The following is a 72,089-nucleotide window of genomic DNA, read 5'->3' as shown; positions in this document are numbered from 1 at the left end:
GAAACGTGATTCCTGATGTTTTCTACTGTTGCATACAACGTGCCACCTTTTCCCAGCTCCCACTGTCTCTTTCTGGCCATCTAAATCGAAATATGCAATGTTCCACGATTTTCTTGTCTCAACTACGTAAACTACAACTCTGTGGGCGGGCCTCAGCTGACACTTTACTGGCGTCCTCGCTACTATAAACGCGCTGAAACATTAATTCACAGTCCTGACATGTTTCTGTCATACTAACTAACATACGGAACAACACGTAACGTCTAGACGGCTGGCGGACTTTAATGTAAACAAATGAATGTAAACAAATCACAGATATTCACCGAACGCACATTTTCAGTCACAGAAGGCACAAACCGAATGAAAAGTAGAACAAGCACGATTTTCGTATTTACGCTAGTAAAGAGATACTATCCAGCAATTATGAAATGCACTCACACCTATCCCAAATAACACGTACCTTTCGCAACTGCACGTGTTTTTGCCAGAGCGCTTCAGTCGCTACCTTGGAAAGACGACCTGGAGCTGGCGAAGTTTCCTCAGAATTGCTCAGATCCTTGTGGCCGCCAAACGCTATAGAATTATTCCACGTCGTGTGCAAGACACACTAAACAGGCGAAATACACTCACAGCCGCAGAAGGAATGTAACAATTAAAATTCCAAAGAAGGCAGGGGTTGCCTGCTTTGAAAACTATCCGGTTCTCACTTTAGTAAGTCATGTTTACGAAATATCGACACGAATTATTTACAGTAGATTGGGAAAGAAGAGAACTGGTGGAAACCGACCTAAGGGAAGATCAGTTTGTGTTGCGGAGACATTAAGGCAGTTCTGCTCCTACGACTAAGCCTTGAAGATAATTTGCAGAAAGACAAACCTACGTTTACGCCATTTGTGGATTTAGAGACATCTTTTGACAATGTTTACTACATTACTCTCTTTGAAATTTTGAAGGTAGCTGATACATGGACAAAATATTATTTGCTACTTGTAGAGAAACCAGACTGCAAATACAAAACGCGAAGGACAGAGAAAGGTATAAAAGCTTTACGGTTTGCCGACGACATTGTAATTCTGTCAGTGGCGCCAAAGGACTTATAAGAGCAGTTGAAAGGACTGGATTGCGCCTTGAAAATAAATTAAAACATGCACATCGACAAACGTAAAACACGAGTGGAGGAGTATAGTCGAATTAAATGGAGTAATGCTGAAAGGATTGCAAATCAGACACTAAATGACTTAAAAGAAACTGTGCATGGTTGGAGTAGCAACCGCAGGATGAAATCATTGTGAGACAAATGGCTCAAATGGCTCTAAGCACTATGGGACTTAACATCTGAGGTCATCAGTCCCCTAGACTTAGAACTACTTAAACCTAACTAACCTAAAGACATCACACACATCCATGCCCGAGGCAAAATTCGAACCTGTGACACCAGCAGCAGCGCAGTTCCGGACTGAAGCGCCTAGAACCGCTCGGCCACAGCGGCCGGCTTTAGTGAGACAGTTTAGTGGAGGTAATGAGGCTTGAACAGGATAGATTGCGATACAGAGCTGCATCAAACCACTCTTGGATGTAAGAGCACAACAATAACAATGAAACACTATCACGAAATTAAGGTTTGGTGCTGATCTGAGGCAGTGTGATGTTTGGAGGCGAAACGATGATCCTGAAACCCACGGTAAGAGGGATCTGGAGCCGTTTGAAATTCTTCTAGGAGGATGTTAAAGTTAAGTGGTCAGATAAAGTACGAAATGGGACATCTGCCGTTTTATCTATGTATGATTAAAGATATCTTGAACGAATAGAACTAGAGAAAAGTAGGGGCCGATAGCGTGAAGAATCTATAAAATATGCTATCAAGAAATCATCGAGTAATTTGGATGAAATCAATGTTCTAAGAAGGAGGGGTAAGCAAAAGGCATGAAGATGTGTAGGGCGTTAAGAAGCCGGGCGGAAGTATGTGACTTAACAGAGAGAGCTCAAGACAGACATGCTGTACGTGGACTAAACTAGTGTCAATGTGCTTGAATCTGTGGATCTGAAAACTTTACAAAGTGATCTCAACAAATCGGCTGACATTGTTAACCATCGGGAAAGATTTTGGTTGATTTTTCTCTTCAGCAAACTGGTGTCACGAATTCAGGTTTGGTTTTAAACTGACAGTTGGTGACTGAATACCATTTATTGCTGGTAGCTACATTCCTGCCTTTTAAGGTATTCGAAGGCAACATTTTCGATCAGGAGAGCTGCAGTGGTGGCTTCTTCTATAACTAGTCTCGCGAAGTAGATGAGGTTGCTGTTGCTACAGGTGTACATAGGGTTCTTCAGTTCTTTATCAAAATCGCCATCTATTCTTGTCATTCCTATGTATGTCACTGGGTGGCAAAAATTTTATGTTTCCCATGGAGTGTATGTATTAACTGTGTAAAGAATTTTCACAAACCACAGGTGAGGGTTGCTGACCGAATTAATTTAAAAACGTCTTGTGTGAGAAGCATCTAATTGTCAGAAAATCGTATTTAGTACTCTAGTTTTTCATTCGGCAGTCTTTGTGCTCGGACTGGCGAAGGAACAGCTTATAAGCTATGCCCACTCTGGCGGTGTTCTAACCACTAGAAGTATTAATAGTTTTGGACTTACTTTGATACAGTAAATTGGCATAAACGTTTTATCTATAGGGCTCATTGAATTTCCAATAGATGTAGTATGCTCCGCTTCGGAAGAAATCTATTTGACAGACAGAAACTACGAGAAACAACGAAATAATCAATCATGTTTCGTTGTTTCAGGGAAAACAATCCTGATTTCATTTTATGTAAGTGAAAGAATAGTGTTACTGAATATATTCTCTAATCTGTATTAAAGTTTCCATACAAGTAAGATGATGTACGATAACGATTTCTGCAGGATACGAATTTGCACATCACTGCGAAAGGGAATCTCGGTGATTTACAAAGTAATAGTCCGCTATCAGAGGACTTGATGCTTTGACGTAAGTAAACTTTTCCACACGTAACACATGAGCACCTGCAATATCAGTAGATCAATCCACTGTAAGGTGAAGAATAAAGTGTAGTAATCAACAGCAGCCTATCAGACTTCCTTCTGATTTAATATCGTCCTTCGTCTTAATCTTATCTTATTCTAATCTTTTCATCTCTCAGTACTGAATGCAACCAAATTCTGCGGTAGCTTGTTACACAGATTCTTCACTATGTGACGCCATTCCCTAGAATGTATAGAGTACGTAAGCTTTTACTGAGTTATCTCTAACTCAGTAGAAAGTTTAGTGATGGTGAAGGGATTAGATTTGGAAATGAGACACTAAAAATAATAGATGAGTTACAAGAAATTGTGCATGGTTGGAGTAGCAACCACAGGATGAAATTTTTGTGAGACAGTTTTGTGGAGATAATGAGGCTTGCACAGTATAGACTGCCATAGAGAGCTGCATCAAACCACTCTTGGATTGAAGAGGAATACAAGAATAACAATCAAACACTACCACGAAATTAAGCAAGATGTTGCTGATAGTTTACATCTGAAGCAGTGGGATGTTTGGAGGCAAAACGATAATCCTGAAACCCGCGGTGAGAGGAAGCTGGAGACTCTTGAAATTATTCTAGGAGGATGTTAAAATTAAAGTACAGATAAGGTACGAAATGAAATTGTAAGCAGTGGAATGGATAGATCAAGAATTGACAGATTAGTGGGACATCTGCCGTTTTATCTGTGTATGATTAAAGACGTATTGAACGAACAGAACTAGAGAAAAGTAGGGACTGACAGCGTGAAGAATCTAGAAAATATGCAATCGAGTAATTTGGATGAAATCAGTGTTTTCACTGGGGACGTATAATACAAGTCAAAACGCAAGCCAAATGAAGGTATTGCTGCTAACATGAAATGTTTTAAAATTCTTTATACAGTTGCACATATATCAAGAAGGTAGAGGGAAATGTTTGTGGGGGCTGGATGCGTGTGGTATCAGCAAGGCGTTAGTCAAGTCGAGATGTAATGACACGTTGAAGCCTCCACCCTCTTATTTTGCATACCACAAAGATATGGGCTTCATATGCATCAAAGTGTGTGCAGCTGTGTTCCAGTGGACTGCCAACAAGAGTTAGAGAAGGAAACTATCCGTTGTAAAGAAGGAATGAAATGTGTGATGTATTTAACAGTTACCTGTATTGTAAATTCTCCAAGCCGAGCTGTGATATTGCAGCAACTCGCTGTAGTGTTATGGATCTGGATTTATCGCAAGATTTTGCTGGGATTTGTTGCAAAATGGAAATGTATGATTAATTGACATCAAACCGCTACTTCTGTGTTCAAGATGAAAACCAAGGACACAGCAATATAGTTTTCAACAACCGAAAGACAGTTGAAACAGACAATTTCATGTGGATTAGCTCCAACTTTAAAGACATACAGCAAATTTCATGCATCATATAACAAGTCCAGGAGTGAGCAATGATACCAGTACCCATTTGTCACTGATATGCATCTACAAAAAACTTTTAGCTTCGCTAAACAACATGCTGTTACCGAACTGGAAGCTAGGAGTCCTAACTACAGAATGGATGGTTTGTTTCACCTTGTGGTAGACTGTCTTACTATATTAGATACCGACTTCCATTGTGTCACACCATATGTGAGAGTTATCAGGGGAATATGACAAACGTTTTGTAATTTTGTTATAATATCTTAGCTTGAGGCTCACTATAGTGTTTGGGCAACTTTTAGAAAGTATCCGTTACTTCTTACCTTAACAAAAGTGTATTAAAGTAAGATGTTCAGTATCTTATTTAATGAAGTGTCGTGTGGTTTCCACTGTGTAACCTCATTAGTCAGTTGTCACTAAGTGTACTTTAACCTGTAAGTTAAACCAGTAATGTAGTAAGTGAGCCACGTGTGTCTTATGATGTTATACAGGGTGATCTGTGGATAGTGACCGGACCAAATATCTAACGAAATAAGCATCAAACGAAAAAACTACAAAGGACGAAACTCGTCTAGCTTGAAGGGGGAAAACTGATGGCGCTATGCTTGGCCCGCTAGATGGCACTGCCATAGGTCAAACGGATATCAATTGCGTTTTTTTAAAAATAGGAACTCCCATTTTTTATTACATACTCGTGTAGTACGTAAATAAATATGAATGTTTTAGTTGGACCACTTTTTTCGCTTTGTGATGGTTGGCGCTGTAATAGTTACAAATGTATAAATACGTGGTATCACGTAACATTCCGCCAGTGCGGACGGTATTTGGTTCGTGATACATTACCCGTGTTAAAATAGACCGTTTACCAATTGCGGAATGGTCGATATCGTGTTGATGTATGGCTGTTGCGATCAAAATGCCCAACGGGCGTGTGCTATGTATGCTGCTCGGTATCCTGCACGACATCATCCAAGTGTCCGGACCATTCGCCGGATAGTTACGTTATTTAAGGGAACAGGAAGTGTTCAGCCACATGTCAAACGTCAACCACGATCTGCAACAAATGATGATGGCCAAGTAGGTGTTTTAGCTGCTGTCGCAGCTAATCCGCACATCAGTAGCAGACAAATTGCGCGAGAATCAGGAATCTCAAAAACGTCAGTGTTGAGAATGCTGCATCAACATCGATTGCACCCGTACCATATTTCTATACACCAGGAATTGCATGGCGATGATTTTGAACGTCATGTACAGTTCTGCCACTGTGCACTAGAGAAATTACGGGACGATAACAGATTTTTTGCACCAATTCTATTTAGCGACGAAGTGTCATTCACCAACAGCGGTAACGTAAACTGGCATAATATGCACTATTGGGCAACGTAAAATTCACGATGGCTGCGACAAGTGGAACATCAGGGACCTTGGCGGGTTAATGTATGCTGCGGCATTATGGGAGGAAGGATAATTTGCCCCCATTTTTCGATGGCAAACTAAATGGTGCAATGTATGCTGATTTCGTACGTAATGTTCTATCGATGTTACTATAACATGTTTCACTGCGTGACAGAATGGCGATGTACTTCCAACATGATGGATGTCCGGCACATATCTCGCGTTCGGTTGAAGAGGAATTGAATAGCATATTTCGTGACAGGTGGATTGGTCGTCGAAGTACCATACCGTGGCCAGCACGTTCACCTGATCTGACGTTCCCGGATTTCTTTCTGTGGGGAAAGTTGAAGGATATTTTTTTTTTTTTTTTTTTTTTTTTTGGTCATCAGTCTACTGACTGGTTTGATGCGGCCCGCCACGAATTCCTTTCCTGTGCTAACCTCTTCATCTCAGAGTAGCACTTGCAACCTACGTGCGAACATTACGGAAGGCGAACTACTCGCTGTTGAGAGGAATGTCGTTACACATATTGCCAAATGCATTGAGGTTGACGGACATCATTTTGAGCATTTATTGCATTAATGTGGTATTTACAGGAAATCGCGCTGTAACAGCATGTGTTCTCAGAAATGATAAGTTCACAAAGGTACATGTATCACATTGGAACAACCGAAATAAAATGTTCAAACGTACCTAGGTTCTGTATTTTAATTTAAAAAACCTACCTGTTACCAACTGTTCGTCTAAAATTGTAAGCCATATGTTTGTGACTATTACAGCTCCATATGTCACAAAGCGAAAAAAGTGGTCCAAATAAAACATTCCTATTTGTTAACGTACTACACGAATATGTAATAAAAAATTGGGGTCTTATTTTAAAAAACGCAGTTGATATCCGTTTGACCTATGGCAGCGCTATCTAGCGGACCAACCGTAGTGCCATCTGGTTTCCCTGGACACGTTTGCTGTCTTCAGGAATCGTTGTCATAATCTTGAGCTCACACTTTGTGGCACAGGGAGGGCCCGTGCTACGACCTGCTGTGTTTGACCAGCCTCCAGTCGTCCTAGTATTCTACCCCTCATAGCGTTATCAATATGTGTTCTTTGAGCAATTTTCAACACACAGTCACCATTAGCACGTCTGAAAACGTCTGCACACTTACTCCCTGCACTGTACTCTGACATGCACCAACACACCTCTGCGTATGTGGACTGCTACCAGCGCCACCGTACGACGACCGCAGGTCAAATGCACCGCATGCTCATACCCTGAGGTGATTTAAACCCGCAAACCGCTCACCAGAGCGTTGTTTCACCATGTGTCAGTATTATCCTTAATTTCTGAGCATGAGTGTACTATCAACCATAACGAATTAAATCAGAGTCATAATGCTACATTGCTGTCAACCATAACAGGACAAAACCAGTTCCTCTTAGACGACCATGGAGTCAGTAAACCTGTCGTGGACAGAAATACAGAGATGTCAACCGGTATGACCCAACAAGAATATTTGGTGAACTGCACCACCAGACACTGCTTTAAAACACGCATGTGCCTTAACGCAGCAAGAAAGGAAACGATATTTTAACCGTTTTGTATTTCAATAACAGGAAAGGTTAGCCGGCTCCTGGAGCGACATAAAATCGACGCACTCTTCAGGCTCCCAGCCAAGAACCGGTAACTAATGAAGCCTAGTGAAAGACTATGGAGGCCTCACAACAGCCGGAATATGCAAAATTCATTGTGTGAATGGGCAGTTTTATGTGAGCGAGACTGTCCGCACTATCGAACAGCTGTGCATAGAACACTGGTGTTTCCGTCTACGCTGAAAAAGCAGTTGTAGCGGAACATGCATTGGAAAACAGACACCGAATTACATTCGTCGAGACTTCTATTATTTAACGTATCAACGGCTTCTGCGATAACGTAATGAACGAACAAATAGAGGTCAAAATATTGCACAGCACCCTAAATAATGAAAGGGAATGTAACTTAATACGGGCTGGGATCCTGTGATTGCGGAGTTGAAGGGGGAGCGGCGGTCGTGATACTAAAAGTTTACCATTCAAGGTGCGAGACTGAGCACCGGTGAAGTCACTGGCCACGGAGCGGCTCTATTAAGCAGGGGACCGGCCTTCACGCGACAGACAGCCCCTTGACAGTGGGAGAAGGCATTTCTGCCGAAAGCTCGTGGCTTGAAACGCGAGAATATTTTATCAGTAGTTATGATGATTCCCTTTGAAATTATGTAAACTTTACTTACATTTGTTCCATGTGCCTCTTTGTCATTTGTCTGCTCCTTACACTCACATAGTGAAGTCACTGTTGTTGTAAAAAAATGCAGTGAAGTTTAGAAGTCAATTTATAATATTATGATAACTGATAATTCAACACATAACAAATGTGAAGTCAAATTTTATGTTATATAACAAGGCCACATTTCACACATCACAGCTGAATATCATTGCTCGTTTACCGCACAATTTTAAAAGGGTATACTTGATACTGCAGTTTATATGGGGGCTATCCACAAAGTACATTACGTTTTGGAATTAAAAATAAATAAAGTATTGGAATTTTTTTTTATTATATACAGATGAAAGCCACACTTAACTACTACTTTTCTACATGGTTGCCATTTAAATTAAGGCACTTACCGTAGCGATGGGCGAGCTTGGAAATTCCTTCGTCGTAAAATTCGGCCGCCTGCGCCTTCAACCACGTGGTTACCTCTTCTTTTGGGACAGAAAAGGTGTGATTTTTGTGGATTTCCTGGAAAGAGGCACTACAATAAACTCTCAAAGGTATTGCCAAACTCTGCGCAACCTCAGAAGAGCAATACAAAACAAGCGCAGGGGAAAGTTGGGCTCAAATGTCTTGCTGATTCACGACAACGCTCGGGCCCAAAGGCAAATGCCACTCGTGAATTTCTCGAATCCTTTAAGTGGGAGTTGTTTCCTCATCCGCCGTACAGTCCCGACCTGGCACCGAGCGATTTCCACTTATTCCCAGCAATGGAGAAGTGGTTGGTTATGCAGCGTTTTGATGACGTCGCACAGCTTCAAGAAGAGGTAACCACGTGGTTGAAGGCGCAGCGGCCGAATTTTACGACGAAGGAATTTCCAAGCTCGTCCATCGCTACGATAAGTGCCTTAATTTAAATGGCAACTATATAGAAAAGTAGTATCTAAGTGTGGCTTTCATCTGTACATAATAAAAAAAATTTCCAATACTTTATTTATTTTTTTATTCGAAAACGTAATGTACTTTGTGGATAGCCTTCGTATAACGCCGCCTTGAAACTGTAGCAATTCTTGTTTATGTTCATCTGAAGATATGAGCATGCGTTAAAACGGAACATCCAGATAAAGGAAGTCAGTATTTTGTGAGACAACATTTTGAAGTTTAACATTACCGTTTAAATGTACTGTAAAAGCTTAAGTGATTCTCGATACATATACACAAGCAGTACTGACCATTTTTTTGCTGTTCATCAGTGTGAAATTTAATTTCAATAGTATGCGCCAACAAGTACGGCGAATTGCAAAGCGTGTAGCGCAGAAAAACGCCGCCTTGGTGATTCAGCTTACAATCGATACTGCAGTTGTAGTAGCAATGACAGGCACCTATGTGATAGGTGATCGTATCCGGGAGTGCATAGACACTGGCAGTGGTTGATGAGGCCAGTTATTACATTTTGTTTGCCCTATAATATTAAAGTTTGCCTTTTCCTTCTTATCCATTTAGTACTAACTACTTTATAGAATTTGATGTCATAACACCGTGTCGTTCAGTTAGAAGCGTATTTGTTTCAGTTATAACTGGGAGTGATAACAATTGTGTTGACTACTTCACTGGGAAACGTGACTCTCTGTTTAACGAATACTGTAATTTTATGTGTAGTCCCAGCCCCTACTATGGCAGCGCCTCTACTTCCAATACGTCAAAATCATCGCCATTCATGCTGTCCAATCATTGTGGAATGCATAAGGATTTTACTTCCCATTGCACCATATATTAAGCACTCTTCCCGTTCCATTCGCGTATCAGGCTGTAGAATAATAACTATTTACTTCCATCTATACGTACTATAATAGGTTTAATGTTGTCTGACGGTCCCTATCGGAGCGTCACTGAGGGCTGTAATGCATTCCTCGATTTTTCATGAAATACCGGCCTTTAAGCCACTATAAGTAGACTGATGTGACAAAAGTCGTGGGGTTCCACCCGAGATCGTGTCGGGTCTCCTTTTGACCAGCGTGTGCAGGTTCTCGACGTAGCCTGGACCCAACAAGACGTCGGAAGTTCCCTGTAGAAATACCGAGCCATGCTGCCTCTCTAGCCGTCCATAGCTGCGAAAGTGTCGCCGGTAAAGCGTTTTGTTCTCGAACTGGCCTCTTGATTATGTCCCAAAAGAGTTCGATGAGATTCATGTCGGGTGATCTTGGTGGCCAAATCATTCGCTCGTCCTGAATGTTCTTCAAACCAGTCATGAACAACTATGGCCCGATAACATGTCGCATAGTCATAGATTCATGTCGGGTGATCTTGGTGGCCAAATCATTCGCTCGTCCTGAATGTTCTTCAAACCAGTCATGAACAACTGTGGCCCGATGACATGTCGCATAGTCATCTAAAAAATTTCCATCGTTATTTGATAACATGAATAGCGAAAATGAAGTAGCCGAACATAAACATTTCCTATCAATGGTCGGTTCAGTCCATTCCGTCTAAATAGGGGCTACGCCATTATTGAGGCACCACCAGCTGGCATGCTGCCTTGTTGACAGCTTGGGTCCATGGCATCATGTGGTCTGTGCCGCCCTCGAACCCTGCCATCTGCTGTTACCACCTTAAATCTGGCCATCTGATCGTGCCATTGTTTTCCAGTCGTCTAGGGTCCAACCGATATAGTCGCGAGCCAGGGAAAGTGGGTCAGCACTGATAACTCTATGCAAGTGCCGCTGCTTTCGGCCACTGCGTGCCTGTAGTGAGAGGTAATGTCTGAAATTTGGTACTCTCGGCACACTCTTGACACTGTGGATACTGGAATACTGAATTCCCTAATGATTTCCGAAACGGAATGTCCACTCGTCAAGATTCAACTACCATTTCGCGCTCAGCGTCGGTTAATTTCCGTGGTGTGGCCATACACCCGTCGGAAACCTTTTCACAGAATCACACGAGTATAAATGACAGCTCCGCCAATGCACTGCCCTTTTATAACTTGTGTACGCGATACTACTGCCATCTGTATATGTGTATGTCGCTATCTCATGAATGCTGTCACCTCAGTGTAGGCTTCCGCTGAATAGCTTTTGATGTCCGCCTTAAAGCGCTATCAGCTTAGACTTTGAGAATTTTCGTGACGTTCTCCCGTAACTGAAACAACGATGTGACCATCTGTTCTCCCTTTCTCTATATACGTTCAACATCCCCTATGTGGTGTAGGTCTTAAATCTTTGAGCAGTATTCTAAGATGAGACGCAAGACTCTTCTGTAAGCAGTCCCCTACGTAGACTATATTCCACCTTTGTCCTATCAACGTAATGAAGTGTGACGAATGCATTATCTACGCTAAGCCTATGTAATCATTCCATTTCAAATTTCCCAGGTAATTACACGAGCTTATTTAACTACAACTATTGCTCACTGATACTGTAGTAATAGGAAGTTGCATGTTTATCCGAAAGATTGTAAGACATTGTGTGAGAACAGTAGACTTTTTTATCCAGCAAGATTACTCGTAAACTTGTAAGGTGGTCATGTCATTTGGTTCTTGTATGTCATCAATGTGCAAGTCGGACAGAGAGCAAGTTGCGTCACTGTTAAGCAATCTTTGCTCTTTTCGTGGCACAGCCTTTGCCTGTGCGCAGTCCGATACATTCTTGTTTGAAGTGTGGTACGTGATTGACATATTTAGTAGTGCGGTGTTGACTTGTATCTGTTGGACGAAGAAAGGAAAGCAAGGACGAATATGATGTAACCTATGACAGGTGAAAGGAATATAAATTTTGAATGACGTGATTGTTTTTGAAGAGCAGAAATTTTGGATTAGGCTGCATCACTGCGCACCTAATTGACGGCGTGGTTATTGTCAGCTCAAAAAAATGGTTCAAATTGCTCTGAGCACTATGGGACCTAACATTTGAGGCCATCAGTCCCCTAGAACTTAGAACTACTTAAACCTAATTAAGAACATAACATACATCCATGCCCGAGGCAGGATTCGAACCTCCGACCATAACGGTCGCGCGGTTCCCGACTGTAGCGCCTAGAACCGCTCGGCCACCCCGGCCAGCCTACTCAGAGCTGAAAGTAAGACCAGACCACTTCCCTAAATCATAGATTAACATGTCAATTAAGTTGTTTGATTTTTGTAGAGATTCTCTGTTAACAGTGTACCCTTTTTTATCATTATTCACTTTGTTAAGCATAGTAATATTCAGACCCATATTATGTGTGAAGATCATGCGAAGTACTACTGTGTCTTTTTGAATATATATTTCACTCTAAAATCTTTGTCTTGGAATATCATTTCATAAGAGTAGTTAATCTCCCACCCCACTGTTTATCATTACGCATTACCATATGCACCAGTTTGAATGTGTATTTAGAAACAGGAAACTAGTTTAGCGCCTGCTTGCTTGCTGTTTGCTGTTGTGCTTTCGAGAAATCTGCAACAATGTTGTCAAGACGGCAGGTAAATGGAAATTTTGATTAGGGCTAGATAATTGTTTACTTCCGTTGCGCATTTAATACAAAGACAAGTTGCATTCATATTAGTTACAGTTCTGTTCAGAATAGGGTCTATTTAATCAAAGGTTATCATATGACTGTAAGTTGGATAACAGTTAGTGACTACATAATTTTGGTAGTATGTAGCTGGGCTGTATTTCAGAAAGAAACAAATATAGTCGGGAGATCACAAAGTCTCATTTATATTATCTACGATCGAAGGAGAACCCAGACTGTATGGCATTTTCATGCGCACTATCAGTGTAGGGAACTTCACATTTGATCGTGTGAGCATATGCAAAATGTTTTTGAAATGTGCTGTTACAAGAAAAAAGGATGTTGCCTGACAAAGAAAGTAAGTATCCAGAAAGGGAGGAGGAAACGAAATGAAACGTTACAGATTGAGAGTGCATGTGATGTAATTTCAGTGATCTAATCGAGTTTACAAAGAACTTAGCAGTATGACCCCACTTATCAGTATAAATTTGCACCCCTTTGGCCTGTAAGCATGCACCGACGCTGCTGGTAAGGGTGATATTAGGCCGTTGTATTCCCTCCAGAGGCAACATGATCCACAACTATTGTAACTGGTCTGTATGTACTGAATACTGGCACTGAAACGGAATTGACATCCAAGCTGGTACCACACGAGTTCTGTCGGGATCTGTGGCTCTTGCTGACCACAGAAATATCTCAACGTGGTTTAGTTCATAGAGACGCTTTCCATGTGCAGAAAGGCACGCCCTGTAGAAGAATGGCAACCGGTCACAAGAGAGGTAACACATGAGTAAACGGGTGTCTGCTTGGTGCTACTGTAGTGCCGTCAGAGTTGTTTCCACTATTACCAGCCGTGACGTTAAGTCATACGCGATGGCCTCTCGCACCACTGTGATTTATCGAAACATTGCATGAGTGCCAACTTTCCGAAGGCCGCCGCCACACTCGCCGATGATGTCGTTCCTGGTAGTACACGATTCATCGTTGAACACAGTGCGACGTGATTCATCAGCAGGCCATGCTTCGGTCACGGTACCACTCTACGCGCAGCCACGTGTTGTGTTTACAAGAGTCTAGGCGGGGAACGGAAAATCCGATGTACAGCTGTTGCTAGTCTCCGACTAATGGTACGGGAAAACACAGGATCCTGCCGCGAGTCTAGCGCTCTTCTCGGCTGACAGGTGCAGATGTGAAGCGACTACGTTGTGCTGTGGGCACATGACGGTGATCCTCCCTTGTGATGGCCAGACGTGGTACACTAAAGCCCTGACAACGTTTATGCGAGCCATCACATTCCCATGGTCGTCCTCAGGGCCACTGTCGCATTCCAATGTCGTTCAGATCTCTATATTCCGCGATTTGATCAGCGAACCAAATGGAGATCCATAATGCAGCCACACTCGCACTCCGTCGCAAGCTGATAATGTTATCTCGCATAAGTACACGCCATTTCCATGCCCTTCACAATGATCCCGCAACACCTGCCGCTGTATGAGCCCATTACACACGGTATAAGGTCTGGTAACAACACTAAACACAAATAGTACTAATGAACTCTGGTAGTTGTTCTACCAGTTCGAAAATGGTTCAAATGGCTCTGAGCACTATGGGACTTAACATCTTAGGTCATAAGTCCCCTAGAACTTAGAACTACTTAAACCTAACTAACCTAAGGACATCACACACATCCATGCCTGAGACAGGACTCGAACCTGCGACCGTAGCGGTCGCGCGGTTCCAGACTGAAGCGCCTACAACCGCTCGGCCACTCCGGCCGGTTGTTCTACCTGTCACAGAGATTTGTCGCTGTTATCATTTACTTCCTTCCGATGATGTTTTTTAAGTGCATGAAGCTACATTTACATCCAACCACGTCATCTAGGTGCTTCACTTTTTTGTCAGGCATTGTATTTCTACTTTCTTCTGAAACTAAGTCACCTACTAGAGATCACATTGGTCACATGGCATCATGAACGTCGCTCTTAGGGGAGCTACATCAACCAGCAGAGCGTCAGTCGTATTTTTCGTCATCAGTGGAATGGCCATGATACAATCATTATTTTGGTACAGCTATTTTCAGACCAAAACAGTAAGTTTTCTCTGTTTATGGGCTTCAAAAGTGCAAGAGAATGGATACTCGATATCAGCAGACAGGCCACGTCAAAGGGTTTGTTGCATCCTAAAGTATTGTACGAGGGGTATTCAATAAAAAATTTAATACTTTTTTTTCTAATTACCGGTTGGCTTTATGCAGGATTCCAATAAACCCACTCTTTTGGCCGCAAAATCCCGTTTTTCAACATAATCTCCGTTCAACACGACGGCTTTACCCCAGTAAGGTGCTTACTGGGTTGTCCCGTACGCCCGCATGGTACTACTCCACTCGTCGACGTCGGATCCAACGCCTTGCTGCATCGATAACCTCGCGATCATCCACGTACTGCTTCCCGTGGAATGCATGCTTCATTGGGCCAAGCAAATGGAAGGCGAAAGATGCGAGATACGGACTGTAGGACGGATGAGGAAGGACAGCCCAGTAAAATTTTGTGAGCTCCTCCCGAGTGCGCAGACTTCTGTGAGGCCTTGTCGTGGCGATGTTTGATTGTGTCTGTCTTTCACCTAGAATGAGAGTGTCCAGACGTTCCAACATTGCAGAAGTTACAGCTGTGTGTGGCCTGCCGGCACGCGGGAGATCGAACAGGTTGGCGCGACCTTGTTGCGTTGATGACAGCGGCTTCATCCGACAACTTTCCGTGCTTTCCATCTCTGCCAGGTCTCTCTAGACGTTCTTCAAGTATCTATGAATATCTCTGACTCTCTGGTATGCCGCCAAAATAAACTCAATGACACGTCAGTGCTTGTAATGGACTTGCCTTGCAGATGTCATTATTAACCCTGCGTAGAGCACCGCTACCTATTGGAACTTCATGAAACTGCACTCATGCTCATAAATTAAAGATGACGCTGATACAGTGTGAAGCAACGCTCTGGTGGGCGGTTTCCGGGCTTAAATCACTTCTGGGTATGATCATGCAGTGCATTTGACCTGCGGTCGTCGCAAGGTGGCGCTGGCAGCAGTCCTCATTGGCAGAGGTGTGTTGGTGCATTCAGAGTACGGTTGACCGAGTAAGTTTGGAGACTTTTTCAGACGTGCTAATGGTGACTGTGTGTTGAAAATGGGTCACAGAACACATATTGATGTTATGAGGGGTAGAACTCTGCGGCGACTGGAAGCATGTCGAACACAGCAGGTCGTAGCATGAGCCCTCCGTGTGCCACAAAGGTGATCTCAAGATTATGACAACGATTCCAGCAGACAGGAAAACGTGTTAAGGCGCTACAGTACGGGACGTCCACAGTGTACAACACCACCAGAAGACCGATCTCTCACCATCAGTGCCCGCAGACGGCCACGGAGTACTCTAGGTAGCCTTGCTCGGGACCTTACCGCAGCCACTGGAACAGATGTCTCCAGACTCACAGTCCTCAGACCTGCGAGGTACATTCCATTGACCCCTGGTGACAGGAGAGCCCGTAAAGCCTCGTGTCAAGAACACAGTCCATGGTCATTGGAACAATGGTCCCAGGTTATGTTCACAGACGAGTCTTGGCATAGTCTGAACAGTGATTCTCACCGGGTTTTCATCTGGAGTGAACTAGGAACCAGATACCAACCTCTTAATGTCCTTGAAAGGGACCTTGGAAGTCGTGGTTTGATGGTGTGGGGTGGGATTATGATGGGTGCACGTACACCCATGCATGTCTTTGACAGAATAACTGTAACAGGTCAGGTGTATCGGGACGTCATTTTGCACCAGTATGTCCGCCTTTTCAGGAGTGCAGTGGGTCCCCCCTTCCACCTGATGGATGATAACGCACTGCTCCACCGATCTGCCATCTTGGAGGAGTACCTTGAAACCGTAGATATCAGGCAAATGAAGTGGCCTGCCTGTTTTACAGACATAAACCCCATCGAACACGTCTGGGATGATCTCGGTCGACGTAACGCTGCACAACCCCTAGGACACCTCAGGAGCTCCTGCGGACACTGGTGCAAGAATGGGTGGCCATACCCCAGCAGCTGCTCGACCACCTGATCCAGAGTGTACCAACCCGTTGTTCGGCCTTTGTACGTATGCATGGTTATCATATCCCATACTGATGTAGGGGTACATGAAACAGTGTCGTTTTGTAGCACATGTGTTTCGGGACAGTTTTCTCATATTATCACCAATGCCGTGGACTTACAGATCTGTGTCGTGTGTGTTCCCAATGTGCCTATGCTATTAGCACCAGTTTTGTGTAGCGCCACGGTGTGTGGCACCACATTCTGCAATTATCCTTAATTTATGGGCATGAGTTCATAAGGAAGAAGCACAAAAATTCCACGATGTCCCATAACAAATTCTGTATTTGTCCATCGAAAATGGTCGAGAAAAGAAAACGTGTTGCGTTAATTACTGACCGCCGCGCTCACAAGTTCGCTGAGACAAGTAATTCCGCATGTCTTCCTGGTAATAAGAAACTATGGTAAACACTTTATAAATTGATTGCGGACTGGCCAACAGGTTTTATATTTTTTAAAACTTGGTCCGTGACGTAGAATAACATCAATTAATACATATTTGTTGAATATATCAGCAACCAAGTGCACATAAGGAAATTTTATTTCTTTACTGGTTTCAGGAACCTAGCGTATAGTACTTGAAACTGAGAAAGAAATAAAATTTCTCTTGTGCAACTGGTTGCTGATTTTTTTCAGTATATGTACCTAGAGTTGCTGCAGATGGATAAAATACTAAAATCTACGTATAGTATTAATTAAGAACTTGAAATTACACTCCTGGAAATTGAAATAATAACACCGTGAATTCATTGTCCCAGGAAGAAGAAACTTTATTGACACATTCCTGGGGTCGGATACATCACATGATCACACTGACAGAACCACAGGCACATAGACACAGGCAACAGAGCATGCACAATGTCGCCACTAGTACAGTGTATATCCACCTTTCGCAGCAATGCAGGCTGCTATTCTCCCATGGAGACGATCATAGAGATGCTGGATGTAGTCCTGTGGAACGGCTTGCCATGCCATTTCCACCTGGCGCCTCAGTTGGACCAGCGTTCGCGCTGGACGTGCAGACCGCGTGAGACGACGCTTCATCCAGTCCCAAACATGCTCAATGGGGGACAGATCCGGAGATCTTGCTGGCCAGGGTAGTTAACTTACAACTTCTAGAGCACGTTGGGTGGCACGGGATACATGCGGACGTGCATTGTCCTGTTGGAACAGAAAGTTCCCTTGCCGGTCTAGGAATGGTAGAACGATGGGTTCGATGACGGTTTGGATGTACCATGCTCTATTCAGTGTCCCCTCGACGATCACCAGTGGTGTACGGCCAGTGTAGGAGATCGCTCCCCACACCATGATGCCGGGTGTTGGCCCTGTGTGCCTCGGTCGTATGCAGTCCTGATTGTGGCGCTCACCTGCACGGCGCCAAACACGTATACGACCGTCATTGGCACCAAGGCACAAGCGACTCTCATCGCTGAAGACGACACGTCTCCATTCGTCCCTCCATTCACGCCTGTCGCGACACCACTGGAGGTGGGCTGCACGATGTTGGGGCGTGAGCGGAAGACGGCCTAACGGTGTGCGGGACCGTAGCCCAGCTTCATGGAGACGGTTGCGAATGGTCCTCGCCGATACCCCAGGAGCAACAGTGTCCCTAATTTGCTGGGAAGTGGCGGTGCGGTCCCCTACGGCACTGCGTAGGATCCTACGGTCTTGGCGTGCATCCGTGCGTCGCTGCGGTCCGGTCCCAGGTCGACGGGCACGTGCACCTTCCGCCGACCACTGGCGACAACATCGATGTACTGTGGAGACCTCACGCCCCACGTGTTGAGCAATTCGGCGGTACGTCCACCCGGCCTCCCGCATGCCCACTATACGCCCTCGCTCAGAGTCCGTCAACTGCACATACGGTTCACGTCCACGCTGTCGCGGCATGCTACCAGTGTTAAAGACTGCGATGGAGCTCCGTATGCCACGGCAAACTGGCTGACACTGACGGCGGCGGTGCACAAATGCTGCGCAGCTAGCGCCATTCGACGGCCAACACCGCGGTTCCTGGTGTGTCCGCTGTGCCGTGCGTGTGATCATTGCTTGTACAGCCCTCTCGCAGTGTCCGGAGCAAGTATGGTGGGTCTGACACACCGGTGTCAATGTGTTCTTTGTTCCATTTCCAGGAGTGTATTTCATAATGTAAAGCATAATATTTTAAAGCATCTGTCTAGGGAACCATTACAATAAGAACATGTCTAGCTCAGCTTTCTTTCTTCAGTTGACCAATTCCTATATCTTGCATAACATAGATCTTTGTGCCTAGGAGATGCTGTAAAGGCTTGTGTGGTAGCAATGGCATATACCTGTTATTATGCGACCCGCTGAACGTCCCAGGGGGTCTAAGATAGAAATGGTACGAAACACATGAACAAATGTTTTGTTAAAAGTGAAACAGACATTATGTGACATTCTTAAGACCTATGTCAGTTTTTGAATGGGGCTGCGGTTATAAACGTTACTAACATTTCCGAAACACTTCACATTATGTTTCGTAAAGTGAAACCTTTGTAAGTGAAGCGTGGCATATGACCTATATAATTACTCTGTTGCACACTCTAACCCAACTCATTCTTGTACTTTCAAAGTATTCCAATGAGTGTACACAGTTACGTCACCCAAAATTAAAAATTGTTCATCACTGCTAATCTGTCGAGCGTCACTTGCAAAAGTGAGTTCTGCAAATAGGACACTTTTTTGCCATAGATGACGCTGGAAATCGATGTACACAGTGTGTATCTAAGACAGATACGCGAAGTCCCAACCGTCACTCACTTCTGTAAGCAGTCACTACCAAAATCTGAGAGAGAGAGAGAGAGAGAGAGAGAGAGAGAGAGAGAGAGAGAGAGAGAGAGAGACTTAAAATGTCGTGTGAGGCTCGTAGGGGTCGCTGCAGGCTGTATTCCTGAAACTAATAGTGTACTAAATTTAATTACTGACGAAAAGAGACTATGATTATGTAATAAAGCAGAGCAACAGAAAAAGGACGTGAACTAGAAAATGGTAAATCAAAAAGAACATTAGAATTTTACCTTACAGATATTGCTACGGAGACTTTTCTTCTGTTAACAGCTGTAGTATAATTAAAATTTTATTAGATCCAGCTCAGTGAAGTGTGTCCCGTTATTACCTAGTGATTGTTTCCATTAATTTAAATTTCATTGACTGCTACACATTTGCGTTTATGTCCTGTATCAGTATAATTTTGTATGATATTAAACATATTGTTGGTAATTCGCATCTCACTTCTACGGAAATCATTTACATTAATTTTTAGAGAGCAATGCAAAAAACCAATGCGTATATTCATTATTTATAATTGTGTAACGTGTTGTAATTAGCTATCAGATCACGTTCACTGAACCATCGTACAGCAGAATGCATGAAACATCCAGCGCCGAAATACGTTTTCATTGATAAATATTTAATAGCAAAAATTGTCATGATTTATACTACAGCGGCCACATTTCATTGGCGTTTTTAAAATATGTTAAGCAGATCTTTTTTTCTTTCACTTTTTTCACGGAGAACGATGGCTCGGAGGAGGGGGGGAGGGGGATCTCGATTCGTGTCTCGATATCTCTGTGAGTTATAAGCGTTGCTGGTCAAAGGAGAGATCGAATAACAGTCTGGAGCACTCTTCTAATATGTCAGCAATTTTCAGTATTCTAGGAATAAATTAAATTTTTATTATGAAGCAATTAATTACATTATATACAGTGCAGTATATACGAGGGCGTGCTGGAAAGTAATGGTTCCAAAATTTTTATGCCAAACTCTCAAAGATTCTTATATAAACGAAAATTTCTAACCATTCTACGTCTTCATTCGCAGTCCTCTGCCCCTAGAGAGCTGTGAATTGTAGCGTGTAATAGGGCGGTGTGTGACGTACTTATGTCGGTGCGCGAGAAACAGCTTACTGTAATCGAGATTCGAATTCAAAGTGTTCCAAAGTGTATTCGATGACTGATTTCGACAGAGCTATGCTGTCGTTGTTGGATCTTATGCATTTGGGTTTTTGCAACAGATTGTCCTTCCGCTCGGATCGGAAGATGACACCACAGCTCAGTCTAAATCTGTCATCCAATAAAATGCACTTTTTAGCGTTCTTGGTCTGTGAACATTTCTTGAGGTGTGAGCAGAAGTTTCTTTCATTCCGTTTCAACAACAAGAGAGATGTAGTGTTAAGTACATAGTTCCATGTACTGTACAGCTATGAGCGACGCTCTTCACGAGATACTGCACTTCAAATCTGCTTTGCTCTCAGTTCACTTCCTAATGTACATTGGGAAACTTTCGACGTGGTCTGCATTCGCCTAGAGCTACAATTGGCCTCGATTTACGACCTCTGTTCTTACTTCGTGTAGTTGCTAGTGACACACCACCCCTTGTAGACATGTCGGACACTCCACATTGGCACACGAACTAACGGGGCAGCTTCATTCACTTTCGAGACATGGACGCGTCCAGACACGACGGCTCCCTCCTGCCACTGTGTCACATCTCCACGTCGCCTGCCTAACAACGTTGATTCCAAGCCACCGACCTTCACATACTCACCACTTCACCGCCATGACTTATGTCAGTGATTCACTGGGACATGACAGCCTGGTACGAGATCTAGACCATACGTAACGCACCAAAGCGATCCGTGTTCTCTCTTAAAAGTGTAACTAATACATTTTTTCTTCTGGACTCGTTATGACTGGTGCAGATACTCAGCTTTAGATGACCGTTGGCTGAACTCGTTTATTTTTGAAACTGTATAGGATTCATTTGTCTGAATACTAGATGAGACTCCACATGATGAGAAAACAAGTACCTGAAAAGTATGATGTTCTGGATTTGGTAGTCACAAAGAGTGGCTAGACGCAACCATCCTAACTAAGCTTATGATCAGATGGATGTAGATTTTTTTTCAGACGATTGTTGAAGATGTAATGGACTTTCACTACTTGCGATGCTTTTGTTTTAAGTCACTGTAGTGAAGTTTTGACTGAACGTATGGTTTCACAAATTTACGTTTGACAACTTCTGGGAATACGACTCAAAATTTCTGGAGCGTGTAAAGTGTACGGTATCATTTACAATATATGCATCCAGGTCTACGAAGATAAATGGTTTCATACCTGGAAAGTGCTAGGACTCTAAATGTTTACTTTATTGAACTGATGGCAGCTTCCGGTAGGTTATGTCGATTCTTATTTTGCTATCCATACACTGCCCCTTTCGTATTTCTGTCACAATTCAGAATGCCAACAGACTGTTATTTTCTGTTCATCCACATACGTATAGTAAATGCCATTTGTGACAAAGAATTATCTTAAGAAATTTGTAGTGAAGCAGATTTTTCTTTTCAAACTTTATTAGTGTTTCATATAACACTACTTGATCTTCCAGTTGCTGACAAACAACGCAGAACACTTAACAGAGAATTTTTATGAAAATATACAAAGGCTGAACGTTCCCAGAAAACACAGAACGTACACAACCAAACTCACAGTGTAATAATTTGATGAAATGGAACACCTACAGCCGTCCTTACTATGTTATTTATTATATGGCTAACAGTTTCGGTCTTCAGTACACTATCTTCAGGCCTTAAATGACGTTGAGGGGCTTAACTCTAGTCGTACACACGATTCACCAGTCGCCAACATCTGTGAGCTGGTTTTCGCAGACTACCTGTAACAACTATTTTGTGTCTCCAACCATCAGCTACCAACTAATCAGAAGGATGGACATACAAAAACAAACTCACTGTGTCATCGAACCAGGTTGATGATTTTCATACAAATGTTATTACAATAAATATATCGATATTTCATAGTAGTACTTAGGAAGGGCAGAAAACTTTACAGTAAGAACAACGCGGTCGTTACCTATAGAAATAAACTATTGAACTTTTAGAACTACTACTTTTTTGTGAACAATTCAGTTGTGCTCACACAGTCCTAGCAGACGATTAAAAATATTTAGAAAATTCAATATTTACGTCGTTTCATGCATACAGTACATGCGTATGCTTATGGTGTACTACGAGATGGTGGAGGCCGTTAAGGTGAAACAGTCGGTAGCGTTCGCGTCCAGGACTTGAGGGACAGTGTTTGGTGATAAAGCAGCATGCTCAACGGAGGGATCTTCCTCTGAATGCCTGTCAGAATGTGGAGTAATAACCACGATCTTGTTGACACTATGAGGTGGCAGTAGCATTATTGTATTCACTTATTTGAGAATTGGGATAGGTCACCTGTTGTTGCTGGTAGTTGTGGAAATCCATTTGAGGCTGATAGCGTTATTTCTATTTAGGCATTCAATTTGGAATAATCCAATATCTTTCGAAAGTTATTGAGAAGTGACAAGAGGAACAGTCAGGCAGACTCATGGCGTTCTAAATCTCGTCTACTGACTGTAACCAGGCTTTTAGGATGTTAACCACGTCCACAACAATTTCATTATCTTTCTGGTTTTTCTGTTTGACAGGTAGATAAGTTTGCAGTGACTGGGATGCTGGTACTTCAGCTCAGTAGTACGCTCAGTATTGGAAGCAGCTGCGCCACTTCACGTTGCGACTTTAAGAAAGTGTATTTGTTCAAGAAATATGTACAACGTTTTTCCCGGAGCCGTTACACCGCTTCGTTCATTCTTCAATCGCCTTATTTGTCTAAATCAGCAGTCTCTCCAGTTTTTTCATTTCTTCTGCAACTGTAACGCTGAAAATAACCAGACCACTTCCTACTTTCAGGTATTTGGCATTGGAGTGAGGATTTGGCGATTTAAGCCAGTAGTTCAGGCCCGGCAAGAGTACTGTATTGTCTACTCTATGGTAAGGCACGTCTGTTCTACTGTATGAGCAAAGTGACCGATATATGTTTACAGAAGAAGGATGGAAAAACGTATCAGAAAGTTTGACAACCGTGTACAGTTTCGAAACTGTGTAGGTCCTGTCGATGGAATACGCATAAGAACCACAGAGCACCTCATAGCGGATCGCTGTATTATAATTACTAGAGCAATTTTTCCATTTTGTTACTTAATATCTGTTGTGAGGATTAGAAGTTCATCTACATTGATGTGCGAGGTTACGGGAAGTTCAGTGTTTCTTCGATGTTAAAAGATTTTGTTCAAATGGTTCTGATCACTATGGGACTTAACATCTGTGGTCATCAGTCCCCTAGAACTTAGAACTACTTAATCCCAACTAACTTAAGGACATCACACACATCCATGCTCGAGGCAGGATTCGAGCTTGCGACCGTAGCGGTCGCGCGGTTCCAGACTGAAGCGCCTAGAACCTCTCGGTCACACTGGCCGGCTAAAGATTTTCTCATCGACCAGAAACTTACAAGTAGATAGTTGTGAATCTCAGGTAAATGTGCGGTATCTACAACCAGTGCTACACCTGGACCGTATATCTTTGTTGTTCATGAGGATTTCCCTCTTTTAGAACACCCGATGGGCCTATATTTCAGCAATGGCATTAGAGACGAACAGGTTCTACATTATTTCCCAACATCAGTTGAAACGCAACAATACTAGAAATACACGGCGCACTGCATCCTACCACGATTCCTTTGCTAGATATTTTATTGATGAAGTCCAGGTTCCTTGGCAAAACAAATACTATAACTACGTGAAAACTAGAATTCCGTGATCGAGATGTCCATGTACAGACACATCTGAAAATACATAACCACCTCTACATATTTCGAGATTTATTTTTGTCCACGTTCTGTAAATGACCTCTGAATTTCTCCACTACATCTTTCAATTCTTTATGTCACTCTGTTCCTTCATATTACAGATCCGAAGTGGTGGTCTTTGTTCTACTTCCATTATAAGCGACTCTGTATGAATGGACTTCTATTTTAACTTCATTTGGAAATTACTGCTGTTTTGTTCTGTTTTACGTACCGCTTACCACGTCTGTGGTTTTTATCCGGTTGTTGATCATTGTTCAGTTATCTGGGCGCAGCGGCTGTGCCTCGTGTTTGTCACATTCGTGAAAATCAAGGGTATCAGTGTACCCTGCGACAACTGTAACTCCAAACCACTTTCATGTTATTTGCACACTGTTATTTATCCATCGTTGCTCAGTACCGACCCCAGTGATGGTTCCTTGAAATCAATAAGCAATGTCAAATACGTAGCCAGGTTGTTGTGAAAGAGGGGCGAAAGAGTCCTATTTGTTATAAAGGCTCACGTTTTTCATTTACTCTGAAAACCTGTTTACTTATTTTACTTATGTAATTTACTTTCGGAAGTCCTTTATAAAAATATAACTTGGTCTGTAAAATTAAAAAAAGAGCTATCCTTAAGGAAAAAACGTAACATACATTCTCAACTGCATACACCTATATGACAGTCCACTAATTTCACTTTATCGTCAAACGTATTGTCATGTGAGTATAATGTATTCCCTTTTTACCAAAAAAACACAGCTCAGCCTTCTGATTTAAGATTCACTATCTCAGAGCACAAGAGTTTTAACGTTGGGTTGAATAACTTATGAAGTTGAAAAGGTTCAATCATCTTTTGAGAGTAGCTATCTATCTCCTACTACAATTTTATACGGCTATTAAATCTACCACTTATCTGAAACCAAGCCAGAATGCTTTCAGCACATGGAAGCATCCCAGATTTCTCAGTCCAGCCTCGAACTTCACATTACAATTCTTTAATTTCCCTAAGCGATGAAGAAGTCCTTTTCAAATTATTATTTCGACAATTAACTTGAAACTATAGCAATCAATCTCATTTATTAAACAAAGCGGAATACACAGATTCAATGACCTGAGTCTTGGGATCTTAACACTGATTCACAAATTGATTCACTAGATTTCTAACGTATGCGGCCTCATAAATGAGTTTCTGTTTATCCATGATAATATGGATATGCAGCCTTTGATGTTAAGAAACTCCTCTCCGATATACAACATACGTTTAAGTTTACATACGCTAGAGTCTGACTGTTGGACTCATTATTCCAGGAACATTACGAATAAGAAGTTTCACAGCAGAACATCGTTCTTGTAGTAAAACTTGAAGACATAAATCGCCGTTCCACAAGTGATCTGATTTTTCTCGCAGATACATAACAGAAATTGACGATCACAGAATTACGGATACTGTCGAAATCGTACGCAAACCAGCATTAAACTCTAATACTTTCTGCCTGAGAAATAAACAGAAATTCCCCAAGTCAAGATAAGTACTGTCACAAAATATTATTTATATCACTATTTCTGCAACTTAAAACATAATCGTTTGAATATAATCATAAAACATCCGAAAAAACTTCAGATATTATAATATTAAAGGGGCATAAATCGATTCTAGACGATAGGGGAGTGGAATTGGACGGTGATTCAGGGTGCAGTCGGCTCAGATGACTTCAAAATACCGACTGAAAAAATCTTTTACAAATGAACGAACTAAAGAAAGTGCTGTCATCACATACTCCTTGTGCTCTCCTCAAATCCCTCGTTATCTTTCCGTATCTTAATTGATTTTCATAACAGAGTACCGGTACTGATTGGTTGTGCAGATTCGGCGTTGTCTATCCATTATCGGTACAAATGATTTGAGCAAACTTCTTGTAGAAATGCAACCATAGACGTTTCGCCAACAGTTTTGTTGATCAATGCAAGTTTTGGGCAACGCAAGTAAATACAGACATATTTTTATGCACTGATTTGAATTTACTGTTATTTGTAATGATATTTACAGCTGAGCCGTCTTATAAAGTACTGAAATATTGCAAACCAAAAGTTCTACCAGTTTCCAAACAATGACTCCCATGCTAACAATAAGGTGCTGTAGATAGGTAATTAGGCTGTTATACAGGGTGTTACAAAAAGGTACGGCCAAACTTTCAGGAAACATTCCTCACACACAAAGAAAGAAAATATGTTATGTGGACATGTGTCCGGAAACGCTTACTTTCCATGTTAGAGCTCATTTTATTATTTGTCTTCAAATCACATTAATCATGGAATGGAAACACACAGCAACAGAACGTACCAGCGTGACTTCAAACACTTTGCTACAGGAAATGTTCAAAATGTCCTCCGTTAGCTAGGACGCATGCATCCACCCTCCGTCGCATGGAATCCCTGTTGCGCTGATGCAGCCTGGAGAATTGCGTATTGTATCACAGCCGTCCACAATACGAGCACGAAGAGTCTCTACATTTGGTACCGGGGTTGCGTAGACAAGAGCTTTGAAATGCCCCCATAAATGAAAGTCAAGAGTGTTGAGGTCAGGAGAGCGTGGAGGCCTTGGAATTGGTCCGCCTCTACCAATCCATCGGTCACCGAATCTGTTGTTGAGAAGCGTACGAACACTTCGACTGAAATGTGCAGGTGCTCCATCGTGCATGAACCACATGTTGTGTCGTACTTGTAGAGGCACATGTTCTAGCAACACAGATAGAGTATCCCGTATGAAATCATGATAACGGGCTCCATTGAGCGTAGGTGGAAGAAACTAAAATGAGCTCTAACATGGAAATTAAGCGCTTCCGGAAACATGTCCACATAACATTTTTTCTTTATTTGTGTGTGAGGAATGTTTCCTGAAAGTTTGGCCGTACCTTTTTGTAACACCCTGTATTTATAACTTACTACAAGGCTAGTTGACCAGTCAAAGCCGGTTTTACTTCTTTTTTGTTACTTATCCGTAACTAGGAACTATTACAACGCTGCACAGCGCAGAGAGTAACGAACAGCAGCAAGTAAGAACGGAACTGATTAAAAAAACAACTACTGAGCTCAAGTAAGACCAGAAACGTTCAGTAGATAATCTTCGCTAGTTTAAGCCTATCGATGACCTTGTCGACTATAGAAAGTGCATAAAACTTTTTCGTCTGGGTGAAAATCAGAACATCTTTCAATTTCACTACATGGCAACTAGGTCGTAAGAAATTTCATTTGGGTAATAGTGGGTCAGGATCCCCAAAACCACTTTGGCTACGTCCTAGGCAATGGTCCCCACTAATGGAAGAATGGGATTTGTATCACCTTTCCTGTCTTGAACTTCTCGAGACGAGAGGACGAGGGATGACAGCACTGCGTCTTCGCTGCTTTGGACTCCGGTTTCCACTGGTGGCACCAGCTTTCGTGGTTAGGCTGTTCTCCGGAATCGGCAAGCATCGAGCATCGAATTGCGTCCGGCACTGAACTTGGTGCATCACCGCACAGCGATGGTTTTCGACAGACATGATGACCCATACGAATTCTTCAATCTCCAATGAATGTGCACGGCTGTTTGTTCTTCACCAGGCAACGAAAAAATAACAGCACGTTGGTCTTGATTAGACGCATTTTGTAATAACATTGCCACAGCGCATGTCCCTGTATTTACGACACGCACGTTGGTCAGGCCCTGATGCCACTCTGATCCCTTGCTTACATGTCGTTGCTTATATGGTCGCATCGGAGTCACGCTACACACAAATATAGGCTGCGAACGGAATTTTTCCGAGCGCTTGTAAGGGTGCTGCAGGGGAAGCTGTACTGAGGCATAACTGTTGAAAAACTCAATGATTTGCTCCGTTTACAAGTTACTTAGCACTGAAATTAACCAATCATGGAGTTGCACACTGAACTCCAAGCATCCTACCAGAGGCTGTGTTTCCAAACGTGTTCTTCGTTTGGGGAACTGAAACCGAATTCATTACATCTAGCGAGGATCGTACCCGCAGTCATTCACGCTGGTGGGCCCTGGTTTGCAACTAATCGATAAAAAACAGTTTTGGAATTCCACAAGATATCCTAGTCCTTTAAAAATAAGAGTGCTACACAGAAAGGGGGCGTAGCATAATGATTTAAGATGCACTTATAACGTGCGGAAGATTGCACGTTCGAACCACACCACGTGATTTGAACTTTTTATTTGTAATTCGTTATCTACATGGCTTTTGTCATCAACTGTACGCAGTTAATGCCTTAAATGTAGTGTTCCTTTTTTTAAAATTTCTACGTCTTTATAACATCACGTAAATCGTCGTAGCAACGTTCTATTTACCTTAATCTTTTTCTTCCTGACTTTCTTTTACCTGATGGAATCTTAGTGCTAGTTATTTAGTTTATTTTTATTCGTCTATCGTAATACTGAAACATTTTGAATCGACGATTTATGGGTTCAAAACCAAAATACGAAATAATATACACTCCTGGAAATGGAAAAAAGAACACATTGACACCGGTGTGTCAGACCCACCATACTTGCTCCGGACACTGCGAGAGGGCTGTACAAGCAATGATCACACGCAGGGCACAGCGGACACACCAGGAACCGCGGTGTTGGCCGTCGAATGGCGCTAGCTGCGCAGCATTTGTGCACCGCCGCCGTCAGTGTCAGCCAGTTTGCCGTGGCATACGGAGCTCCATCGCAGTCTTTAACACTGGTAGCATGCCGCGACAGCGTGGACGTGAACCGTATGTGCAGTTGACGGACTTTGAGCGAGGGCGTATAGTGGGCATGCGGGAGGCCGGGTGGACGTACCGCCGAATTGCTCAACACGTGGGGCGTGAGGTCTCCACAGTACATCGATGTTGTCGCCAGTGGTCGGCAGAAGGTGCACGTGCCCGTCGACCTGGGACCGGACCGCAGCGACGCACGGATGCACGCCAAGACCGTAGGATCCTACGCAGTGCCGTAGGGGACCGCACCGCCACTTCCCAGCAAATTAGGGACACTGTTTCTCCTGGGGTATCGGCGAGGACCATTCGCAACCGTCTCCATGAAGCTGGGCTACGGTCCCGCACACCGTTAGGCCGTCTTCCGCTCACGCCCCAACATCGTGCAGCCCGCCTCCAGTGGTGTCGTGACAGGCGAGAAGAGGGACGAATGGAGACGTGTCGTCTTCAGCGATGAGAGTCGCTTGTGCCTTGGTGCCAATGATGGTCGTATGCGTGTTTGGCGCCGTGCAGGTGAGCGCCACAATCAGGACTGCATACGACCGAGGCACACAGGGCCAACACCCGGCATCATGGTGTGGGGAGCGATCTCCTACACTGGCCGTACACCACTGGTGATCGTCGAGGGGACACTGAATAGTGCACGGTACATCCAAACCGTCATCGAACCCATCGTTCTACCATTCCTAGACCGGCAAGGGAACTTGCTGTTCCAACAGGACAATGCACGTCCGCATGTATCCCGTGCCACCCAACGTGCTCTAGAAGTGTAAGTCAACTACCCTGGCCAGCAAGATCTCCGGATCTGTCCCCCATTGAGCATGTTTGGGACTGGATGAAGCGTCGTCTCACGCGGTCTGCACGTCCAGCACGAACGCTGGTCCAACTGAGGCGCCAGGTGGAAATGGCATGGCAAGCCGTTTCACAGGACTACATCCAGCATCTCTACGATCGTCTCCATGGGAGAATAGCAGCCTGCATTGCTGCGAAAGGTGGATATACACTGTACTAGTGCCGACATTGTGCATGCTCTGTTGCCTGTGTCTATGTGCCTGTGGTTCTGTCAGTGTGATCATGTGATGTATCTGACCCCAGGAATGTGTCAATAAAGTTTCCCCTTCCTGGGACAATGAATTCACGGTGTTCTTATTTCAATTTCCAGGAGTGTATTTATAGACTGTGCAATGGCGTCAAAATGCATTTTTCGTTACAAGATGTGGATGTTATGGCTGGTAATCGTCATTCAGACATTTAAACCACAAATTTTTGTTGTACTAAGGAAAAAAAACCGCAGATGAAGTTGGAAACGAAAGAATAGATTATACATGTGACCGAAAATCAGCCAAAAAGAGGAAGAGAAATAATTAATGCAATAACATGCACGATGAATGAACAACATGATATCGGTGTTAATCCAGAAAAAAAAATCAAAATGACATGAACAGAGACCGCAGATGGAAGAAGAATAATAGGAAGCAGCAATGGGAGCAGCTGAGAAAGTTCATACTATGATTACAATGACGTGACAAAGGACTAGAAATAAAAAATTGCATTTGAGCGTCGTGATTAAATAAACATAATCATCAAATTAATTTAGATAAAGATTCAAAAATAAAATATGTCACATCATCCTACAAGATAGAATCCATGACCTGCATGTCCAATAAAACAATCAAGAAAAAAAAGGGCGATAGTTACTGAAAACAGCTGATAAAAGTGACCTTCTCCCACCTGCAAGTTCGGATTGCAATGCTGCGTCAGACAGGCTGCAATATTTCTTAAATGAAAGATTTCTCTGATTTCATCAAAGTTCGAAATTATCCTCCCAAGAAGCTCTGTGACAGTGTCTAATGGAGTCACGTGAACAATCTTCTTCTTTCGCACCTACAGATAAAAATCTAAAGGGGTTCGATCCGTCAAAACAGCCAGCCAGGAACTTGACCAACTAGCCCAATCCACTTTGCGGATATAGTGCTCCCACACACCAACAGCGAAGTGTAGCAACGCGCAGTCATGATAATACCACATTACCTCTCGCACAGCCACATGAACTTCTTCTGCATGATTGGAAGGACGTTTATAGGGAACGCTAAATACATCTGCCCCTTTAAACGGAGAGGAAGTAGGGTGGGACACAACAAACAGTCGCCTACAATACCTGTGCAAACTTTCACCTCAAACGTTTGTTGATATGACTTCACACATGTGCCACGCGTGTTTTCGTCGTTCCAAATGTGACTGTTTCGAGATCTGAATAGCCCTTCTCTAGTGAAATATGCCTCGTCTGCCGTAACACCCTCCTTTCGAAATTTTGAATGTCAGTGCTTCAATTAAGTACCACAGGGACTAATGATTACGAGAAGGATAGTCCTCTTGCACTTACTGTATGTGGTTCAGAAATAGGTATCCGTTTGGTTGGAAGTCCAGTACCAGAGCGTCTGAAACCTGTAGTGAGAAACCCCTGATACTTTTGACCATGTTTTGTTTTCAGGTTCTATTTAAGAATATCAAGTTTACTTTCTCCCGACGAACTACCAATGGTCCTCGAGGTAGTCGTAAAATTTGTAACAATCATATGAAAAAAGCCTTCTTAAAACTGAACGGTCCGCGGGTCGCAGTGCAGTAGAATGCCAACATTGTTTACAACTAAACCTCTGGTCTGCCTTAAAAGTCTGGCAACCACTACAAACGTATTAGCACATGGAATAACGCGATTCTGAAATCATTCATTGTACTCGTACATTGTGCCGGCCTCCAGTGCATTTTGATCCTTAGCACCTTATGCTGAATGCAATCGGCGCACTCGTCGAAGAAATACCGATGACGGGCCATGGCGTCAGTATGTTCATTGCTTTGGAGTTGTGTGTCACGCCTACCTCCGTCATTGTCCCATCATACCTCGTTCCCTGAGCATTCGGTACTACAGGCATTCTTCCGACAACGATCGATTGCTTCAATACGATTTCCGAATACTATCGAGTGAAGCTAGGTTAAAAGTGTACTATACCTTTTGATACCACTAACGCCAGTTGTTTCCTAGTGTAGACGGTAGCTAACGAGACTCCTGAGGAGCCGGCTCGGAGTAGATCCTTGCTACCGTTAACTGTTTGATTTTTTGTATTGCTCCCTTGTTTGGTTTTAGGAAACTTAACGAAGAACGTGTTTGGCAACACAACTTCCGGCAAGCTCCTTGAATCTGCACGTGCGACGATAAAATTATCTGACACCAATGCTTAACAACTGGGAAATGACTGAAGGTACCGAATATTTTTCTTAACAATTTTTTCTTAATCCGGCCTTCCCTGCAACACCCTTACAAACTTTTCAGACTTTTCCGGATCACACTTTTCTGTGGCATTGGAAAGGGCCTTCTAAGATGACATTACCTACATGATGTTTGTCTAAATAGACTATATAGTAACAACCTCTCAGCGCTACAAACAATGTTTCGCCAATGTTTCACCTTCAGGAGAAGAGGTCTGTCCTACTTACGAAATGAAACCGAACATGTAATTCAGATACGTATCGTGCCACTAGACAACTTGCGCGTAGAGTTATGTAGATTTTCATATTGTATACGACAATCGAAAGAATGGATATAGTTTCAGATTATGGCGAATTTCATATACTGTTAGATCAACACTGCAGATTATGCTGAAAGGTGTTCTCATAGCTCTCAAGATACGTCTTTGCAAAGCGTATAAAAATCTGGCGAGAAACTGGAAACGTCGAAAATTGATGCCAATCAAAATAAGCAACAACTGATGAGAGAATTGCAGCTAGTATAGAGGACACAGTCAACATGCCAATGCGAGGCATCTGGAATGATTGAATGGAACCAGACAAGTAGTATCCTGCGAATAGCACACTCCAACTCTTACCTTTAAATCAAAAGCTTCATGGCATGACTTGCAGAATCTGCTTCACATCGGCGAGTGATTTTCTACGAAAACTGCAGAATGTTGCAGTGTTCCTGTACATGATTTTATCAACAAATGCAGCATCGTTTACTAACTATGGACGAATCAGTCGCCGCAGTATGCATCACTGGTCAGTTGAAACTCACACTGGCTGGGAGAACAGGATAAAGTGCCAACGTGTGGAACGGGCATATCAGAACTGGATCATTGTTCCATGTCTTATTGACGGGACTCTGTATAATCAACTGAGTCTATAGCTCCTACCAGATATGCTGCAGCAGTTGTTGGAAGATATCCCACTCGTTGTGAGGCAACACACAATTACAGAGAATTACAGACTTTCTTAATACAATTTTTAGAGATGGTTGGATCAGTCGTTAGGGAAACACAAATTGGTTCACACTCGGTAGACATAGCAGGACTAGATTTTTATGTGTGAGGAAAAAACTAGAGGTCCATAATGAACCACTGTCGGCTCCCGAGGACACGAAATGCCGAATAATCAATGCCTATTCAGTGGTAATTTCTAATGAAACTTAGAGTGCTATATTGTCTGAACGAAAACGCCTTATAGCACAAATCAACGATCAAGCTCAACATTGAAAGCTTCAATGTCAGTCACAATAATAAGCATAAGAACTGCACCTTAGTTACACTTCTGCTTACGTTTGTTGCTGTTTGCGGGACCTTTTTACCTGGTCAGTAGGGCTGCTGTATAATTTCTGTATTGGCCACTAAATAAGAAGCCACCGGCTGACAAACCCGTGACAACTTTGTTTGTTGAATAGTATCACCTAAACGTTCATATCAATCTGAAGATGGGTTTTACCCAAAACGGGTCATATAGTCATTGTTTTATTATTTAGTGGCTTCTTATTTAGTGAGCAATACACAATCTGTGCTGTACTCCTAAAGATCTGCAATATGTTCGTTTTTTCCTGCACGACTTTATATAACATTTATAACTTATTTTCTCCCGATGTCCAGACATAGTTTTCGTGGCGCTGCTGCCTTGATGTTGTTTAATCAAATTACACGCAAGTTATGTCGCTGAAATCATATTCGAAGGTCTTGTCAAAGCCACAAAAATAGTATATACCACTATTGAAACTCTCGGTATCATAATTCGGCAACTGTAATCCTTAAACAGTATTTGCGTGCGTCAGGGAGTTCGCTACAATGGCTGCTGTAACTTAATGGAAATTCTTTGTATACATATTTACTCGGTATTAGCTACTTCACTTTACGTATGGATTACTTACGATATAAATACCAACATCTATGTGAGCTACACGAGTACTAAAGGTTACGAAAACTGCGACAACAATCTGAATTTCAGCAATGGTGTCGGCTAGATATGTATTTTGAATGACTATTCGAGTTAATATACAAATGACACAAAGTAGTAGTCTCTCTACACCAACATATCAAGGAAAGAGGCCATTAATATTTTAGCTAACAGGAGGCAAAAGGTATCGTTGCTAAATACATGTGGAGTAAGCGATCAGTCTACATGTAATTGGGGATTTATTACGTGTGTTATTTCTCGATTCCATGTTAGATCCGTTGCTTTTTATTGTGTACATTAATGATCTCTCGTCTGTTACATTGCCAAATGTTAAATTTGTTTTGTTTGCAAATAATAGAAACATTGCAATAAATAGCAAGTGAAACACAGATTTAGAAATGGCTGCTAATCAAATTTTCACCGACGTTAATAAATGGTTTAAAGCTAATTCATTGTCATTAATCTTTGGAAAGACCCACTATGTGCAGTTCAGAACCTGTAAGAGATCTCCCTCCAGAATGTGTATAGCGCATGAAGATATACAGATAGAAGAGATTGACTGTGTTAAGTTTCTGGGATCACAACTCGATAATAAATTCAGCTGGAAAGTGCATACCACGTAACTGATGGACCATCTAAACAAGTCTGTATCTGCTATGCGAATTATGTCAGATGTAGAAGATTTTAATATAAAAAACTGTAATACTTTGCTTACTTTCATTCTTTTATGTCATGTGGGATCATATCCTTGGGTAACTCGTCAAACTGAGCAAAAGGTTTTAGAGTGCAGAAGCGTTCAATAAGTCTTATTTGTGGTGTAAATTCATGAGCAACGTGTAAAAACTTGTTCAAGGAACTGGATGATTTAACCAGTATATTTATTCATTAATGAAGTTTGTTACAAACAATGTATCTTTATTTCCAGCCAATAGCTCAATACGTAGTACCAGTACCAGGGATAAGAACAATATACATAAAGACCTAAAATCACTTACCTTGGTCTAAAATGGTGTCAGTTATTCAGGAACACACATTCACAGTAAATTTCCAGCAACCATTAAAAATTTAGTTTCAGGAAAATCACAGTTTAAACGGAGTTTGAAAGACTTTTGGTAGGCAAGTCCTTCTGTTGTATAGATGAATATCTAAACAGGAACTGTTAGACCAGCTTAGGTGAAAATGTATGTTAGATTTCAGTTCTACAGCACTTATTCACAACAGTCGAGATCAGTTGTTTTGTGTATGGTAAATTTATTGTATGGTAAATTTATTGCATGGTAAATTTATTAAAAGTGCATCATTATGTTTCATTCTGACAGTGTGTTAATTCTGTATATATTAGCAGTCCCACTTTACTGTAATGTATTCTCGTACTTTGACAAACTCTTGATGGATTATCTGTTAGACTTTCTGACATGTTCCTCACCCACGAGAATCGTCTCAATTTTGGATCTATGGAATGAAAACTGTATATATTCTAACCTAATATAAACTCAGGAAAGAATGTCACAGGATATCTGTGACGTGGTGCTTAGGTTTGTGGTCAATCTATTTCAGACGGTGTGGCACATATTATGAACAAAGAGACTGAGTGGCAATAGGATCACACCATTCTCTAGAAGCAGCAGTCTTCATACAAACAATTAAGAAAACAGCATTAAGCTGCCCTCAGTGCCACCCACACTTTTGGCTCCGACACACAGACGACAGAACATAAAGACAAGCAGAACGGCAAATTTTATATTAATATATTAACAAAAGACATAAGAACGTCGAGTTCATCCTAGAATAAGAAAGTAACGGTGCGATTCTGTTCCTGGGCGTGGTGGTCTACAGAACTCTCAGTGCAAAGCTGAGATACAGGGTCTACAGGATACCAATGCACAACAACTGTTACCTACATGTTGAATCCCACCATCATCATTTTCATAAGTGTTTCGTTGAAGACAAGCCGTAATTTCTAAGGGCTGAAGACAAACCAGAATTTTTATATTAAGGGTTGAAAATCCTCGAAGTGAGATCGCAAACATTTTTTTTTGTTTCATTTGACTACTAGTTTCAGCTACTCATGAGCCATCCTCAGACCACAAAAATAGTTTTGATCAGTGCAATTTCCATGACAGCTCAACACATCATGCTCACGATGATATCTGCTGAGATAGTACAAATACTGATTAAACTTTTTCAGTTACCAAGTTTTAACGGCATAACGCCTTAGGTTTACGACTTCGTTCTACTTGACAGGTTATGAACGGTGTAAAGTTATTTTACCTATAAGGTCTATATGCAAGTCTTCGGTTTTTTTTAAGTAAACCATGTGTCGAGTAGTCATGGCAATTACATTAATTACGAATGTTTTTATGATCTGAGGATGGGTCTTGTGTATGTGAAACTAGTAATCAAGTCAAACGTAAAGAATTTATTTGCGATCTTGACCTCAAGGATATTCAGCCTTTAATATAATAAGTGAAAGAGCTGCAGAACTCCTCCCTAGCCAATGACATTAAAACAATAAGAAGAGTTACAAACTAGTGGTGCACTCTTTTGCGTCAAAGGCATCAACGATAAAGTAGAAAAAGTGCTTCTCGGGGGAGGCTTCAAACTAATTTTCGAAGTGGCACAGGATCTCGAGTTTGGTATAGTTCTCTAACGATGCAGAGAAGGCCGCCAACATCGAAGGACTATACGAGTTAGTCAATGAGAGCGGTACCTAAATTCGAGAAACCTCTGTATGAATAATATTCCATATACACTGTCTCTCTCTTGTAACATTAACCAGTAGTACACTAGGGCCAACAGAATTTAAAAATTCGTCAATGGTTTTTTGACATCATCATAAACTCAATATATTGAAATAATTATTCACCATCAATATTCGTCTAGGTCATGAAAAAGGCCGTTCCAACACGATTGAATGTTCGCTTCTTTTATCGGTTTTAAATGTATAGAATAACAGAAGCTTCCTCTCTCCTCATGAATACTGGTCGACGCCGAGGTGGGGCGAATTGAGTGCCTCAACGACAAAGACGTGAATACAGCAGGTGCTACAACAGACGGGTAACTGCGGAGAGGTCAACAAACATGTGCTTCCTGGGGAGTGGCAACAGCCTTCGCAGATGTTGCAGGGACAAGTGTGTAGGTGACTGACTGATCTGGACCTGTATCGATGACGAACATGGCCTTGCTGTGCTGGTACTCCAAATAGCAGAGAGGAGGGGGAAACTTCATTCGTTATTTTTCCCCAGGGCATGAAGCTCATCTGTATAATGAAATGATTGTGGCATCCTCTTGGGGAAAATATCCCGGAGGTAAAATAGTTTTCCATTTCGATCACTAGGCGGAGACTCCACAAGAGTATTGGTACATCAGTAAACACAAATTAACGTTTAACAGGTCAGTTGTGGGATGTATATCACTTAATCGGATAGGCTGGTTAGGTAATTTAAAAAGGGAAAAGCATAGGCGTACTCCGGTAATCCATCGAAGACGGGGAACAGCAGCTGGACATCAAGTACTTGAATAATGAAAATAAGAAATAATCCCATAAAATAACATGCGGGCTACAACAGACAGATTAGTCTTGTTGTTGTTGTTGTGGTCTTCAGTCCTGAGACTGGTTTGATGCAGCTCTCCATGCTACTCTATCCTGTGCAAGCTTCTTCATCTCCCAGTCCCTACTGCAGCCTACATCCTTCTGAATCTGCTTAGTGTATTCACCTCTTGGTCTTCCTCTACGATTTTTACCCTACACGCTGCCCTCCAATACTAAATTGGTGATCCCTCGATGTCTCAGAACATGTCCTACCAACCGATTCCTTCTTCTAGTCAAGTTGTGCCACAAGCTCCTCTTCTCACCAATTCTATCCAATACCTCCTCATTAGTAATGTGATCTACCCATCTAATCTTCAGCATTCTTCTGTAGCACCACATTTAGAAAGCTTCTATTCTCTTCTTGTCTAAACTATTTATCGTCCACGTTTCACTTCCATACACGGCTACACTCCATACAAATACTTTCAGAAACGACTTCCTGACGTTTAAATCTATACTCGATGTTAACGAATTTCTCTTCTTCAGATACGCTTTCCTTGCCATTGCCAGTCTACATTTTGTATCCTCTCTACTTCGACCATCATCAGTTATTTTGCTCCCCAAATAGAAAAACTCCTTTACTACTTTAAGTGTCCCATTTCCTAATCTAATTCCCTCAGCATCACCCGACTTAATTCGACTACATTCCATTATCCTCGTTTTGCTTTTGTTAATGTTCATCTTATACGCTCCTTTCAAGGCACTGTCCATTCCGTTCAACTGCTCTTCCAAGTCCTTTGATGTCTCTGAAAGAATTACAATGTCATCGGCGAACCTCAAAGTTTTTATTTCTTCTCCAAGGATTTTGATACCTACTCCAAATTTTTCTTTTGTTTCCTTTACTGCTTGCTCAATATAAAGATTGAATAACATCGGGGAGAGGCTACAACCCTGTCTCATTCCCTTCCCAACCACTGCTTCCCTTTCATGTCCTTCGACTCTTATAACTGCCATCTGGTTTCTGTACAAGTTGTAAATAGCCTTTCGCTCCCTGTATTTTACCCCTGCCACCTTTAGAATTTGAAAGAGAGTATTCCAGTCAACATTGTCAAAAGCTTTCTCTAAGTCTACAAATGCTAGAAACGTAGGTTTGCCTTACCTTAATCTTTCTTCTAAGATAAGTCGTAGGGTCTGTATTGCCTCACGTGTTACAACATTTCTACGGAATCCAAACTGATCTTCCCCGAGGTCGGCTTCTATCAGTTCTTCCATTCGTCTGTAAAGAATTCGCGTTAGTATTTTGCAGCTGTGACTTATTAAACTGATAGTTCGGTAATTTCCGCATCTGTCAACACCTGCTTTCTTTGGGATTGGAATTATTATATTCTTCTTGAAGTCTGAGGGTATTTCGTCTGTCTCATACATCTTGCTCACCAGACGGTATGGCCAGAAGACACTTCAGAATATTTGGCCAGTCCAGCTGAACACCGACAAAGCACATCTTGCTCTGGCTTGCATGCCTATTCAAAACCTTGGTCACATGATCAATACTTTCGTCAGCCTCATTAATCTGACCACCATTCATGAAATCGGCATATTAAGACGTAATTTTAATAAAAACATTAAATACTCTATGATAACTTTTATTATTTACTCTTACATTTTTTCTCTACACATAGCATTAATATAATCAGCTTTATGTGTTTTCTTTGCCATATGCTGATGCTAAATAATACAACATCTTTACACCCACTGGCGTTCCAAAGAACAACACACAGTGAAATTAATAACCCTCAAACACGCTCGCTATTGAAAGTGAAGGCGGACTAGGAGATGGACAGAGTAAGGTGAGACGAGGAGGTGGAAGTGGACAAAGTGTAGAGTGACGTTAATAATTTCCTGGAGTAGTTTTCGACAGCAGAAACAAAAACCATCTGAAAGTTATTTACTTTTATGTTTCTGTAACTGTTGTTAAGTAACCAAGAGACTTCTTTTACGAAACATTAGTCTTTATGAACAAGGAAAATATTATCTTACCAACAATTAAGACTCTTACATCGACACCGGCCTCTTAAACAGAGTTTTGTAATTAACTCGAGAAACATAGAAATTCTACTTCAAAAATCTTCACAAACATGTTTTCATCAATTAAGTAAACTATAAGGAAAAAGCAATGTCTTTCAATAAAACAGGCAGTAGCTACGTGATGAATTAATTAAGTAGGTATTTGAGTTCATCACAGTCAAGACATACCTTTTTTCAATGGACTGCATTTTGTACATGTATTTTCGACATATAGAACATGTTGGGTATTTTTCTGTACTTAAAGCGTGGACATATGCGGCATCGAGATACCTTTGACTTTTTAGGCTGACTTGGTCTCTCTTGGTCTTGCGCTGCAGATTCGTCGAACCTCCTACCATTTGCAAAGAACTTACTCCATTGTAGTTTGTAAGTTGGTAGAAAAATATCTGGGATTAATTTTCGTCTCTTGGTATTTGCTTTAATCAATGCCATGCCACGTTTTTTATACAATCTCTGTGCATAATCTTGCTATTTTTCTCTATAACGTTTTTATCCCTAAAAATATCCAGATTGTCCTACTGTTTCCTCGTTTTCTTCGCGAAGGTCTTCTTCTGCCTCTTCATCTTCCTCTATTTGACTGTCATTTTCATTATCAGATGTTTCTGTTTCATTGTCACTAACTTCACCTACATCTTGAAAAGTTCCTGGTGTATGCAATGCATCAGCAACCTTCACTAGGTGAGAATAACTTCAAAGTCTGATCATCGTTCAAATGTCGCTCCATTAAGTTTAAAACAGTAACAAACAATTTGTTGTGATGGAAAATAAGAAAAGTAACATTTATAGATTCGTGGGATAGATTTCACCCCACTGGTACGTATCTACGGAAGTGGTAGCCGGTTAGCATGCGACTGCACAGGACGAAACCACAGTCGATGTTAAGATTACGTAAAACCCGAGTGAAACGTTGCAATAGGAACGTAACTGCAAACGAAAGAGTGACGCGTGGGGTAATATATTACCCCACCAACGACAGTTAACGGTTAAGCACGTTAACAAGCTTCAGCATGAAATTTGAAATTAGCATATGAATTGTTTAGTTGCTAATTCTATACTGCATAGTAACTCATGACCTAATACCTGTACAACGGAAATGGACCTTCTGATGTTCGTTGGTTTCATAGAAAAATTTATTTTGAAGTACCATTATTGCTGTCTACCACTTTTTCTTTGAATAAAGATAGCCTTTCTAAAACAGTGAAATCCAGGCAGACAATATTTTCGGGCAGAGCAAGATGCTGTTTTATGTAATGTCCAGAAGAAATCATCGTTCAGCTTTACATATCGCTCTTGATTAACACTTGTTGAGGGCTATGTGGATCCTTTCATGTCCGGTGGATGAATTATAACGATTGCCCTTTTCTTTCCAGATCGGTATACGAAAATTGTAATCCATACATGAACTGAGCTGGCAATCATTCTAATTGGGTACAATTTACATACAGAGTTCGATTGTATACATCTAAATAAGTCGACGAATCAAATACTATTTTGTTACAATCTCGCCGGCCGGAGTGGCCGTGTGGTTCTAGGCGCTACAGTCTGGAACCGCGGGACCGCTACGGTCGCAGGTTCGAATCCTGGCTCGGGCATGGATGTGTGTGATGTCCTTAGGTTAGTTAGGTTTAAGTAGTTCTAAGTTCTAGGGGACTGATGACCTCAGAAGTTGAGTCCCATAGTGCCCAGAGCCATTTTTTTTTTGTTACAAACTCGTCGCAAAGAGACCAGTCAAGTACCTTCAGCCCGTGTGTATGTGCTTGTCTTTATAATGTTAGTTAGTAGTCGTCTGTTTCAAAAAGAATATGCAGGTTTGACAGAAAGAGTATAAAAAGCTTATAAGGGTGTTACAGGACTGGTTACGTTGAGAAAAAAGGTCAAGAAATGAATTAGATACTCCTCGCCGTTGCCGAGTTAATTAACATTGAAATTAGCCAACCACCCCGTTTCGCATGCAAATTCAAGCGGTCCACCAGTACGATTTGTGCCAGTTGTTCTCATAGCGTAGACGATAGCCATGGAGGTAAAAAAGCAAGAAAGTTGTCGTTATGTCACAAACGTGAAGCTAACGTCCACCATCTTACATAACCCAAAACATTAGGTTAACGGTATTTAGACCTCCGTGGTTCACTGCGTTGACACTTCCCAGTGACGTACCCAGTTTCGACCATTGACGATATCTATTGAGTCTTGAGGTAATATTCCAAATACCATCTGGTGCTCTGGCTGTGTGAAAACCGATTTGTTTAACAAAAAATGCTTTCTTGCGTCATTTAGGTTGTACTAATCGATCCGATTTTATTATAAAGTTTAAACGAATCGTAATAATTAATTATGGATGGGTCTGCCATTTTGCAAGTACACAAAATATCCTTTTTTCCATCATCCAGACATGTTTCACCACAGTTTCAGCATACTCAATGGGCTTACTATTATTTTACTTTTATTTTACAGTGTGTACACCCTATGGCTGCCAACGAAAATCAACCACAGGTATAAATTAGTACACCATGTCCTCATAGTAGTATTTTGTTAGTCCTTTATCTACAAAAGTGCTTTGGTGTAGTCAAGCTGAATGGTTCCCCCAGCTCGTTTGTAAATACTGCGTCCTGTTATGTTGCTGTGACTTGGACGCACGTTTTAGTACACAGATTTGTGCTGTAGAAGACGCACAAGATACGAAAGCTTGCCTAACTTCTGTCCTCATTGCACACATTTATGGGCTAGCAAAGACCACGTAGATAAAATTTTGGCAAACATGACAATAAAACTATTACGAATACGAGTTGACAGCTGTAAATGCAAAGAGCAAAAAGTAGTACCAGTAAGGAAACAATCATTGATTTCGGAGTTCCAGCTTCATTTGCTGCCCATGCAGATACAGTAAAAGCGGAATTAAATGGGTTACGAAAGCACCCTTTTCACGTCACTTCCTTCTGTTCTGTATTATGCAAGATATTTCAGTAAAAAACAAGTTATATTAACGAGGCCAAATCTGTCGTATTACTAAAGCAAATACGCATTCAAGAGCGGAAAAAAGAACGATAATGCTTTCCTGACACTGAGTTATTCATGTAAGGACTTTAATTTTTAGTACTTAAGAGATTTGTTGCGTGCACGTGACAGAAAGTATTAACAAGGAGTAGTCGTAAACAGTAGTATGCTATCGATTTGGCCTATTTAAGATAGTGAGATTAAGTTTATAGCGCCACCTCCCTTGTTCTCTTAACTTCATAGTAATAGGGCACGACAGGAGGCAGCTGAGCCTTTGGTTCGGGTTCGATCCTTGCTACCGTCCCGTGTCCAATTTTTGTTTTCGCCTCCTGTCCGGTTTTAGGAAACGAAGAACACGTCTAGCGACTGTCTCTGGCAGGCCGTTTGACTGCAGGCACAACGGCCTGATTGGCTGACTTCAATGCTAATTAACTCGGAAACGGCACAACCAACTGAATTTTTTTCCTAACAGTTATTTCTCAGTAAAGCCTGCCCTGCAACACCCTTACACTTTCGGTTTCTGAGTGCCCAGTTCATTACATTTACGATACATCAGTACTTCCATCATTTGAATACGTGTGTACGTAACATATGAAGTATCTGATATTACATAGCTCTTGGAAACATTTCTTCAGATTCATAGTAGACGACAATATTTCCAACGTGTTTTTGTTGCTCCTCAAAGACCCCCCCCCGTAAACACGTCAGTTGATGACGCAAATCTGCTTCTAAGAAAAAGTCTGACGAATGAGATTGTCATTAAAAGCAAATCTGTCCATCAAGTAGCAGTGTAACCGATTCTGTCTGGAAAGTGGCAACTTGAGAATTATTATGAAACACGCCCAAACAGTTAATGGCTGGGTGTGTCGAATGATAAGTGTTTTACACCTGTCTCCACTCGATAAATGTAATCGACTCTCCAAGCTTTCGACGAACATCTGAAGTTCTGCTCGCAAAAGCAGTAAATGGGAAACATATATAGATGGAACAGACCTGCGGTTCTATTCGGTAATGAAGCTGTTCGTATGAACATGAAATAAGAGACTGCATATGTGGATAACTGACAGAGCTAATGCCTCAACTTGTTTTTAGAAAGAAAGTATTTAACGCAATACCATGTCGTTATTAATCACGTGATACACCTTTAGTTTTCATTAAAGTCAACATTTAGACTCTATAGTAACGCATTGGAGTGACTATTTCTTGTCGAGATGCGGATCTCATGAATGTTTTCGTACATCATGATCACCCTAAAAATTCGGCACCGAAATGCCATTGCTTTCAGATATTAAACACGGATGTGATTACACGACGGTGGGCAATTTAATCCGACTCTAACGTGGAATGAATAATTTCTTCCTACACAGTCCAAATGTAGCTTTCTTGGCGTAAACTACGCTTGAAATGGCGATACAGCCGAATTTGTTCCAGGAGTCATAATATTGACAACACATTACACAGTCTGTGAAGACAAACGGAGATGTGGTTCGGTGTGGCCCATTACAAGCCGAAAACATCGAAAGAGACATCCACTGGAAGAAATTCTGAAATAGCTTAATACAAAGTGCTGATATTCTTCGTGTATACGTTTATATAAAACGTGATCCAGTCACATTAATGTCACTACCGCCTATTTTCGACATAAAGGCGGAATGAATACTCACAGACGGCAGCTGATAGTAATAGCAGGCGAGGGTATATAAAGCGTGTCGTGGGGACGCGGAAAACAGTGTAGTCCTTGTCGTAATGCCTAACGGGCTTCCATACCGAGGGTGGAAGCACTTCCGAAACGGCTAAATTTTTTAACTTTCGAATGCCGCACTGTAGAGCTGTGTACGAGTGAACAGATGTGCAGCTGTTGAGCAGCTCACTATCCAGATGAACCAAGGGCTACGAACAGCGTCTCCTCAGTGATCGTTCGGTGAATGTCGTTGCTGCGTATGTGCTTCCACAGCGGGCGTCCGGTTCACCCTTCGTGATTAGAGTTCATTGGGATGAAGGCTGGAATTTGCATGCACTACGGTAATTGGGCGTCCACTGAATGGTAACAGGTGCCCTTTCCAGATGAATCACGTTCTTGCTCCATAGAACATGGCCTCTGGCGTGTATGGCCCTGCAACAACCATCGTAAGGATCCACGATGGAGGAGGGACCGTTATGGTCTGGGAAATGTTTTCAGGGCATTCCTTGAGTTACCTCGTCATTTTTCAAGGCACAGTGGATCAATAGAGGTATGTATCTATACTTGCGGACCATGCCCACGGCTTAATGAAGTTTGTTGTAAATAATACATCTCTTTTTCCAACTAACTATGTAAGTAGGCTGTTTAGGTATTTTTATTGGTAACGTCACCTCTGTATGAAAATCACTGGCTGTGCTGTGTGCAGTCTGTGACTGCTTTGCATTGTTGAAATACTCGCCATTGTAGTGTTAGGCAGCTGGCTGTGAACAGCGCGTAGCGTTGCGCAGTTGGAGGTGAGCCGCCAGCAGTGGTGGATGTGGAGAGAGAAATGGCGGAGTTTTGATATTTGTAAGAATAAATGTTATGAACTCCTATATATATTATGACTTTTGATGATATTAAGGTAAATACATTGTTTGTTCTCTATTAATATCTTTCAAATGGCTCTGAGCACTATGGGACCCAACATCTTAGGTCATAAGTCCCCTAGAACTTAGAACTACTTAAACCTAACTAACCTAAGGACATCACACACACCCATGCCCGAGGCAGGATTCGAACCTGCGACCGTAGCAGTCCTGCGATTCCGGACTGCAGCGCCAGAACCGCTAGACCACCGCGGCCGGCTAATATCTTTCATTTGCTAACTATCCCTATCAGTAGTTAGTGCCTTCCGTAGTTTGAATCTTTTATTTAGCTGGCAGTAGTGGTGCTCGCTGTATTGCAGTAGTTCGAGTAACCAAGATTTTTGTGAGGTAAGTGATTTGTGAAACGTATAAGTTAATGTTAGTCAGGGCCATTCTTTTGTAGGGATTTTTGAAAGTCAGATTGCGTTGCGCTAAAAATATTGTATGTCAGTTTAAACACAGTCATGTATAATTTTTCTAAGGGGACGTTTCATATGTCGACCCTTAGCCGAGGATACCTCACTGGAATCTTCAGATTTTTTTCTTGTAGTTTGTGTAATTAGTGTTGCTATTGTTTATTGCTAGCGCGTAATTGTAGAGAGAATCTCCTTTATAGTTGCAGCCTTTCATTGTTGTACAGTAAAACAGTTGTGGCATGCATGTAGATTTGCACCAAGTATTTCGCTGCTGCGCTTGCAATTAACGAGATATTATTTTCAGTGCTATGTTAATGTGTTCTCTTATTTTTGCTCTTCAAATTGTGCTTTTCTGTGTTATCTTGTGAAATATTGTGACAATAATGGCGTGTGAAAAACGTAACACTAGGCTCCAAAGTAAACTGAGAAATAATAGTGACGACGAGCGTAGCTTACCAGCACCACTGTGTAATGAATTAACAGACATTCAAAGTAGTAGTTTGGTAACTCTGCATAGGGAAATGGAGCGTACGTCAAATAATGGTGTAGACAGTGAAACAAGTAGTCAACAGGGAAGCATTATCGATCGATCGGTCGGCAACAGCTCGCCTCAGGAATACGAAATGACAGGACACAATCTTGCAAATACTGCAGATTCAGGATTTGGGTCCTCCCCGTTCTCTCAAATAAGTCAAGACACATTTTCTGCTCGTCAAAATATAAATGTTGTCGGTGCAAACGCAGTGCCGAAAAGCATAGAGGAACCGATTCCAGACACTAACACATTATTATTGCAATTAATGCAGCAAAAGAAACAAAATCAGAGACAAACACAGCAACAGTTAGACACAATGGAACAAAATCTTCAAAAGTTAGACATAATGGAATAAAATCTTCCAAAGTTAGACACAGTGGAACAAAAACTTAAAAAGTTAGACACAATGGAACAAAATCTTCAAAAGTTAGACACCACGCTTGAACAAACACGTGAAGATTTAACTACTGAGTTACATAACATCGAATCGAAATGTCAAAAAGTCTGTAATGACGTAAAAACACAAATTTGTGAGCATTTCCAACCTATTTTTTCGCGTCATGAAAATGCATTACAGAATCACGAAGCAGCCATAAAAGAACTGCAAACTATTGTTCATGAAAATCACGACACCTTACAAGCTAAAATTGACTCAGTTGCATCTACCGATTCGGTTACGGAACTTGCAAAAACTCAGGAAAACTTGAAGGACACAGTAGATTCGATTTCAACACAAATGGACACTCTGAAACTTGGTTCAGAAAAACACACTGAGGAAATGTGTTCACTATCGGAGAAAGTAGCCGAACTTTCGGATCAGGTCACTAACTTATCTACAAAGGTAGATGATGATCTGAATGACACAAGACCTGTAGCCTTCATTGACACAGAAGAGTATGAACAAATTAGAAAATTCAAACAAAATCAAAATCAAATCAATACACAGTACAAAAGAGAAATCCGGGAAGTACAAGATCAGTTGACGCAGGTAATACAAGAATTACATACACTCCTGGAAATTGAAATAAGAACACCGTGAATTCATTGTCCCAGGAAGGGGAAACTTTATTGACACATTCCTGGGGTCAGATACATCACATGATCACACTGACAGAACCACAGGCACATAGACACAGGCAACAGAGCATGCACAATGTCGGCACTAGTACAGTGTATATCCACCTTTCGCAGCAATGCAGGCTGCTATTCTCCCATGGAGACGATCGTAGAGATGCTGGATGAGCATTTCCAACCTATTTTTTCGCGTCATGAAAATGCATTACAGAATCACGAAGCAGCCATAAAAGAACTGCAAACTATTGTTCATGAAAATCACGACACCTTACAAGCTAAAACTGACTCAGTTGCATCTACCGATTCGGTTACGGAACTTGCAAAAACTCAGGAAAACTTGAAGGACACAGTAGAGATGCTGGATGTAGTACTGTGGAACGGCTTGCCATGCCATTTCCACCTGGCGCCTCAGTTGGACCAGCGTTCGTGCTGGACGTGCAGACCGCGTGAGACGACGCTTCATCCAGTCCCAAACATGCTCAATGGGGGACAGATCCGGAGATCTTGCTGGCCAGGGTAGTTGACTTACACCTTCTAGAGCACGTTGGGTGGCACGGGATACATGCGGACGTGCATTGTCCTGTTGGAACAGCAAGTTCCCTTGCCGGTCTAGGGATGGTAGAACGATGGGTTCGATGACGGTTTGGATGTACCGTGCACTATTCAGTGTCCCCTCGACGATCACCAGTGGTGTACGGCCAGTGTAGGAGATCGCTCCCCACACCATGATGCCGGGTGTTGGCCCTGTGTGCCTCGGTCGTATGCAGTCCTGATTGTGGCGCTCACCTGCACGGCGCCAAACACGCATACGACCATCATTGGCACCAAGGCAGAAGCGACTCTCATCGCTGAAGACGACACGTCTCCATTCGTCCCTCCATTCACGCCTGTCGCGACACCACTGGAGGCGGGCTGCACGATGTTGGGGCGTGAGCGGAAGACGGCCTAACGGTGTGCGGGACCGTAGCCCAGCTTAATGGAGACGGTTGCGAATGGTCCTCGCCGATAGCCCAGGAGCAACAGTGGCCCTAATTTGCTGGGAAGTGGCGGTGCGGTCCCCAACGGCACTGCGTAGGATCCTACGGTCTTGGCGTGCATCCGTGCAACGCTGCGGTCCGGTCCCAGGTCGACGGGCACGTGCACCTTCCGCCGACCACTGGCGACAACATCGATGTACTGTGGAGACCTCACGCCCCACGTGTTGAGCAATTCGGCGGTACGTCCACCCGGCCTCCCGCATGCCCACTATACGCCCTCGCTCAAAGTCCGTCAACTGCACATACGGTTCACGTCCACGCTGTCGCGGCATGCTACCAGTGTTAAAGACTGCGATGGAGCTCCGTATGCCATGGCAAACTGGCTGACACTGACGGCGGCGGTGCACAAATGCTGCACAGCTAGCGCCATTCGACGGCCAACACCGCGGTTCCTGGTGTGTCCGCTGTGCCGTGCGTGTGATCATTGCTTGTACAGCCCTCTCGCAGTGTCCGGAGCAAGTATGGTGGGTCTGACACACCGGTGTCAATGTGTTCTTTTTTCCATTTCCAGGAGTGTATTTCAGAGGACACTCGCTCTCGAGTACGGGAAGAGGGACATAGAAATACGGAACAACCACAAAATAATAACACAGGACACTTCGGAAATTATGAAAGAAATTGAGAAGGCGCATTGGATTTTGAGATGGAACCGCCGACACAACGTGACAATGACCGATATGCGACTCGCCGACGTGATGATTTTGACTATAAGCTGTTCATTACTACACGTAAATTCAAAACATTTAAGAATTCTGGCAACGACATTCATCCACAAGCGTGGCTCCATCAATTCTCTCATTGTTTTCCTCCCAACAGGTCATTGGAGCACAGGTTAGAATTTATGTGTGGCTACTTGGAGAATGAACCAGCTGTAAGAAAGCAATCGGTCATTCACGATTGTCACAGTGATGGAGAATTTTATCATGCCTTCCTCTCAGCATATTGGTCTCAAGCCACACAAGACCGAGTAAAACATTGCATCATAATGATGAAACATTTCGAACAATCTGAATTTTCCAGTCTTGTCAAATATTTTGAAGACATGTTGCATAAGAATCAGTACCTGTCAAACCCATACAGCCCCTCAGAACTCATCCGCATTTGCTTAATCAAATTACCTGAACATTTACGACATATTATTTTGGCAGGACGTTGCAAAGACGACATTGAAGTTTTTCAGGGACACCTACAAGAATTAGAAATTGACACAGACAGTCGCCGCATGCGAAAACAGGAAAACAATCACTACAGGTCACATCCGTCACAATTCCGTGGCGACAGAAACAATAACTGGACACGACAAGTCTATTCTTACAACGCAAATCGTGACCAAAACAGACACCACTCCTATGACAGCCACTGGCAGAGTAATACTAGTTACAGAGAAAGATCGCATTTCCGTAGTAATGAATATGACAGAGATTACCATAGAAACAGACAATATGGGAACCAAAACAATTATTATCAAGGGAGGCAGAATAACTTCAGACGCAACAGTTCGGCGCAGAGTTACGATTCAGGGAGAAATTCTCCACCACATGACGGACAAGGAAGAAACTACGGAATCTACCGACATGACGACAGACGATATATTCGTAACGACAGACCTGAATTGCATCAGCACTGGCGGGATTCAAACAGGGCAGGGCCTTCTCGTCAGAGTGAATTTGTAGAAGTTAGGTCCCCAAATCCCAATAACGACGCGCGCCAACAGAGAGACAGACAATGACTCGCACCGCAGGCAGCCGCGCGCGCCGGCTGGCTCAGAGAAAAATAACATAGACGCTAACCTTGAGAAAAAAATTCCAGTATTCCTTACCGACATATACCACATGATAATTGCGTTAAAGTTGAAACTCTGCGTACTTGGAAGAGTAAAGGTTTACACCACATTTCACATGTAAAACTGTTTATTGAAAGATAATTTGCTTTTTAACTTAGTCTTTGCCATAAAATTTTTCACTACATGCTGCTAGTACAATTTGTCACACTGAGACACTGTTAACATGCAGCAATGTTTGAAGTTAAATATCCAGTCTAGAACCTAGGGAACATTTTTAAACAGAAATTACGGTTACATTGTTATAGTGAACAGACGACACAGTGTTGTATTTGTACATTCATGCTTGTTAGTTGCACGATTACGTAACGACTATAAGGCTCACATACTTAGAACATTTACCAGTACTGCTAATGAGATTTTAATGCAACATTTTGGTTTACTTGAAATTTGGTGTATCATGAGGTAAGTACATTGGCGTCTACAGAACTTAGCTTTCGGAGGACGATAACTACGACACTTCCACAGAGATTATCTTACAGCAAGACGCACATTTAGCGCTACAGGACACGTATTTCAGTGATTAATTTTGTACTTAAAACATTTATTTTTAAAGATATTTGAAGTACAATGATTCAAAGGTTTTCCGTGATACATTTCATTCCATTGCTGTAATCTATAACACCTGAGGGTATAATTACATTAATCCTCAGGGGAGTGCACGCTTACTTTGTGTACCATGTGTTTGGCAAGCACAAGGAGCCCTAGCTAATATGGTATTCGCTTATACAACCTTACACATCGGTACCATATTTCTCTAATACACAAATTACACAGCTACCTGATTATTTAACAGAGAAACAAACGTTTTTTTACTACGTCAGTGACAGATGTTTGCGCAATTACACAGTTTGATAACTTCACACTTATGAAATTGTATTTTGTATCTACTTTGTGAACTGTTCATATATTTTTCAGAACCTTTGTGATACTATGAGAGCTTTGAATGATGTGTTTGGTATGGGATCATGATTTTTGAAGTACGTTTGAGGTAGATGAGTTTATTGAAGATCTTGAAATTATTGCAGAATGCTACGACGTTTTTGAGATTTGATTGAGGTGTTATGATGTTATTATTATGACGATGATGTGTATTATGCTGTTGAGGTATGTTTATGATCAATGAGATGATGCCATATGAGGAATTTGATTATGCTACATATTTATTATAACGAAATATTGAAGAATGTCTACGAATATGTATATGTGTAATAAGGTAAGAAATAATGAGTAGTGGTTAGGGACGCTGATTTGTGAAAAAGGTTGTTGGAAACCAAGAATCGTACTTTAAGAGTTATGAAATGTGTGTAAATGCATGAATGTATCACAATGCCGATGAAAACGTTTTGAACACTGTTATATTCATAGGATTTTGTTTCTACACATTTGCAACGCAAATTCTCGACCGGTGAAATTTTTTATATGAGACTGTCACTGTAATCCAAACTGGTGTCGTAAATATTTCGATAAGAAAGTTAAGTGAGCACCTGCACGTAATGCGTCGTGGGCACCCAGCTGGGCGACAGTCGCCTGAAAAAAAAAAAAAAAGCCATTAGCGTGTGCATTTCAGAGGTACAGGTGGAGAAAAAAAAAGGGAGGCCATTATCCTCGCTATTGACATTCCTTTGTAGAAAGCATCGCAAATACGACACGCTCATAACCTGGAAACATTCTTACATCTGCACACCTGAATATGACAAGCGTCTTTCTTGAGAACTGAGAGAATTTTTACTGCCTTATGAAATGCCATATGGCTAATGAATGATGTTTCATGCCGTCCTTTGTACATAGTTGCTCATTTTCTTTAATATCTAGTTTCTAGCTGCACTGCAGCATTGGTTAAAATAAAATTTTATAGATGTACTAATATAAATATTTTCTGTCTACAGATCGAGTAAATAATATTTTTTTTTTAAATGAGGGAGCACAAAAAGACAATTTCCTTCACAGGAACTGCATTCATAATTTTCTTTTCAAGTACTTGGTAATTTTTTGTAGAATTAGTTTTTGTGGTGCACCAATTTAATGACATAGATATTAAGATGTGAACAGACATTTCCCTCATCTGCATTGTTGTCTTTGGTGTACTATTTTTTCTGCTTGAGCTTTGTCATGTTTAGGTATAAGTTATTTCATTTTCTGCTACTGGTTGCCAGGCATAGCGTTACTGAATTTGACATTATGTTACTCTTCTGAGCCAGTTTACTACTGATTTATTTTTCTTGTTTGCTGCTCATCGCCTTATATTAGTTGTAATTTATGCTGCTTGCTTTGCCATTTGTATTTTTGATCATTGCTGTGCGTGTTAATTGTTTTGTGCTGCTGCATTGCCGCATCCCTTAGTTCAGCATCTGGGCTCAGTAGATAAAAATTAGCTTAAGAGGGGGTAGACTATATAAGAAACTGACTATGGACAATAGGGAGAAAATGCATTGAGAAGTTATATGAAAAAGATTTGGGCCAAAATGAGTATTGTACCCTGAGAAATAATTATTTTGAAAGAAATATGAATAGAATACAGAAAGCAGGTATAGATAGGACTTTTTGGGAATAATGACGAATGAAGGGAGATCTCCGAGAAGTAGAGGAAGTTTTGTTTGCAAAATACTGCAGTAAAAGAAATGCTGTCCTTTCCTCCTGTGTCATCCCACTATGTGTTTGTGTTCCCTTGCGTATTTTTGTTTTTCCTGTCTTTATGTGTTTAGCTAACAAGATTTATGTTGTAGAATTTTTCAAATACTATGTTATTTTCTTGATAAAGGTGTTTAGACATTATTTATTCTGTTTTGTTTTAATGCTCATGTGTGAAGTTGATGTTTCAAAAGTTATTCTGATCTTTTGTGTAGGTACTTATGTCATAATTCCTGTAACACTGATGTATATGTTTATTTCTATTCCTTTGTAAAGCCCCCATTACTACAAATGTTATCTGTATTGTTATGTTCTTTAATGATGTATTTTGTACCTTTGTTATTGTACTTTTATGTTATCAAATTGTAATTGTTACCAGTTCTTCAAATTAAGTATCATTTCAGTGCACACGTTTCTGTTGGCCATAATATATGCACAGTATGTGAAAAGTTGGGACTGCTAGTGTTTGCACGTGTGTTAAAAATTCAGCAAGGGACTGGATAACAGCATTGCTGGTTCTAAGGACATTTGAAAAAAAATTTTTTGTGAGTGCACGAGTGGTGGTTTATGGACTTGCTATATTGTCCGCAAGACTCTTCGATGGTGAGTGTGCACCTGCACAGTCGCAGCAGATGGCTGCTGGCCATCTCTACAAGGACTACAGTGGGTCTGCATCTTTGATGACCCACCAATACCATTATTTCTACAAGGACTACAGTGGCTCTGCACCTTTGGTGGCCCACCAATACCATAATCTCTACCAGCACTACTGTGGGTCTGCTCTGTGATGACCTACCTACCAATATTCTTCAAAACTTCGACTGACTCTGCGGTGGGTTTGCTCTGTTGTGGCCCATTACCTGTCTGCATGTCAAGAGTCAGCACTGTCTTTCCGTTGGAAGGACAACACTACTTCTTCAAGACTGCATGGAAATCCACCACTTCCATGTGCAGTTTCTTTTACTGCTCAGACTTTGAGAAAAACGCTGCAATTTTACTGTGATGAATGCTCAGGACTGTCTTTATGGACTGTGAGCAAATGTTAGCTTTTGACCAACAATGTATCAATAAGTGTGTGCATTTGATATCTTTGTTATTGTAATAATGAAAAATTTTATCAAATCATTATTGGCCACTGCCCAAAACAATTTGTAAATTTTTTTGTGGGGAGCATGGGGGCTATGTAAGTAGGCTGTTTAGGTTTTTTTATTGGTAACGCCACCTCTGTATGAAAATCACTGGCTGCGCTGTGTGCAGTCTGTGGCTGCTTTGCATTGTTGTAATACTCGCCATTGTAGTGTTAGGCAGCTGGCTGTGAACAGCGCGTAGCGTTGCGCAGTTGGAGGTGAGCCGCCAGCAGTGGTGGATGTGAAGAGAGAAATGGCGGAGTTTTGATATTTGTAAGAATGGATGTTATGAACTCCTATATATATATTATGACTTTTGATGATATTAAGGTAAATACATTGTTTGTTCTCTATTAATATCTTTCATTTGCTAACTATCCCTATCAGTAGTTAGTGCCTTCCGTAGTTTGAATCTTTTATTTAGCTGGCAGTAGTGGTGCTCGCTGTATTGCAGTAGTTCGAGTAACCAAGATTTTTGTGAGGTAAGTGATTTGTGAAACGTATAGGTTAATGTTAGTCAGGGCCATTCTTATGTAGGGATTTTTGAAAGTCAGATTGCGTTGCGCTGAAAATATTGTATGTCAGTTTAAACACAGTCATGGATAATTTTTCTAAGGGGACGTTTCAACTACTTAGTATCCAGTATCAATACTAGGAATAACAACAATAAACATAATGATTTAAAACACTTACTCTTGCCCAGAAAGGTGTCCAGTATTCAGCACCACATATTTTCAATAAGTTACCAGCAACCATGAAGTGTTTACTGTCAGACAAGGCACAATTTAAACATAATTTAAAAGAATTTTTGGTGGACAACTCCTATTCCATCCATGAGTTTCTCAACTAGTGCAGTAGACCATTTTAATGAAAATTTATTATAGTTTAATTTTTGACAATACTTGGTTGTAACAGCCAGAAAACCAGCACATGTCTGAATGGTGGATTTAATGAAAGCAGAAATAAGTATTAAACCTGTAAATATTAGAAGTTTAAATTTAATTCATGTACATAATTTTACTGTTTAATGACTGAGGATCATTAAAATTGATGAAACTCAAGTTTTTCTAATCAAATTTTTGTAATGTGTTTATCTGACACGTTCCACGCCCAGGAGGATTCCCTCTTTTATGCGTCTATGGAATGAATAATTAATCTAATCTGATCTAATCTACACGCAGTTTGTTGTTTCCTCGGCATAATGTCATCTACCAGCAGGACAATGCAACGTGTCACATAGCTCACAGTATAGGTATTGTGTTTCACTGTTTAGAGGCACAAAACGCGTGGGTGTTTACAGCTCGTTACTAAACGCAAATAAGTAGGAGGCCGAGTGGATTGGAGCTGAAGGAGTCCAGGTTGCAATAATATGCGGTACGGCACACTGTTAGAGAGAAGGATTATTATTAAAGAAACACATAGTACAATGAAATTACTTATCTTCAGCAGTTTGTAGGACTGCAGTTGCGGCTGTCAACTGACAATCTCGTAACATGGAATACCATGAACTAATACAACATATTCTCAGGGACTAAGCCTGATGGGCCCTCCTCGAACAATCAATGCATACATTACAGAACTGGCTGAGGGCCGATTATGAAAGTGCGTCTGCCTAGGTTGAAATCTAGCTACGAAGTGAGCGAGGCACACTCCAGTTCCGTCGAGCTGCCCAGCCCGCTAGAGTGCGCTGTGCTCGGCAGACGACGGGCTGCCAACCTTGTGTTGGTGCGGCGTTGTAGTAGTATCTGTGGCAATGAAATGCCGTGTGGCTAGGGCCTCCCGTCGGGTAGACCGCTCGCCTGGTCAAGTCTTTCGATTTGACGCCACTTCGGCGACTTGCGCGTCGATGGGGATGAAATGATGATGATTACCACAACACAACACCCAGTCCCTGAGCGGAGACAATCTCCAACCCAGCCGGGAATCGAACCCGGGCCCTTAGGATTGACGGTCGGTCACGCTGACCACTCAGCTACCGGGGGCGGACATCTGTGGCAATGATACTACAGTAGATGCCAGGTTCGAAGAGCAGTAGGTTATTGTACACCACCAGACTCTCACTATTTAAACTAATCGAGAATGTGTGGGACCACCTGGATCGGGCTGTCAGCGCCATGGATCCTCACCCGAGAAAACTAGTGCAGCTGGCCTCAGCACTGCAGTCTCCACATCCTTGTCGACACCTTTCACTGACTCCTCCTGCACGTCCGCGCCGCAACAGATGGTTATTCAGGCTTTTGACAGGGGGTTACATTAATGTGACACAACGGTGTATCTTCTTGCTTATGTGGCCACTCAATAAAGCCTACTGAAACAAATATGCAACTACAGTAAAGACATGTCCCCGTACGATCCCAACATGCCGTTAGAAGTGAACAGGCAGGTTTCTCCCAGTTCGCATTATGGGTGACAGCTGTCAAATCCCGTCCTGCCAATCTGATTTAGGTTTGCCGTGGTTGCCCTAAATCACTTAGATCAAATTCCAGAATGGTTCCTGTGGAAGGACAAGGCCGATTTCCTTCCTCTTCCTTCAATAATCCAAGCCTATTCTGTGTCTATAACGACCTTATTGTCGATGAGGCGCTATAGTGTAATGTACTTCACACCGATTTTCCAGTTTCTCACGACTGCTACTGACATTGGAACAATTTATTCAGAATGTAGTTTTTTTTTTTTTCTTTTTGACTCATCAATCCCTCCACGAATTCGTCTCCTGTGCCAACCTGTTCACCTCAGAGTAGCACGTACAACCTACGCCCTCAATTATTTGCTGGATTTATTCCAATCTCTGTCTTCCCCTACAGTTTTTGCACTCTACAGCTTCCACTAGTACCATGGAACTTATTCCCTGATGTCTTAATAGAAACTCTATCATCCTGTCCCTTCTCCTGGTCAGTGTTTCCCACATATTCCTTTCCTCTCCAATTCTGTGCAGAACCTCCCAACTCCTTACCTTACCAGTCCATCTAATTTTCAACATTCGTCTGTGCCTCCACATCTCAGCCCCTCGAGTCTCCACTGTACTGGTTTTACAACCGTCTATGTTTCACAGCCGTACAATGCTGTGCTCCAAATATACATTCTCAGAAATTTCTTCCTCAAGTTAAGGCCTATGTTTGTTACTAGTAGACTTTTCTTGGCCAGGAATGCCGGTTTTACCAGTGCTGTCCTGATTTTGATGTCACAAGTTATTTCGCCGCCTAGGTAGTAGATTTCCTTAACTTCATCTGCTTCCTGACCACCAACCCTGATGTTAAATTTCTTGCTGTTCTCATTTCTACTACTACTAATTACTTTCATTTTTCTTCGATTTCCTCTGAGTCCATGTTCTACACTCACTACCCCTAATTTTCAGGGGATTTCGAACTTCTCGAAGACTTTTCCTTGTCGACAAATCCTTGAACGTGTCTTGATTTTCCTTTAGTCTTGTTTTCATTATCAATATCAACGTCAGAATTGCCTCTCTGGTGTCTTTACCTTTCCTAAAGCCAAACCGATCGTCTTCTAATACATCTTCATTTTTCTTTTCCATTCTTCTGTATATTATTCTTGTCAGTAACTTGGATGTATGAGCTGTTAAGCTAATTATGCGATAATGCTCGCACTTATCAGCTCTCGCAGTCTTCAGAATTATATGGAAGATATTTTTTCCGAAATCAGATGGGTGTCGCCAGATCATACCTTGTACACAACAATTTGAACAGTCGTTTTGTCAACACTTCCGCCAATGGCTTTTAGAATTTCTGATGGAATGTTATCTATACAGTCTAAATTATTTGATCTTAAGTCCTCAAAAAGCCTTTTAAATTCTGATTCTAATACTGGATCCGTTATCTCCATAAATCCACCCCTGTTTCCTTTTCTATCTCATCAGGCAAATCTTCCAACTCTTAGCCGCCTTCAGTGTACTCTTTGCATCTATGCTGAGTAAGTCCTTTGAACAATAATTTATTTTCGATTTCTTCATGTTTTCCATACAACCATTTCGTCTTAGCTTCTCTACATTTCCTATAATTTTCATTCCTCAGTGTCTTATTTTGCTGTGTTTCTGAATTCTCCGGACATTTTTGTACTTCCTTCTTTCATCGATCAACTGAAGTTATTCTTATGGTGCCCGTGGTTTCTTGGGAGTTACGTTCTTTGTACCTATGTTTTACATTGACTTTTTAGTGTATATTGTATCGTATCTAATCCCTTGATTTTCATAATTATTGCTGTGAGACCCTACAGAATACATAGCAATTTTTCCGCCATGTTTCTCAGTACTGTAGTCTCCGTTGCAGTAATTAGTAGCTCCAGTATTGCTCTTTCTTGTTCTTAGAACTATTAACTTATATTTAGAAAAATATCTGTGTTTTAAGCAATTGTTGTTAGCACTTTGGAGGCAGGTTGAAAACCCGAAGGGATATTTTGCTATTAATTTCGTTTTCGCTGGAGCTGTTGCAGGATTAATTCTCTTTTTTTGTTTAGTTTCAGGAACTTCTTCCGTAAATTGCCTATCATTAGTCATTTTCTGATTTTCTGATACTCGTTTCCTTTACTTTCCTCGTCTGTTGGTACACAACAATCCCGTAAGTAAGTGATTGTGTCTTCAGTTCGGTTCTTCGACATTATCATAGTGTTTGTGTTCCCAATTTTCTCGCATCTTAAGTTATAGACTAAGTTCCAAGGTTAATCTGGGTGTTCAGTTATAATATTCTCTCCGCGACTGATTTTGCGTTTTACATACAATAGTATAAATTCTTCCCGGTTTTGTCCCTTTCTGGGTTCCTCATAATTATTTCTCCATTTGATAAAGTAGCCTTAGTGCATTGGCCTTTTTCCTCTTTCCACTCCTCTAATTGTCCACAGGGGATCTGATTTGTTGTAAGTGGGCCACACAGAAGTTGCATATATGTGTAAAATATATACTGAAGGCTGTGTCTGTGATTCTGTGGTGTTCATCTGCGATTTTTAGCGTCTATTCATTGGTCAACTTACTGACCGTTCATATCATCTATTTGCTTGCAGTCATTGTTTGCATTCATTTTCAAGCATGTACGGGTGAGCTCTATTTGGTGGTCTTCACATCCACTAACCCTCTTCTCTGTGGGAAAGAGCATGTTTGATTCGAAGTTTTCTTTACGTTTAGTTACATTATTTTCTATAATTTGTGCTAAGAGTTTGTTTCTTTGCTTCATTCCAACTGACGTTTTTTATGTGGTCTTTGAGTGCTGCATGTTGTGATGTTAATATAGCTCTTCCCTCGGCCAGATTAAATGTCATTGTGGCTTCATTCATAACGAGGATTTGACTAACTATTCTTCCATATCTATCCCACGTTGTTGCTTACTGAATTGTCCTGCAATCCTTTATGTCGTAATTAACTTACCAGCATCTTTCTTAGCAAGCAAAACTTTATTAATCTTTATCTAAATCATATTCTATGTCCATTTCTTTATCGAAATGTATGGTAACGGAACAGAATCTTAAGTAACGTGCAGGCAAATCCGCCCCCCACTCAAAGATTGGTAAAACATCGCAGTACTTAGATATGCATGGCTTTGCTTGACGTAGTATGACTTAGACTTCATCCGATCTCTGAAATGATTTATCCAGCCATTCATTTGGGAACCTACAGTACAATATACCCGCTGAGTCTTAACTATACTATTATTATTTCTATCACCAAGGTATCCTCGTCAGAATTTTGGTTCAACGTTATTATGTTTATTCCTATATTGGTGATTCTTACTGCTTCAGCTTTACTTACGTTGTTTTCTGCCGCATTATTCTGGAAATGTCGTATGTATACAGTATGGTTCCTGGTGCAGCTCCAAGTCTATTTGTGCCCTTGAATGAGCTGCGAAAGACTGTTTCTGATGGGTTTTTGTTTGCACGTCTTGTTGCATATAATAAAATTTCTCTTATGAGTGCAAGATATAGTTACTCCAGCTTTCAGCTTGCATAGGAATGCAGTCTGGAGACTTTCTTGCATCTCCAGTTGTAGGGTACGGATGACCTATGTGAATTGTTTTGCTACTTGGATGACCGTTTTAAAAACAATAATCGCTTTCAAGATCTTTTTAAATGCTGTAGGAGACGATTCAACTTTTTCCCAGCTTATCTCATACTGTGTCTTGTCGCGCCGTCTATGTTCCTCCACATTCTGATAACACATCATTTTATTCATTCCTTTACGACGGGACATTATGCTTTCTGAGAGGCAGAACTGTGATAGTTTCCCTTACTTCTTGTGTACAACGTGGAAGTCAAACCTGTCATTGACTACTGCCAAGCCCTCATTCACCACGAAAGGTGAATTTTTGTTTTATTTAGTTTTTTTAATCAGCCTTGTACAAGAATTTTCTTCTGCATCAAACTCTTCGTCTCATAGTAACGCTTGTACTTAGTGGTCTCAGTTATTTATTGCATGTGTTCTAATCTCGATCTTCACCTAGAGTTTTTACCCTCTCCGGCTCCTGCTAGTATCATGTAAGTCATTTCCTGATGTTTTACTATATGTCCTAGCGTCATGTCTTCTTTTATTGTCAATATGTTTCACATACTTCGTCATTTATTATCTTAAGAGTGCATCTAATTTTCAACATTCTTATACAGGCCACATCTAAAACGCTTCAGTTTTCTCCTTTTGCGGGTTTCCCATAGCTCATGGTTCACTGCGATGTTCTCTTTACTACGGTCAATTTCTTTGCCTATTTAGGAAAACGAAATTCACTATAAAGCATGGTTAGTTCATGGTAAATGATTGGTATTTTTTCACCGGCTATGACACTTGTCGCAGAATCATATGTGAACGTGCTCTCGCCCATAACTGATGGCAGTAGAGAATACTTAATGTGTATCAGTACCTTATACCTGTTGAGACGAGCGGTGTCGTCAGTAGCGCTCCAGTCGTTGTTGTGCGATGTGAATATATATATATAAAAAAAGCAAAAAAAAAAAAAAAAACTCCTAAGGTTTTTCCTCCTTATTTATTATTATCTCTATTTAAGAAATTTTTGTAATGACTAAAATGGCATCCGACATAGTAATTCATGTATTCACGTGGTGGAACAGTAATTTAGCTTCGTATGGAGAAGCCTGATATACGGTGTACGTTACTTTTGCAGAGGGAGAACAGATTTGCCCAGTTATTGAAAGAACCTTGTTGACATTTAATTTAAATACTTACGTTCCCCTATTCAAGTAAATATCAGGGCAACTATGTTTAATACAACAGAATACAATGTACTAAAACGATATTTTGTCCGTCGCCAGAAGACGGTCCACACAGATAGAAACTAATAGTACGTCTCATCGTAGTTTATACAGCAGCTGATCGTGTATGTATATCTGTCTGTCTTTGAATTATTGTTACTAGGTACTAACTTTGTCACTTAAAGTGATCTAGACTTCTCCGAATTACAGTTAACAGACAGTATGATTAGCACTATGTGCCCAATCTGTTCATTATTGTGGTACACGTTACGCGTCAGTCATAGACGGCGTCATAAGTTTAATAATCGGTGTTAACTATAAGATATGATACAATTTCTAAATGTTCTTGTCAATATTATCATGTTGTGATTTCGAACAGGAAGTATCGTACGATGGACATCAGCTTATGATCTAACATAATATGTACAAGTACTTCAAGTTGTGTAAGAGGACCTGTCGGTCGTTATATGTCACAAACAAAGTTAAGCGCAGAAAAACGTACCAGGTTATCTTAAGTGATAAGCTGAAACAATGCTCCTGGCTAGGACTCCACCAGCTATGCTGCCCTAGCTAGATTCGCGTTTCGACTCAAAACTGAAAATAACCTTTTGTTCTCATTCACACCATTCAAACAGTAAAGACGCTCTTACGTGGATCTGGGAGGAGAAGCACTCCACTCTCGAATGGTAAGTCATACAGGCTTACGTCTCAGACCAATAAAAATCAGTAATGTGTAGCCAATGTTTATCGTTCGCAGTATAACCCACTGTCGGAAAAGATTAGTACACCCTCTTAGAGGTATACAGTTCACTCAAGATTTATGGTTGCAACACTGCATATGGAGGACATGAAACTGTTATATTTACGGGTCAACACCAGAAACAGTTCTGAGGTACGAGGTATCGGCCTATGCTGAAACATGCAGTAGTGTAACCTCCACGGGCGGCAATGCAGGCGGTGCCTTTAGCATCCAGTCAATCTTGCAGATGGCGAATACTCTCCTGGGATACGTTATGCCAACCTTTCTCGATTTGTTCACGTAGTTCTGTAAGAGATGTTGCCTGACCAGTTGCATGAGCCATTTATTGTCACATTATATCCCACACGTGTGTGATTGAGATGAGTCTGGAGATTGTCCTGTCCGGGGGAGTTGCAGTGCATCTTGCAGAGCATGATGCGTTTCACAGGTGTGGTGTGCGTACTGTAAGACCTTCGGTACACACACCATCAGATTATTTGACTTGTCGCTCTACCGAAGTAGGCGAGTGTCAGCAACATGTCTCGTGGTCTTATCGTGGCATGTTTATCTTCTGCCGTTAGGTCAGACGATAGAAATGCCACTTGCACGCTTAGGGTATCAGATTGACGGTGACCAACTTTAAACAGAACTTGATTAATTTTCACACACATTTATTAAAATAATAACAAGCATAAAAATTACTTAACTTGGTTCTGGATGCTATTTACAATTGACAATCTGAAGTTTTTTGGTATTGGTACGTTATTCTAATTCTCACATGTATCTCTGATACTTGACAAAAGTGTCTATAAATTTATCTTCATGACTATGTACAGGAATATGGTAATCTTATTAGGCGCAGACTGAAACCTGACGATAGACTGGTACAGACAAATGTAGAACTCGTACAGACTGGTACAGACTAATGCCGACTGGTACAGACTGGTGCAGACAAATGCAGACTGGTACAGACAAATGCAGACTGACTATTCGGAGGACTGTACACTCGTTATCATACCTCGCACGTTCATGTATCACTGCGTAAGTGGTAATCCACGAGGAGAAAAGTTTCTACATTAGCAGGAATCTCATTGGGTGCGTTACATATTAATAAGCGGATTGGCGGAAGCAGAATTTGGTCCGCCTCTATTGCAGCGCCATCTCGTAGTGCGGGGATGGACAAACGCTGCGCCTGCGCTGTTGTGCTTAATGGGGCGCGCTCTAGTGGGAAAGTTGTATATGCGCTTTTTTTTTCTTTATTGTGATTTCATTCCCCTGCCCCATATGGGCAGGGGAGGGCTGTCGGCAGCACAATCCGCCGCTCTTCAGCCGAGTGACACGACAACTAAAACAGGAATAAAATAATACATACATAAGGAGATAAAAAAGGGGAACATAAAACTGAGTAAGGGGAGAAAATGGGGGTAAAAAGACATGGATGTGTAGACGTTCATGGGGGACAGTTAAAAAAGTCACCAGAAAGTTAAAAAACACAGTTGGAGATTCTTAAAACACACAGAGAACACACTGGATGCTCATGCACAGGTTAAAAGTTTGCCACAATATTAAAAGCACTCTGAAACAACACACTTAAAACCCACTTGGAGCACACACGACGAAGAATAAAACTACCTGCCGAAGGAAAGGTCAGAGAGGATGGAAAAGGAGGGGAGAGCATGGGGCAGCTGGGGAAGCGGCGGGATGAAGAGAGGAGGGGCAACTGTGGGTTCACGAAGAGGCAGGAGACACATGGGGCAGGAGAGGAAAAGGGAAGACAGGGCAGGAGGGAGCGCAGAGACACTGAAAGAAGGCACAAGAGATGGAGGGGGAGTAGGAAGGGAAATCCGCTCAGAAGGAGGGAGGGGTAGGAGAGGGAGCCCTGAGGAGGAGGCAGGAAGTGGGGGTTAGAGTTGGTAGGAAGGGTAGATGTCAGGGCGAAGCTCATCATCCGGGAGGGGTAGATGGTGGAAGTTGTGTTGGGAAAGGAGATGGAGGGTGTGGAGATGGAGAGAGGGAGGGACACAACGGTAAAGGCGTGGCAACTGGTTGGGAGTGGAGAGGAAGGGAGACACCAGGGGGTGAGAGGGATCAAGGCGGCGGACAATATATAGTGTGTTCAAGGAAAAGGAGAAGTTGGAGGAAGGGGATGAGGTCATAGAGGATGGGCGTGGGGGACGGAAGGTGGATGCGGAAGGCGAGGCGGAGTGCATGGCGTTTGAGGATTTGGAGGGCTGTATAGAACTGGGGAGGGGCAGAAATCCAAGCGATGCTGGCATAACAAAGGATGGGGCGGATCATGGATTTGTAGGTGTGAAGGATGGTGGAAGGATGCAGACCCCACATCCGGCCGGACAGGAGTTTCAGGAGGCGGAGGCGGTTGTGAGCTTTGTTTTGGATGGTAAGAGGATGGGGAGTCCAGGTGAGGTGGCGGTCGAGTGTGAGGCCAAGGTATTTGAGGGTAGGAGTGAGGTGGATAGGATGGCCATAAATGGTGAGGTAGAAATCATGGAGGCGGAAGGAGCGGGTGGTGCGGCCTATGATGATCGCCTGGGTCTTGGAGGGATTAACACGGAGGAACCACTGATTGCACCAAGCGGTGAAATGGTCAAGGTGTGTATGTGCTGACTATGCGGAACTATGTACACAACAACAGAATATACGTGGTCGAGCATAATCCTGTTGGAATAACACCATGTTGCTAGAACGGGAAAGGAAAGGGTCTAACAACATTCTGAGTGGTGGTTAGCGTCCCCTCCAGAAACACCAATGGTAGATGACAATTGTAGTTACCGGAACTCAGACCACAAGGCGTGGTCTGGGGTCAGTGTGTCTTGGACGAATGCACTCTATGTGACAGCGCCAACCAGGTCTACGTCGCAAGCACAAACGACCATCACTTGTATGCAGGTAAAATCGGATTTCATCTCTAAAGACAACAGCGTGCCATTCCATTTTCCAAGTAATCCTTCGACGGCACTGGTCGATCTGTACATGTCGTTGCTGTGGCATGAGTCGTAGATGGGCTACAAGTGTGTGTACCCGTAGTTCCACTGCTAATAACCAGTTCGCAACAATTCATATAGAGATGTATGGGCTCATAAGCCTTCTTAGCCATACTCTAGTAGCTATACGACCTGCTCTTGCAATGCGACGATCCTTCCAGGTATCTGTGCTGCATGGACTTGCACAAACTCATGTATGGGTGTGAGAATGTTCATGTGACTACTGTTACCAGCATTGTTGCACAACTGACATAGCATGTGCTACTTCAGTGGCAGCTCTCCGAAAGGACCACACTGCCACATGGAAGGCCATGATTTGACTATGGTTACACTCCTTCAGTAGGCATGAGTGCATCGCTGTGACATGGTTGCCTGCTTGATTTACACGTTTGCAACACACTGAACTTTCTTTTTTTGTTTTCTTCCTTTATTGTAATTTCATGCCCCTGCCTCACATGGGCAGGGGAGGGCTGGCAGCGGCAAGTCTGCCACTCTTCAGCCAAGTGGCTTTACAAAAATATATAATAAAGGATCTCGTACATAACATGGGCGAAAGAATGGGGGATATAAGAAAAAGTAAGTGGAGATAATGGAAATTAAAACACACACTAACATGGGGACATTCACCGGGGAACGTTAAAAAAGTCGACTTAAAAGAACACAGCTGACAAGTTGTGGGGCACTTAAAATACACTGGAGTCACACACATGCTAAAGGTCAGTCCCAGTATAGAAACTCACAGAGCAAGGGACACTTAAAAAAAACACTGTAAACGACAGAGCACACACAAAGATGAAAAACTACTGGTAGGGACCTGCTGAGGGATGGGAGGCCTGAGAGGAGGGAAAATGAGGGAGGAAGGTGCATTGGGGGGGGGGGAGAGTAAAAGGTGGGTAGGGGGCGCTCCAAGAGGCAGGATACAGGCAGGGTGGGAGATGAAGAGGGAACACTAGGCAGGAGGAAGCACAGAGACACAGAAGGGGGGCACCGGAAAGGTACAGGGGTGTAGAAGGGAGGAAAACCACTCAGGGGAAGGGAAGGGGAGAGGGACGCTTGAGGAGTAGGGGGGAGAAGGTGTGGTTAGAGTTGGTAGGAGGAGTAGATATCAGGGCAAAGCTCATTGTCCAGGAGGCATAGGTACTGGGAGTTGCATTTGGAAAGGGGATGGAGGGTGTGGAGATGGAGAGAGGGTGGGACACAATGGTAACGGCGTGGCATCAGGCTGGGGGTTGAGAGGAAGAGGGACACCAAGGGGTGGGGGGGGGGGCAAGTTGGAGGACGATGTACAGAGTGCAGATGTGTTTGAGGAAAAGAAGAAAGTGGGGGAAGGGGATGAGGTCATAGAGGATGCTCATGGGGTCAGAGGCGGATATGGAAGACGAGGCAGAGTGCATGGCGTTCTAGGATTTTGAGGGCTTTATAGAATCTGGGAAGGGCAGAGATCCAAGCAACACTGGTGTAACAAAGGATGGGGATGGTCAAGGATTTGTAGGTGTGAAGGATGATGGAAGGATTCAGTCTCCATGTCTGGCCAGACAGGTGTTTCAAGAGTTGGAGTCTATTCTAGGCTTAGTTTTGGGTTGTAAGTCAATGGGGTGGCCAGATGAGGTGACAGTCAAGGGTGAGGCCAAGGTATTTTAGGGTAGGTGTGAGGTAGATAGGTCAACCATAAATGGTTAAGTAGAAATCATGGAGACAGAAGGAGTGAGTGGTGCAGCCTGTGATGATTGCCTGGGTCTTGGAGGGGTTCATACAAAGGAACCACTGGTTGCACCAAGTAGTGAACTGGCAAAGGTGGATTTGTAGGGTATGTTGAGATGGGTGAAGGCTAGGATAAAGGGCCAGGAGGGTGGTGCCATATGCAAATTGGAGGAGATGAACAGGCAGGGGAGGTTTGGTCCTATCGGCAGTACACTGGAGGTAGAGGAGAGGGGACAGGATGGAGCCTTGGGGCATGCTGGCGGTGGGACAGAAAGTACAGGAGTTGGAACTGTGGATAGTGATATAGGAGGGACTATGGGAGAGGATGGAAACAACAACACAGAGGAAATTCATGGGGAGAGCATAGGTCTGGAGTTTGAAGAGGAGACCGGGGTACCGGACATGGTCATAGGCATTCTGGAGGTCGAGGGAAACATAGTAGAGCAACAGGATTTAAGTTGGAGGGGAAAAAGATTGGTAAGGTTACGGAGCTGGTTGTCAGCTGAGACAGAGGGCTGGAAGCCACACTGGGTATGGGGAAGGAAGTGGTGTTGGTGAAGGTGGTGATGAATATGGTGGGATAGAATGGACGCAAGGACCTTACTGAACACAAAGGTGAGGCAGATGGAGGCCAAAGGTGAAGCAGGGAAGGCACCAGAGGAGATCAGTATGGAAAAGGGGAGAGGGGGATTTGATGAGGATAAGTTAGGTAATGGGGGTGCTGTGGATGTATTTACAGCTACTTGAGGGTGATTGTGTGGGCATCTAGGAATTTACAATCGATATTGTCATGGTCGAAGGTATACAGGACAGGGCTGGGGAGGCGGGAGGAGGGGTGGTGTCCATGGGGTATCAGAAATAGGAGGGCCAAGCAGTGGTTTTTTTAGAGTGGGTGGAGGAGAGGTCGCCATTTTGGCGCTTGAGAGGTTTTTTTTGCGGGTGTGGCCTGGGATGGATTGGGAGGTGGTGGGAGGCACACCCCTCTTGTGAGGTAGTAGTACTGGGAATGAAGGTGGGGCACTCTGGGGTGGCGACTGTGATGTGGCCAGCGGTGACTCTGGGAGAGGAAGCAAGAATAATTGTAACAGGGAGGGTGCAGAGGGGGGGAAAGGGTAAACAGAAGGGGAGGAGACTCTGGGGACGGGAGGTGGAGGGGGCAAATTATTTTTTGCTTCACATCTCCTGACTTGGCTGTCTTTTCAATTACACAAATACTGAAATGTGAACAAGTAATTAGGGTTCCTAGTCTCGAATTCTGACATATCTGCGATTGTAATGGGAGTGAGATGCCTTGAAAGCTATAATCCCAACGGGCGTTAGTAGTTTTCACCTGTATCTGTAATATAATCATGTTTAATTTCCAGAAGCCACCATGTGAAGAAGTATTCATCCTTCTCGTCTATATTTGGATTATAATACATGCCTTTTTAGTGGTAATGTCTTCCGAGAGAGGGACGAAACAGGATCCCCCATTGGCTGAATCAAAAACATGTGAGTACACATCAGGGCAGAGTACCACGGTGACTGCCTTACGAGACCCTCTTCCCTTCATATCAGAAAGACAGTTTAGTGTGATATTCTCTCTAGAAGTTCCAGACCACTCTGCAGTTAACGTGTCTGGCAATATCACACCATCCCTCCCCCACAATCTGACGATACTTGTTGAGACAAATCTGTCCATCTATAGCAGAAGAAAACGACAGAGCACGTAAGCATCTCATGCAAACTTGAAAAAAAAAGCATATTATGCACATAAATGAAAAATATTCTTATGCTCATCCTCACTTAAATCATCCATGAAAAATGGCATTTTCTAATCATCAAAAAGTGGGGACATTATGCATAGAACCAAGCTGTCATCAGCTGACTTACCAGAGCCTTCGTCATCGGTTGGTTCAGGTTTATTCACGGCTTAGGAGATTCAAATGAGAAGAACCCATTCAGAACTGATTTACGAGGGTCAGTCAAAAAGTAATGCCTCCTATTTTTTTTTTCTACGTTTAATTGTCAGGAAATTTAAATGCAATTACATAGGTTGAAAACCACAACATTGAGGATCATTTTGTCATTTTTCAATGTAATCTCCGCCCATCTCTACAGTTTTGGTCCATCTTTGAACAAGGGCATGTATCCCAGCACGCTAAAAATCACAGCTCTGCTTCCTAAGCCATTGACGCACGGATGTTTTGACGGCCTCCTCATCTTCAAAATGAATCCCACGATGAGCTTCTTTTAGTGGCCCGAACAGATGGAAGTCTGATGGTGCCAGGTCAGGGCTGTATGGGGGATGAGGCAAAACTTCCCATCCAATTTTGACAATCTCGTCAGAGGTGTGACGACTGGTGTGTGGTCTTGCATTGTCATGCAAAAGAAGAACATCTGCCATTGATTTTGTTGGGCGAACTCGCTGAAGACGTGCTTTAAGTTTGTTGAGGGTTGTGACGTATTGAACAGAATTTATTGTGCATCCCTGCTCCAAAAAATCAACCAGAATCACACCCTCTGTATCCCAGAAAACTGTTGCCATAACTTTCCCTGCCGATCGCACAGTTTTGAATTTTTTCTTCCTCGGCGAGCTTGTGTGACGCCACTCCATTGACTGCCTCTTTGATTCGGGTTCAAAAAAATGCACCCATGTTTCGTCCCCGGTCACAATTTTTTTCAGAAACTCATCTCCCTCCAAACGGAAGCGCTGCAAGTGTTGGAAGGCTATTGTTTTCCTTGCCTCTTTATTCTGATCGGTTAACATTCTTGGAACCCACCGTGCACAAACTTTTGAGTACCCCAATTGTTTAATAATCGTGATCACACTGCCTTTACTAAGAGAAACAATGCGACACACTTCATCTGCAGTCACCCGACGGTCACCACGAATGATGTCATCAACTTGCTGAGTGTTGTGTGGAGTCACTGCACTCACCGGCCTGCCGCTCCGCTTTTCGTCAGTCAACGGTGTTTGCCCTTCAGCTTCCTTACAACGACGAACCCATCGTCTAACAGTGCTGACATCCACTGTCACAACACCATACACCTTCTTCAGTCTTTCATGAATGCGTATGGGCGTTTCACCTTCTGCATTCAAGAATTCAATCACACAACGCTGTCTCAAACGAACATCGATGTCGGCCATCTTACAAACTTCTGCTGTGCTGCCACCTGTTGACACAGAAAGTTACTACTGCAGTGGATTGCAGAAGAAGGTTTGAGGAATGGCGCCAAATACAAATTTTTCACTTAACTTAATTTCTTTAAGTAGAAAAAAAATGGGAGGCATTACTTTTTGACCGACCCTCGTATATACAAGCAGCGTACGTTCTTGGGTACAGGTACACATTTACAGAGAGAGCCAGATGTCTGCGTTCGTATGAATCTAGCAAAACACCGATGTTCGTGCATTTCGTAGGAGCGAGAGATGAACGTTCAGCCTCGTCTACATGTGCCATTATGTATGTGGTTTTCGCGAGAGTGGGCGTTTGCTGTAGCTCACATACATACACACGTGAAATCCAACATGCGTATTCAGGGTACTTGTAGCCAGTGCTTCTGTAGGTGGCGCGCACGAGGTACCGCGATTATGTTCCTGCCAAATCTAACCAAGTTCATGCTGTCATGTGATACCTGTAGACGTCTGCTTAATGATGCATCTATTCATAAGGGCCCCCTGGCACTTCCTCACTACGGAGAGGGCAGCGGAAAGTGTAATTTAAATACACACCTAAAGGGCGTAAGTGAGAAGGTGGAAAATAGGTAGTAAATAAATACAAAGCTTTTTTAAAAGAAATACTTTATTTATTAGTAAGACAATTGAACAATAGTAGCACATTTTCGGAAACGTTTGTAAACCCATGTTGTTCGTGTCTCTTCTTCATCTGCTTGAGGGTAGGACATCTTTTTGTGTCTAGATTCTAAACAGTCGCACATTTATAAATTTCATCAAACCAAGAAATACTCTCGCGACCTTAGACAAAGACTTCGCTGTCTGCATGATCATACTGTCAAAGTGACGCCACCATATCTTCATACTACACCCCTAAGTCGTCCCAGAGATGTACGTGGTAAAATCGAGTCAACCACGCTGCCGTTTTTCGAGTTTTAGCACACTGCATTGGGCTAAATGGCTTGGGTGACGCAACAGTTGTTGAATACGTCGTTAGTATCGTAGGATACATGGAACACCACATTTTCAAACACAAGTAATTTACAGCCGTCGTAAAACCCTTGTCAAGCATTAATGCATAAGCTGCAGTGCTCACAGTTCCAGTCTTCACGACCTCATGTTGGTTTGAACAATCTATCAAGACGATGATAATTCCTTAAACTTATGAAGGCTAGGTGTGCAATCGAAACTATCCTCAATCTCATTATACAAGATTGGTGAGATTACAGTGATCAAATACGCTTGAATTCTTAGCATGACTATCATTCCTGTTGCTTGCAGTACTAGAATAATAAAGGGGGTGTTGACTGAAAGGAAGTCTTTGAGTCCATGCTTGGTGAGATGACTGTAGAAAGATCAGGTATCTACGAGATCAGTGTGCCATAAATAATCCAATCATCGTATTATCACGTCTGCACAGAAACTGTCTGCGTGCGAGTCAGTGAGGCTCACGAACAACTGTTTCCATAATTACTTTATGAACCATCTTTCTCGAAGCTCAGATATGATTGACACTATTTCGTTCATGTGAGTCATATTGCCTGAGGGAGATGAGGCTGTAAGTAGTCGTAATCGATCTATGATTTCTTTCGGGTCATCGTAATGTATGTACTCTAGAGGTAGATTGTTCAGTTTTTCGTGCTGAATTTCAACCCATTTACCCGCGCTCCGTGCAGCTGCTATCGCTCGTTTAATTATCTTTTCCTATTAGTGACTATTTGAGACTTTCATTTATACTTTTGTAGTCGTATGTGCGTTGGTCATGCATAATATTCGACCATATGTGTTTATATCTTTGGTATACTTTTTGACGTTCGACGTTTTTTTAAGAATATTAGCTCTAATAAACCGGGTGTTCTTTAAAATTACTTATCCTGAACTCGTATTTCGTTCTCGATTAAACACACTGGGTGCCTATCTAACATATATGGTTTCATCCTGCTGACCCCATTTGTTCTGTCTAACACAGAATTACTGTAACGATTAACGAAGTCTGTGATAGCATTTACACCCTTATATTCTGCTTCTTATAACTCTTTTTCTTTTCTGTCTGCTTAGATATTACGTGACAGCCCTTCCTCGCCTCTGTAACTTTA

This window comes from Schistocerca piceifrons, chromosome 3 (assembly GCF_021461385.2).
Source record: "Schistocerca piceifrons isolate TAMUIC-IGC-003096 chromosome 3, iqSchPice1.1, whole genome shotgun sequence".
In the NCBI taxonomy this organism is placed as follows: domain Eukaryota; kingdom Metazoa; phylum Arthropoda; class Insecta; order Orthoptera; family Acrididae; genus Schistocerca; species Schistocerca piceifrons.
The sequence above is the reverse complement of the archived record's forward strand: the minus strand, read 5'-3'. Positions refer to the sequence as shown.